Source organism: Saccostrea echinata, unplaced genomic scaffold (genome assembly GCF_033153115.1).
Source record: "Saccostrea echinata isolate AGI-Se365-2 ecotype Australia unplaced genomic scaffold, CSIRO_AGI_Sech_v1 ptg000061l, whole genome shotgun sequence".
Classification (NCBI taxonomy): domain Eukaryota; kingdom Metazoa; phylum Mollusca; class Bivalvia; order Ostreida; family Ostreidae; genus Saccostrea; species Saccostrea echinata.
Window position 1 is genome coordinate 1,015,727 of NW_026889810.1, and position 60,948 is coordinate 1,076,674.

General features: G+C 33.9%; 1 protein-coding gene and 1 long non-coding RNA gene across 3 annotated transcripts in view; both read left to right on the plus strand.

Annotated features, from left to right (window-relative positions):
- Positions 1-8,389, plus strand: part of LOC133175156 (uncharacterized) — a 13,405-nt gene extending 5,016 nt beyond the window's left edge. Inside the window, exons 3-6 of the mRNA XM_061310276.1 lie at positions 1,058-1,134; positions 5,583-5,689; positions 6,134-6,243; positions 8,018-8,389. Coding sequence (XP_061166260.1) covers positions 1,058-1,134; positions 5,583-5,689; positions 6,134-6,243; positions 8,018-8,389 — 666 coding nt within the window. The remainder of the gene's footprint in view (positions 1-1,057; positions 1,135-5,582; positions 5,690-6,133; positions 6,244-8,017) is intronic.
- A 20,234-nt stretch (positions 8,390-28,623) lies between these two features.
- Positions 28,624-48,158, plus strand: LOC133175126 (uncharacterized). Of its 2 annotated transcripts, none has more exons than XR_009719234.1 (5): positions 28,624-28,768; positions 33,212-33,435; positions 38,124-38,223; positions 43,236-43,320; positions 47,640-48,158. It is a non-coding gene; the product is annotated as an uncharacterized LOC133175126 (long non-coding RNA). The 2 variants fall into 2 exon arrangements; XR_009719235.1 differs by lacking the exon at positions 38,124-38,223 and adding an exon at positions 43,012-43,049.
- Positions 48,159-60,948: the final 12,790 nt, after the last annotated feature.

Consider the following 60,948-nt stretch of genomic DNA (forward strand, 5'->3'; position numbering starts at 1 on the left):
TCAGTGTGATTTAAATTAGGAGTTCGTTGAAGCGTAAATTTTTTTGTTTGATGTCAGTGTGATTTAAATAAAGAGTTTGTTGAAGCGTAAATTTTTTTTCCAGAAATGTTCGATTTTCTTATAGAATGGGTTCAGACTCCATTTTTTGGAAACATGAAATATATTTTACATTTACTTTTCTGTCATATAAAGGTTAATGAAGAATAGATACTTGACCCATTCATATTCAGAAATCATTTTTATGCCTCTAATAAACCCATTTTCCACTAAATATGCTTTACTGTCATCTATAAAAACAAATTATCAATCAAAAAGTCATTCAATAAAATAACTGAATCAAATGTGTTGAAGAAGACATTACGGAAAACATTATTTTAGAGAAATATCACTTTTCCGTGAACTTTGAAAATTGAGAAATATTTTGTCCCAGAGCAGGGGATTGTCCTCGCCTTGTACACCCCCTTTCTTTGCAAGTTTGGTCAGGGCTAGTGATTTTATGGTCAGGGCTAGTAAAAATTATGGAAAGGAGAATTTTGATAACAGAAAATTTAGTGAGTTTAGTGTGAGGAGATAACTCACCACAGGAGATGTGTGTACATTAAACATTATAAGGAATGGAAAAATCATTTAAATCTTTGTATCAAAGTTGACATGATTTTCCTGCACTGTTTATGGTAATTGAACAATATTTGATGGGTGTATCATGCTGTGGCGGGACACTTTACTATCTTTGTTATGGCCCTTGAAATTAGAAAAAAAAATCCTTTGTGTAAAAAAAAAAATTAAAACTTAATATCATAATGGCATTTGAAATTTTGGCTGCCTGTGGGGGCATTCATGACATTATGGCACATCTAGTTTAATTAGTATACATTTTCCACTTCAATCAAATTAAGCAAGAAATTAAAAGTTCTAAATGATAGACTGATTATCATTGCATTAACTTTTAACTGTAAAATCTGTGCTGAGATTTTTTTTTTATTTAGTGGGAAAATAAATATTTTGAAAAGCATGTAGTGCAATTTCATTTTTTAACTTATATTTTTTTTAATTACAGAATGCCACAAGAGATGTGTATAAAACATTGCTGAAAGGAGATGTAACCTTTGGCTACAACTTGGGGAAGGAAGTGAGGTAAAGAAAATATACTTTATAAATATATAGAGCACATTTCTTCTATTAAGTAGGTCAGTCTATTATTATGCCTAAATATAGTGTGTTTTGAAACAGACTTGAGTTATTATGTGTGTCCACTAATCAGAAGGGGGTCATTAAACATGTTTGATTTTTTTCCTGAATATTTCCTTTAAAAAAATAGTTTGGGTACTCTTTTCACATTAAGGCCTAAATTAAAATATTGTTTGTTTGCCCTCAGCCGACTGACCCATGAAAATTAGCCCGACTAAAATAATTTATACCACTTTTAATTTATATATTGTTTTATTTGATTCGTTTCTTATCCGTTTTCATCTGTTTTTGTTTTTTCATAAAAACGTGTGTGAGGTCATTCACACGCTTTGATTTTCCTTTTCCTTGATGGTATTAAGCGTGTTGATGATTTAGATTAGGAAGTGCATTGGACAGAATTTATTTTAACAGTTGCAAGGTCACACTAAATATAAGCAAAATATACCCTGGATTTATGTAGAGTAGATTTTTTATGAGGCCTTGGGCTACGTGTGAGTTACAACCAGAGAGAAATTTTACACAATTGCATATATACCGTATATACTCGCCTATAAGTCGATTTTTTGGGAGTTAAACTTTGGTCCAGAATTCTTTATCCGACTTCTACACGAGTTATAAAAAGATTGCTATTTTAGCGGGTCAATCCCTCCAATTTAGGCTTAAAAAATACAACCGACTTAATATTTGCAGTTGAACTTTGACATCTCAACTATGATATCTCGAAAACCATGGAAATATCAAAGTGATTTGAAAGTCCAAACCACATATTTTTAAGTACTTAACCCTAGGTGTCTCAATATCTCTGATATCTCGAAGTTTTTTCTGGGTCTTATTGAATTTTAGAGAATTAGGTTCAACTGTACTTTTGCTATCTCTGAAAATAGGATGATACTAAATTATATTAAAATATTTTGTTCATTTTCAAGAAGAAATATTGACATTTGGTGGATATTTCAGTAGTTATTTTCACATTATCCACCCATTTTGCAAACACTGTCAATGATTTTCCTAAATTCCTTGAAAATCAGTGTAAAGTTTCTATGTTTTAAAGCTTTAGATGTTTGTGCAAGAGTTCTAAAGTAGGGTAGGGTGACTGAAGGATGAAATACCCAAAATTACTTAAAATTACAATTTTTTTAGTTTCAAAGCTGTAGATGCTTGTGCAAGAGTTCTAGAGTTCTAAAGTGGGGTAGGGTGACTGAAGGATGAAATACCTGAAATAAATTAAAATAACATTTTATTTAAAGTTTTAAAGCTGAAGACATTTGTGCGAGAGTTATGAAGTGGGGTAGGGTGACTGAAGGATGAAATACCTGAAATAAATTAAAAATTACAATTTTTTTAAAGTTTTTTTTTTTAATTACTTTTTTTAGGTCACCTGAGTCACTCAGGTGACCTATTGCTATCCGTTCTCGTCCGTCGGCGTGCGTCGTGCGGTGTGCGTCGTGTGTTAACATTTGAACATTTTTAGCGTCTTCTCTGAAACCGCTGAACCAATGTCAACCAAATTTGGCATATAGCATTTATGGGTGAAGGGGAACAAAAATTGTGAATTCCATGGTCCCTGCCCCCCTGGGGCCTGAGGGGTGGGGCTAAAACCACCAAAAATAATGCAATCTTTAAAAATCTTCTTCTTTACTCCTGGACATCAAGCAGTCAAACTGTTGGCATCATTGAAATAAGCATTGAGTCCTCTACCAATATTGTGAAATTCATGGCCCCAGGGTCAGGGGTTCTGGTGCTAGGGTGGGGCTATATAGATAATATAGTGAAAGTGCATTATTTCTTTGAAAATCTTCTTCTCTGCTCCTGGGTATTAAATAAAGTAACTAAGTACATAGTTATGAAGAACAAGAGTGCCTCTTTCAAAATTGTGAAATTCATGGCCCCAGGGTCAGGGGTTCTAGTGTTAGGGCGGGGCTCTATTGATTATATAGAGAAAATGCATTAATTCTTTGAAAATCTTCTTCTCTGCTCCTGGGTATTAAATAAATTAACTAAGTATATAGTTATGATGAGCAAGAGTGCCTCTTTCTAAATTGTGAATTTCATGGCCCCTGGGTCAGGGGTTCTGGTGTTAGGGCGGGGCTCTATTGATTATATAGTGAAAATGTATTAATTCTTTGAAAATCTTCTTCTCTGCTCCTGGTTATTAAATAAAATAACTTAGTACATAGTTATGATGAGCAAGAGTGCCTCTTCCAAAATTGTGAATTTCATGGCCCCAGGGTCAGGGGTTCTGGTGTTACGACAGGGCTTTATTGATTATATAGTGAAAATGTTATTAATTCTTTGAAAATCTTCTTCTCTGCTCCTGGATATAAAATGAACTAAGTTAGTACATAGTTATGATGAGCAAGAGTGCCTCTTCTGAAATTATGAATTTCATGGCCCCAGGGTCAAGGGTTCTGGTGTTAGGGCGGGGCTCTATTGATTATATAGTGAAAAGGCATTAATTCTTTGAAAATCTTCTTCTCTGCCCCTGGGTATTAGATAAACTAACTTAGTATATAGTTATGATGAGCAAGAGTACCTCTTTAAAAATTTTGAAATTCATGGCCCCAGGGTCAGGGGTTCTGGTGTTAGGGCGGGGCTCTATTGATTATGTAGTAGAATTGCAATAATTTTCTCTGCTCCTGGGTATTAAGTACATAGTTATGAAGAACAAGAGTGCCTCTTTCAAAATTGTGAATTTCATGGCCCCAGGGTCAGGGGTTCTGGTGTTAGGGTGGGGCTCTATTGATTACATAGTTAAAATGCATTAATTCTTTGAAAATCTTCTCTGCTCCTGGGCATTAAATAAAGTAACTTAGTACAAGTTATGATGAGCAAGAGTGCCTCTTCCAAAATTGTGAATTTCATGGCCCCTGGGTCAGGGGTTCTGGTGTTAGGGCAGGGCTCTATTGATTATATAGTAGAATTGCATTAATTCTTTGAAAATCTTCTTCTCTGCTCCTGGGTATTAAATAAACTAACTAAGAACATAGTTATGGTGAGCATGACTGCCTTTTCAGAAATTGTTTCATGGCCCTTGGGTCAGGGGTTCTGGTGTTAGGGATGGGCTCCATTGATTATATAGTAAAATTGCATTAATTCTTTGAAAATCTTCTCTGCTCCTGGATATTAAATAAACTAAGTACATAGTTATGATGAGCATGGCTGCCTCAGAAATTATGAATTTAATGGCCTCTGGGTCAGGGGTTCTGGTGTTAGGGCGGGGCTCTATTGATTATATAGGGAATAGGCATGAATTCTTTCAAAATCTTCTGTGCGCCTGGGTATTTTTCAAACAAAGGAAGTGCATGATAAGGAAGAATGCCTCATGGCCCTTGGGTCAGGGGTTCTGGTGAGGGGGAAAGAGCTCTATTGATTATATAAAGTGAAAATGCATAATTTCTTTCAAAATATTTTTTCTACTACTGGTGATAAAGTAAAGAAACAAGTGTATAGTTATAATGAGAAAGGGTGCTTCTTCCAGAATTGTGAGTTCGTGGCCAATGGGTCAGATGTTCTGGGTAAGGATAGGGCTTTATTTATTTAATAATATGGTGAAAATGCATTTCTTTGAAAATCTTCTATGGTTCTGGGGATGTTCAAGGCAAACAAAGTAAAAGTTTTAATATGCAAGGTTATTTTTACCAGAATTTTGAACACCTGGACCATTTAGTCAAGTGTTCTAGTCCTGGCCAGGGCTCTATTAACTTGTATTCTGCTGAGCAAAGTTATTCCCCTTTGCCATTCACCTTTGATAATTAATCAATGTAAATAATGTATTTGAAAGCTTAATAGAATAAGAGAATTATGCAAGATAATTTATTGTATAATGAAAAAATATTTTCATAAATTTAATGACTTGGAAAGTCAGATAGGCAGGTAGATACTAGACCAATTATTTTGTTGATGCTAATCATACTATTTTTCTTGCTTTTGGGCAACAAAGCTTCATTTTTCAGTTTATAGATCCTCTAAATTGGTGTATTGTACTCAGGTGACCGTTAAGGCCCTTAGGCCTCTTGTTATACTCATGCCCCTAACTGATTGATAGAAATTTTTCAATTCAGTATCTGCTATGCATTACATGTGCATATTCTAGCATGTAATTTTTTTTATTTTTAAGATGGACATGATACTAATATAAATAAATTTAACCTAAAATTTACGAAAAAATATTTTATTACTCAAATTGTTGAATTTTTGTTATGTTAAAAAAATTTCAATTAAAAACATACACTGACACGTTGGGAGTTCTAGATTTACCGACTGCTTTCGACGTAATTAATGAAACATTGAACTATTTTTCACATTGGTAGATAATTTTTTTTCAATTCTCTCTTTTTGAAATGCCTTTGAACTTTTCTTTCATTGAATTAACTGATCATTTCCTTTGTTATAAGTTTCCATGGCACAGAAAATGAACTAACTACAAAAAGAATCACCAGGGGTGTAAGAGATGCATATGGTGGAAAGGAAAAGTGTCCTTTTTCCACAGCTGAAATAGAAGGTGAGCTTCTCTAAACCTTTTAATGCTATTAGCATTCTAAAGTCAAAAACTCATTCCAGTCATCCACTTAAGGATTTTTCACTAAACAGTTCAGGGCAAAATGTAGGCCAAATTACAAATTACAGAAGCTTATAGCACAAATACCATTGTATTAGACAAATAATAAACAAAGAATCAATATAAAATGAAAGATAAAAATGAAACGAGTCTCCTCTTTCATTATTGATGTTATGTTGAAATTTATTAGAAAAATTCTTGTTAGTTGGCTTAGTTAGTTTAAACTAACACAAAAGAAACGAAAACCAGGAAATCACACAAAAGTCCCAATTTACATACTAGTGTCAGTGTCCTTGTACAAGAACTTACTGCAGTGTGCTATTGATAGAGTATTTGTCAGCTTTCTTTTATGAAAAAATGTTTACTGATAATTTTCATCCTTTGCAGGAGCATGTCAACGCTACTTTAAATCCTTAAGGGATTCTGAGAGAAGGAAAGAGAAAGGAACTAACCAGAGACATGCTGTAACAAGCAGGAGGCAAAGCAGAAGACGAGAGGTATATTATTCGCCATTTGCACCCATTTTTAAGAATATGCTATTCCTTAATCAATTTCACATCTAAATGTCTTCTATCATGTACATTTAAAGACTTGATCAAGACATTTTTGAAATACTTTTACATGATATAAAATAATAATGGGACATTGACGTCTATTCTTCATTGCTGCTCTTTCAAAGTAACAAATTGCAAATAAATGTTATTGCAAATAATTGGTTTAAGAATTTCATTCATTATACCTACCATTGATCAATTGCTTGTTTTATCATTAAATTCAACATGAAATGATTAATTTTAAAATGGGTATCAGGTGATTTTAATCCCCAGCATAGCATGACAGGGTAGATAACTGTTTCACTTGCAGGATAACTCTTGTAGTGAAAAGTCCGTCTTGATTTTAACAGGAGGTGTATCATACTTCTTTAGAACAGACATGATATAATGTAGAAATGATATAATAAAGAAACTGTAGAGTTCTATCACGCATAAATTAAATGATCTATCAACTCTCAAGACACCCCCTCCCCCACCCTAATGACAACCACCACCACCAACAGAAGAATCAAAGTTATAAGGCACAGCTTAAAAATGAGATCAAATGAATACATTTCTAGATCTTATAAAACTTTGTAACTGTCATCATAACTAGATCTTTAGATGGTTTTGATACTTAAAATGTTTTTAGAAATTTCAAATTGTATGAAGATCAACAAAAATAATCATTGTACAAAAAATGAGATTTGCTCAGTAGTAGATTTATTACAGGTCAAGGAACCCAAAAGCAGCGGCTGAATTTAATTAGGGTTGAATTTATCTGAATTACTAGAAGTTAGGCCTGAGTATTGCAAGCTAACTAACGATACGATACATATCACAATACGGTCATGCACTACATGAACAGCTCTCAAAAATTGCATTTACAGTTGTCTTAACATACTATTCTTTGCTAACCTCCACAGTTATAATACAGATAATATTAAAAAAAAATATCGTGATACCCCTGCCCAAAGTTAATAAAAAGTGGATTTATAGTCTCGACATTGTATTTTTTTTCTTTAATAGCTTTTTTTCAGCATTTGTAAAACATTAAAATTTGTTTGGTTGTATGAGGAGGTTTAACCAAAATAATGAGAATTATCTTGTACTGTATCACGATGCATACATGGAGATACGATAAGCATATAGTGAGCCCTTGCAATCAATATGATCAGTGTATTGCTGTATCGTTACACCTCTATTAGAAGTATACAAATGTTAAAGCAGTCATAAATAGCATGTGTGACTTTTGGCAAATGCAGTATTTCTACTCTTTTTATACAGAGATTCAGCCGAGGTGCTAAACACATAGTTTCTGTTTGATACTTCAAGTGACGATATTCTGATAGACAAGTTCACGTAAAAAAAATATAATCAATCCCCCCCCCCTCCCCGAAAAAAAGATGATTTTTACAGGAATAAAAATAACAATGTAAATTTTATTATACCTCTGTGAATTTTTTTTCTACATAAAAATATGATGAATAAACTGGCAGAGCCTTGGGAAATAGTGACCGTTTTGGGGGATGATGAAATTGCTATTGTCCTCATAGCCAGTAAATAGGTCTATTTATATCTCTCTCTCTCTATATATATGGAAATTGGGAAAAAAAATTATATCTTATTTGTTATACACAATCCCCTTCCAGTTGAGGATTTGAAAAAAGCACAAATGCATTGATCCCTAGATTTATATTAAAATGTAATACTTAACATTTCCATATTTTATTTTCAGCGATGCATACGACTGCAAAAGGCCATCAAAACTGCCTCCTTTACATCTCTCGCCAAGGAAAAGGTACGACCTTTGCTGACTCCAGACTACATGTCATCAGAAGAGTCTGATATAGAGAATGGCGAAAGGACTTCTAAAGTTCGACACCTGTCTTGGCAGAAGAAGAAGTTTAGAAAGGCCAAGGAAGTCCTTGAAGAGGAATATGAAAGAACATTGCCCATCCATCTGAAGGGGAATAAAAGAAAAAGAGTACAACTGGAAATCCCATCCAGAAGAAAGCCCCCTGCTAGCTGTCCATCATGGGTAATACGTAGTAGCTGGAGAGACAGTGCAGAAGAGGAGGAGGAAGAGGAACAGGGTGACATCAGCTGATTTAATGACTGTTCCACTTTGCTCATGCAGGGGCATAGGACCTTGTTATCAATTGATTTTTGTCCTTTTTAACAGGAGAGTAATATCTCTGGTGTATTTATATGAGTTGGAGAAAAATAACACACAATTCAGATAGAAAGCTTATTTTTGAGAAATATATATAACATTTTTGAGCTCTTAGAGATATTTAATTAATTATTATTATATGTTGAATTCTAAGGAGAAGGAGAGCAATATGATAAGTTATAACTGTGATTTTCAAAGATAATTCCTGGATGTATTACTCACATGTTTTTATTTATTCCTTGAAGAACTAGCTTGTGAATGTCTTCAGCACTAGCAAGAATGTTTTTATTAATTTTGTATTTATTTATTCTTTAAAGAAATATCCCACAGATTTCCTTATTTATTTATCTATTTATATCCTTAAGCTCATTGTCATAGATGTTTTATTTTTGTATTTATTTTTTCATCAAATGTACAATTAAATAGATAAATTTATTCTTTGTTTGAACTCTTGTGGGTTTTTCAAGAGAAAAGAGAGCAAGAGTGAGATTTTCTTTCTTTTCATTTGTGGATACATGCACGAAAACATTAATAAAAAGGATAAACAAAGAATAGTTGTCCTTGATTTATTATTAGTTCTTCATGAATAGGTCTGCTTTACAGAAAAAAACTGTTACAGGAGAATTATGCATGTATTCAAAAATTCATTTAACCTTCAAAACTAAAGGGAATGAAAATCAATTGGCTGTATAAGTTTGAAAGCATTTACTGTAACTGTTTTACTGCTGGCACCTGACTTCAGAATAATATTATGAAGGGAAAAAGAATATAACTCTCCTTTTGAGCCTTCGATTATTTATGAAATATATGGAGATAATGAACAGTATTCAAGCTCAAAAGTCCATTAAAGAATATTTTAACAGTAAGTGGAAAAATACTATATTAATGTGAACAAAGCTCCTATTCATTCACATAATACCCTGAAAAGAATCTTTATGGCAACTTCAAGAGAGCTTTTATATGCAAAATGCCACCTTTAAATATGCAGAATATCACCTTAAATATGCAAAATGCCAGCTTAAAGGTTGTAAAAAGGCAAATTAAATTGAGATTAAAGGTGGCTTAATGGTGATTTAATGGTGGCTTAATGAAGTTTGGACATTAAGCACCTATAAGTCTACCTTAATGGTGGCTTAATGGTGACTTAAAGACTATCTAAAGTCAACCATTAAGGACCTGGAAGCTACCATTAAGTCACCATTAAGTCACCATTAAGCCACCATTAAGTAAGATATTGGGCTTAATGGTTGTTTCCAGGCAGCTTAATGGTGGCTTATAGGTGCTTAATGGTGGCTTAAAGATAGTCATTAAGCTACCATTAAGCACCTTTAAGCTACCATTAAGTCAAGCTTAATGGGAGCATTTCATCCTGTGATGTGGTATATTTGACCACATCCGCCGCGAGTCCTATGTGTTGATCAGATAGGCAGAACACTCCGTAGTCACCTTCAGTATTGGAACAAAGACCTATCAAGTGGTATGAAACACGTCGACCAAAATACGACCAAATGATAGATTATGTTTGCTAATAAGGTCATTAGAACGACAACAGAATTTACGAAATATTGACTTTAAACCAGTATGTTGAAATCCCTCTAATATGAACCTATCTGTTAGTAGCCTGCCTCGGTTTAGAAAAATAATTGTACTCGGAACATTCTCTCGAGTATTGGATAAGTCGAGAGACATAAACACCATAATCAGGTGATAGCGGAATATAACTACATAAATAAGGAAGTTGAGGATGGAAAAGCGTTTGTCATACGTTGGCCCTTATCGTCTATCGTTAGAAAAACATCCAAATAGGAAAAGATGTGGCAGTCTCTGTGGTGTCTTATTACAATTTCACTGGGATATATCGAGTCGACATATGAATGGAAGGTATTATTGTCTATAGTTAAATTAAAGGCCATAGCAAGTGTTTTCTTCTCATGTTTAAGTTCTGGAATAAATTCTGTATTAAAGAAAGAAATGAACTAATAAAGGAGCACATTTAGTCCGCATCGGAAGCCCGAAAGCTGGTCTGAAGACATACATGTGAATGACCAGGGGCCCAAGCGATGTCGAGTAAAATAATACAGGTCAATTTTGGAATTGATTTCAGCATATCAGTATACGGAATTTCGGAATGAACTTTGGTAGTAATGTAGAGTGTTTATATATAAATAGATATGAATAGAAAGAAAGAAATTAAATACTTTGATTTAAGTGTATTTTATTCTCAAAATTGGGTACCCTATGTAAGGAGTTCCATACCTTTATCCTTTTATTACACCCGAAATTTCTCGAAGTCAGATTTAAGCGACCCAAAGGCCTGTGGTAGGTAGGTAGCTGAAAAATTGTTTTTCTCTGAAAAAAATAATTTTAATATTTTTAAAAAATCTTTTTTCCAGAGTACATAGAAAAAGGAATTGCTTCCTGGAGGTTTAAAAAAGATTTCAGTCGGGCCATTTTAGCCAGTCAGTCGGGAGAGGGCAACCAAACATTTTTAGGTCACCTGAGTCACTCAGGTGACCTATTGCTATCTGTTCTCGTCCGTCGGCGTGCGTCGTGCGTTAACATTTGAACATTTTTAGCTTCTTCTCCGAAACCGCTTACCCAATTTCAACCAAATTTAGCATATAGCATCTATGGGTGAAGGGGAACATAAATTGTGAATTTCATGGTCCCTGCCCCCCTGGGGCCTGAGGGGTGGGGCTAAAACCACTGAAAATAATGCAATCTTTAAAAATCTTTTTCTTTACTCCTGGACATCAAGCAGTCAAACTGTTCGCATCATAGTAATAAGCATTGAGCCCTCTACCAAAATTGTGAAATTCATGGCCCCAGGGTCAGGGGTTCTGGTGCTAGGGTGGGGCTATATAGATCATATAGTGAAAGTGCATTATTTCTTTGAAAATCTTCTTGTCTGCTCCTGAGTATTAAATAAACTAACTTAGTATATAGTTATGAATAGGAGGAGTGCCTCTTCCAAAATTGTGAATTTCATGGTCCCAAGGTCAGGGGTTCTGGTGTTAGGGCGGGGCTCTTTTTATTATATAGTGAAAATGCATTAATTCTTTGAAAATCTTCTTCTCTGCTCCTGGGTATTAAATAAAGTAACTAAGTACATAGTAATGATGAGCAAGAGTGCCTCTTCCAAAATTGTGAATTTCATGACCCCAGGTTCAGGGGTTCTGGTGTTAGGGCGGGGCTCTATTGATTATATAGTGAAAATGCATGAAATCTTTGAAAATCTTCTTCTCTGCTCCTGGGTATTAAATTAACTAACTTAGTACATAGTTATGATGAGCAAGAGTGCCTCTTCCAAAATTGTGAATTTCATGGCCGCTGGGTCAGGGGTTATGGTATTAGGTTGGGGCTCTATTGATTATATAGTGAAGATGCATTGATTCTCTCCACGGTAGAGCGCTCGCTCCGTGATCGGGAGGTCGTGAGTTCGAATCTCGGCCGCGACAGACCTAAGTCGATAAAAAATAGGTAGCAACTGTTCCTTCGCCATGCGCTCGGCACTTTGAAGTGAAAGTTGCGAGTCCTTCGGATGAGACCTTAAAAACCGAGGCCCCGTGTCACGGCAGGCGTTGGCACGATAAAGATCCCTCACTGCTCAATGGCCCTGAGTGCCGAGTAAAGGTCAAAATTTGAAGCCCTTCACCGGTATATGGTGACGTCTCTATATGAGTGAAAAATTCTCGAATGGGACGTAAAACAATATACAATCAATCAATCAATCAATCTTTTCTCTCCTGGGTATTAAATAAAGTAAGTTACTTAGTTATGTTGAGCAAGAATGCCTCTTCCAAAATTGTGAATTTCATGGCCCCTGGGTCAGGGGTTTTGGTGTTAGGGCAGGGCTCTATTGGTTATATAGTAGAATGTAGTAATTCTTTGAAAATCCTTTTCTCTGCTCCTGGGTATTAAATAAACTAACTTAGTACATAGTTATGAAGAGCAAGAGTGCCTCTTCCAAAATTGTGAATTTCATGGCCCCAGGGTCAGGGGTTCTGGTGTTAGGGCGGGGCTCTTTTTATTATATAGTGAAAATGCATTAATTCTTTGAAAATCTTCTTCTCTGCTCCTGGGTATTAAATAAAGTAACTAAGTACATAGTTATGATGAGCAAGAGTGCTTCTTCCAAAATTGTGAATTTCATGGCCCCAGGTTCAGGGGTTCTGGTGTTAGGGCGGGGCTCTATTGATTAATAGTAGGAAATATACCCAAGCAGAATATATTGAGTGGTAAAGATTGGCTCATACAACAGATGAACGGAAATTTAAAAAAAATGAATGATGTCAAACAGAAATTACATGTATTAAAATAAGTTGAAATCAAATGTCAATCACAGTTAAACTAGAAATAAAATTTTCAAATATCAATGTCACACAATTTACAAAAAATAACCATTTACCACCCCAAGGTGCATGAATAGGTAGATTTAATGTGCATTCAGATATTGTTAATATAGAGACCTAAACCAAAGAAATGGTGACTTAGTATATGATTCTACTATAGCTAGTGTATACATGCAAGATTTATAGATTTATACTTGTGTAAATACCTGCATGACCTGGTAAAAATGAGAAAAGCAACTTAATGACTTAGAAACCAATAATACTTTCATTAAATTTATCCAGATAAAACAATGCACTGAAAGTGACCTTGAAAACTTGAAAAGGAAAATTCATAAACATGTTCAATTATAAAAAAAATATCTGTGAAACAAACCACAAGTATCAAACATATTAAACCTCTAAAATTTAATTGATGGGGTGTACAAAGTATCCTTAGATTCAAATATATTTTATATACTATTAAACTGGATTGACTAAAAAAAACTTTGATTCTTACTTGAATTATATATGATCCTTCAGTATCTAATATGGATCTGGGAAAGTCCAGTTTCTTTGGTCTGAAGAATTTGTCTGTAAGTTCGTTATATATTTCGTCTTTTCTGGACAAACCAGTCTTGACACCAGAACTGTAAAAGTGAAAAAAAATCCTATAAATAGATCATTTGAAATAAAAACACACAACTGCATGGATCACTCATCTTGCACCTATGCTAATAATGGTATAATTCGTTTAAACAATATTTTTTCAAAATAATGAATCGATTGGGTAACATTCAATGCCTATAAATACATTGTACCCTCTCTATACAAGAATCAAAGTTACAAAATACAATGGACTGAATGAATATATATATATATATATATATATATATATATGTATATCTGTGTGTAACAATGTGGGTAAACTCATACAGAAACACACACAGATACACACACGCAAGCACACACAGATCCAGATGAATCAAGCATAACACATAGTATTAATAAAATATAGTAAAAAATATATGTATCATATTAGGAAATGTATTTAAAAACGTTTTGTTGACCTAATATATTCTTGCACATAATTTGTAATGTTGATATTCGTTTGATACGATAACTTCGAACACCCATATAAAAGAGTCTTTAGTTCATACGGTATACCTAGCTCTTGTAAATTTTTTCTTAGTTCATTTCTTTGTATGCTATAAACTGGACAATTCATAAAATAGTGCTCATTATGGTAATCACACCTACGACAAGATTAATCAGCAATTATATAATGATTTTTTAAGTGTGCATTAAGGTTACTAGCTTTATTGCGTAATTGACGGTGAAGTATATTCTCTTTTCTGTTACCATAGTTATATTATTTACAACTGCTAAATGGTCGTTTAGTTTTTATTTTTGACTTAAACATTGATAAAGAAGGTGACATTTTTACATCAGAGCTAAGATTATTCCACAGTTTTATAGTTGAAGGAATAAAACTATCATAGTAAGATACAGTTCTACATAATGGTAGAGAAAGATTACTTCTGTCTGATCTCAAACTATAAGAATGTTGCACTGGTTGGAAGGGCTGTAATAATTCACATAGATAATATGGGGCAATACCATGGACAATTTTATAAAATAATATAAGTTTATGATTTATTCTTCTCTGATGTAATGGCTCCCAACCTAGTTCGTCGTATAGAATAGATCTTGAAGAATTTACTCTTAGACCAGTAATAATTCTTGCAGCTTCTACTTGAACCTTTTCTAACAATTCTGTATTTTCCTGAGAACAGTTATCCCATACCACATCTGCGTATTCTAAGACAGGTCTAATGAAAGCAAAATATATCTTTATTAGGGAATTTCTATCAAGTGTGTGCTTTAGTAATCTCAAAATATTTAATCTGTTACAAGCTTTTTCGTAAATAGCAGATATATGTTAATATGGTATAATTGGTATAACTGAATGGACAATCCAACATGTACTGTTGCCATTCCATTTTGACTGAAAACATTCATCATTTGTCTAGTTAAATGTTCTCGAGATTGACAAGTTTTTGTCAAGAAAAACCACTGGCAACCTATTCTGCTTTCAATGTGCCCATTTACTCAACAAAAAAAATTCGAAAGCAACATCAGAATTTGACATATGATACCCTGTTCGTTATTGTCAGCTCAGTTCTATTAAACAGGTTGTCAAGATACCCATCTTCCAGTAGCTTTTTCTGTTTAATGTAAGATATGCTATAAATAGTCTATGTCGGAACACTCATAATCTCTCACATCCACTGGTCAGGTCATGAAATATATTATAAGCATTTACTAATCTTTTTACAGTCCGGGTTGGGGTAGAAGAAGGAAGGGAGAATATTTGGAGAGACTGCATTTATAGAGATACAGTCATTTATTCTCCCCTGAAAGATTTTAGACCTTTTTGTTTTTTAAAGATACCTTGTAGTCTTTTTAGAGGGGAATGCTCGCACCCTGCCATCAAGACTTGAAAAGCATTTATGGTTTGCTTGGTTGCTTTCCTTGCCGCCTTTGTCACCATGTCCTCTAAAGTATGTTGTTCCTGTGATGTACATGTGAACGAAAAGCATCGAACATTGAATAGTTGTACGACCTCCCCAACCGTAAGTGACGGCATTATCTCATGGCCGGTCGAACTTCTATCGTAACTGTTTTTAACAGTACAGAACATTCGTTAACTTTGTTTTTGGTATCGTGATAACTAGTGAATATTTCATTGAAAGTGGTTGCGCTAGAAAAAGATGTAGTAATGCTTGTCCTTATGTCCTTGTGGCGGCACCTTTCTAACACGACCGACAACACATGAGGCTGACCTCTGCCAATGGCCGCTGCCATTTTGTTTTGTATTAATAACACGGGAACCGATTACGGTGACAGAACGACAAATTCCGGAAATTTTCCGATTTTTTTTCCAAAACTAAAAAAAAACTTTAGGGTCGTGCCCAAAAAATAGGGTCGGTCGGGTAGCAGGAAACAAGACTTTTTTTTTGGCCTAACAGTGTTTAATATTTTTTGAAATCAAAACCGTTTTAAAAATTTTATAATTTAAATTTTTCTAAGATTACTGAACTTGATAAGACTACTTTATCAAACGGATTCAATTGACATTCGAAGATAAATTGCCTAATTTTACATGTATGTATCACACTATACATTGTCCTTTGTGCTTGTTCACATAGATGTTTTCTTGCTTTACTTAATGTGCATGTCCGCGAAAATACTATCCCCAGATAATTAAAATACTTTACGACTTTTATGGCACTGCCATTATATATATATATATATATATATATATATATATATATATATATTTATGGTTGTGCCATTTAGGAGACCGCTCATATTTATATATTGGCATTAAGTAGCCTCGTAGAATAAGTAGACCAAAACCGGTCGCCTTAACATTTTGACCCTCTCTGAACAGAAAATTAATGACTTTTTAATATTAAATTGACAATAGTTAATTTTAGTTTAGTATATTTTTGTCCCTTAAATACCAAAAATATGCCAAAAATTTATGATTATAGAAATTTTTAAATTTAAATTTCAAGCAACGTATATATTGGTATTATTATATATCGTCATTATGTAGACCAGCTAAAACTTGCAAAATTAAGTAAGATCTGCTATATATGTCTTATTTCTCCTAGTATTTAGTTTTAGATATTGTTCTCCCACTAATATTGGGTATGTACAATTTGCTAAATAGAATAAAACTTTTTACGAGGAAATGAGCTTTAGAGTTTCGTGTTCATCAACTTCAAGGTTTTCGTGCGCAACGCCTTCCGAAAATTTTCGGAAATCCTCGGTATCCTTTACGACCTTCGGAGAAATAGGAGTCAGACAAAATTTTGGTAAGTAATAACAAATTATGATTTTTTAAAGATACTTATTCATGATACATTGACTATATATTATGCACCCAATAGCTTGCGGTTAACGTCTGGTATTTATTCATTGATAAAGACTTGCGTATACTTATTAGCATGGAGGAAATTCGAATTGTAGTTTACCAACAGCGTGGTTTCAACAGATCGTTTGTTTGTTTTGAACATATTTTATTGACATAAGTAAATGGATCGGAAACAAGTTCTTACAACTTACTGGATCCTAACAATTGATTACTTGAACAAAATAATTGTAATCTGTGCTTATTCATAAATATATATACTTAATATTAGGCTGGTGGTATCGTTCTTGCGGAGATAAATTAAATATTCGATAATTTACCTGAAATACTAACTCTAATTTCCTATTATACGTGGGGTAGGTTGGGTTGGAAATGGGAGAAAGGTGTTTCTAGGTTCAAACTTTTTTCACAGCCTAATCCAACCAGCCTTTCCTGAACAATTTTAATAGTAAAAGATTAATTGGGGGAGGGGAGGAGCCCCCCACCCCACCCCCTCCAACCACGATACCACATCTCTGATGTCTATGGCAGCGGATACATGCATGCATATATGTACATACAAATTTATGTATCTGACAGCATCCCTCTTAGATTTCTTGTACATAAAACATAAAGTTGATTTGGACAAGCCCAATATAGCAACAATTTTGAAATATCTTTAAAAATAAAGAGGAATTAAGGGGTACAAACTGCTAAAAAGTTCAAAGGGACCAGATTAATATTTTTAATCGGGTTAGAAGTGGGGTTTGGGTGCAGGATGTGTGGAAATATTTTGTGGTGTATATTCCATATATGTAAAAAGGCTGTAGTCTACACATCATTTTTTTTAAGGATAGAAATTTGGTTGAAAAGGGGGGGGGGGAGTTGATGATAAATGTTATCTATAAATTTCATTTTGTTGCAAATGCCAAAAAAAAAAGCATTTTTGACAATGCGCATTTTTGTACCCATACTTGCAGTCTAACTTTCTGTTTAATGACAAAAATAATCCTATAACTGGAAATAAAAATTAAGCCAAAAGCCTCCTTGCTTACCCATTATTTGCGCCTCAAGTTAAATCTGTGACATCACACTAGCCGACACATTACATGTAGTAGAAAGTAATAATATTATTATACGCCAATGATATTTTAATCAATCTATTACACTGTACCTTTTGGCATGAATGGAGGATTAATTAACAGGTTATATCAGAGATGAGCATATCAGTTAATAGTTATATGTATTACACTTTCCATGATTGAGTAACAAAAGATATACTGTATAATTCTTGCAATATTTTTTCTATAATAGTAGACTCAGTTAACATCACCACCGTTAAAGAGTTTCGATCTACACCACTGCTGATTTAATTTCCCAGATTTTATTAGAGATCTACAAGTACCTTTACAGGTCAATTAATTAGTACATGTACAAATTGTATCTCAAATTTAATTGGGCAAATGAGAATTTTGTCTTTAACAACTTAAATGACTCAAAAATGTATTGCATGTTCAACATGATCAAGGCAAATTATTTCCTTTATCATGAATTTATTCTAATTTTATGGGAGAATATATTTAAAATTATGAAAGTACTACATCTGTAGTAAATCAGTCTACACATAAGTAAAAATTACCTCAACTATTTGAATTACTTTGCAGAATTTATTGCATTGTCTTTATTACTTAACAATCATGTAAAACTTTATTTCATGGCCGTAGGAATGGGGGGGGGGGTGCCCCCAATAATTTTGCCGAAATATAGAATACTAAAGAGAACATAGCTACTATATGCTTGTGCCCCCTCAATAAAAACGCTTGATGAACTTTTTTTTTCCCTTTTTTTTCTTTTTTTTTTAAAGCTTGTCAAGGAATTTTTGGTTGCTAGTGCCCCCCAAAGAAAATGCATGGCTGTCCCCCCTCCCCCAAACTGAAATTGCTTCTTACGGGCCTGTATTTATTGATTTTTTTTTAATGTTTCATTTATTTATAAACCTATTAAGTGTTTCATTTTGAAAAGAAATATTAGAAGATAATCATAATTTCAAAAAGAAGTTGAAATTAAATAATAAAAGAGACCCGAAGAAAAATTGCTAGTTGTCAAGCTTGAACAAGTCCTGATTCATATGAAACAGATCCTGATCAATTTAAGCATTTTTTTTTTTTTTTATACATATAATGAAAAAGATACTGTTTATGTTATGCAGTTGCCATGGAGAAATTAACTTGCTTATACTCTCAATTTAGTTATAAAACCATATAACAAGCAATATTTTTTTTTTATTTTAATAAAATTGTTGTGCAGAGTCTACATGTATTACTTGTATATCTACATATGTACATGTAGATTAGAAACTTTCGGTCGGGTTCAGTTTAATTTTGATCGGGTTAGTTAATACATTGTTGAGTCTTTTGATCAGCATGGACATGGTTTGATGGTATGATAATATTTTTGAAATGGGGTTCGTTTATATGAGAATAATGACAAACGCCATGCTGTCGTTGTTGATAAATATATTCACTCTCAGTATAATCAGTATTATCACAGCTCTGAAATATATATAAACAATCATAAATATTTTATAACAAAGCATACATGTAGATCACTTGCCAGATAGCACGGTCAAATGAAGAGTTATTTCCCTTTAATTGTGCTCATAGATAAAACATTGAGTTATCTTTCTTAATCAATAATATGTACAAAGTATAAACACTGGAATTTATAGATGAAATAATGAGATCAAATGATACTGAACTCTTCCAGAATAATATAATTATATAGACAATATTCAAAATATATATACATCATACCTATATGTGATATAGAGCCAACTCCAAATATATACAAAGCTGAACACAGCTACATGTACTCTATTCAGTGATCTGTGTATGAATAATATAACTTTACTGTATTGCACACTTATTCTCACAGATATAAAATATACTTATTACTCTGAATATTTACAAAGTCATAAAATAATCACACAAACTGAACTTTCATACTTTATATTAGAATATTATTATTTGGTAATTTAGCAGATAAACAATTATATAGAAATAATGAAATCAGTAAAAGTAAACTTACATTCTGTCCTGTCTTGGTCATTGTCATAAATAAGTCATCATATCAAAAGCCAATATGTCTACTCAGACCAAGATATCCAACAAAAGTAATTAACTAAGTAAAAACAAAAAGAGAGGGAAACTAACCAACCAATGAAATCCAAGTTGGCCTGGACACTACACAAGATATATATAGAAAGGGACAGGGGTTTAAATGACCACTGTGATGTCATACATCTATAAATAACTAAATAAACACAGCTTGATGTAAATAATTCCATGTGGATTTATTCAATAAATGAAATGCTGTAAAGAAATAAATATGACAATTTAACTGAATTAATGTAATCCTGAAATATAATAATTAATATATGAAATAAATCACTCTATCACATACTTCCCCTCTTCGTGAAATGACGTCCTCGTCATTTACTATTTCATAAAGAAATAACGACTGTAAAATAAAATAAAATCATATAAAACATAGAATATCACTGAAAATTTATTTACACTTACCAAACTGACTGACTGACTTAATGTACTTATCTTAACTAATTCTTACCTGTAATAATATCTATCAGAGCCTTTTCTACGAGTTCTTTACTGTTGTTGGAATGAAATACATTGCTGGAAGCTAATGTCTGCAAATAATCAGCCCTTGTTTTCCAGTCTGGTTGTTGTTTTGCTATCTGTTGGTTTACTATATAGTCTCCACTAGTGATCCATGATGTTGTTTTCTTTACTCTTTTAGATCTTCTTGGTACAGTCTTTGGTATCTGTTGTTCATCAGCTGAGTCTTCATCAGAATTGGTATTATCCAAATCATCATTATCAGCTTCTGCTTGTTGTTTTGTGTCTATAGACTGTTCTGTTTCCTTTACGTCAGTGTCTTCTGTAATGGTAGCTACTGAAGTACCTGTGTCATCAACATGTTCAGCAGGTGAAGGTATTCCGGAACTACCCTCATCTTCAGCGCTCTCTTCTTCATTGGCCAATGTATTCTCCTGTGGGTTACTTTCTATCCCAGAAGCAGGTGTACTAATCTTGCTGTGAGCAATAGGTGCTGCTTCATGTATTAACATTTCCTCATTACTGCTCTCTGAGTCACTATCCTCATGTTGTGAGGTACTCTTCTGTTTGGATCTTCTTGTGACTCGAGGTTTTGTTAATTTCCTAGGTGCTGGCTTAGGCTTTTCTGTCGGTAATTCAAAATCTAAGTGTCCAATTGGTAGTAAAAGGTTCCGATGTAAAGTTCTTATACAGGTGTTGTTGCTTTCTTTCCTTACAATATACACTGGAACTTCTTTGTTTGGTTGACTCTGCACTATATATGGCTCTTCCTCCCATTTATCAGATAATTTATGAGTGCCTTCGAATGCAACAATCTTGACCAATACTCTGTCACCTGGCTGAATGACAGCATCTCTTGCCTTGATGTCATAATTCTTCTTCTGTCTTACCTGGGCATTTTGGATAGATTTCTGTGCCAAATGGTAAGAATGTTCCAATTTAGATTTCAAAGATTTTATGTAGGAATTCAGGTTTTCGTGTTGATTTGGTCCATCTGTTTTGAAAATGAGATCTATTGGAAGTCTGGGTTCTCGTCCGAACATAAGAAAGAAAGGTGATTGGCCTGTTGTTTCCTGTTTCATCGAATTATAGGCATGAACTAAAGTTGAAATGTGTGACTTCCAATCCTGTTTTTGGTAATTTTCAAGTGTTCCTAACATCTTTAGAAGAGTCCTGTTGAAACGTTCTGTTAAGCCGTTGCCCATTGGGTGGTATGGTGTTGTTCTCGACTTGCTTACTCCAAGAATGTTGCAGAGCTCTTGTATGATTTTGGATTCAAAATTGGCACCTTGATCACTATGTAGCCGCAAAGGTATCCCATAATGGACTATGAAATGATGGAATAATGCCTCAGCTGTGGTTTTGGCCGTTTGGTTCCTTGTAGCTACAGCTTGCGCAAATCTAGTAAAGTGATCGGTGATGACCAGGATGTTCTCATATCCTCCTTTTGATTTTTCTAATTTTAGATAGTCTACACACACCAGTTCTAGAGGTTGCGATGTTCTGATATTAATGAGTGGGGCTCTGGTTGGTGTCGTTTTTCTTAGAAGGCATCTCCTGCAGTTTGAAATGAAATGTTCCGTGTCTGCTGTCATTCCTTGCCAATAAAATCTATCTCTAATTAAACTGATGGTTTTCTCGCGGCCAGGATGTCCCATGTCAGTATGAAGATGGTACAATACTGTTCCAATACATGATCTAGGTAAAATTATCTGTGATTTCTTTTTCTCATTCACTGTTGTTTCTCTAATGAGGATCCCATCTCTTAATCTAAGTTTGTCAAAATTCTTGTGAAGTAAAGCATGGTACTGGATGTTGTTGTATGGTAAATGGTGTTTTGCTGGCTTGTACCGTTCTCGCACGTATGGTATCCAGAATCTTAGCACTGGGTCATTGTACTGATGACGACGAATATCAACCTCTGTCTGATCACTCAAGTCTGGTAGGTTGTCAACTGAAGATGGAGATATGGACAAGCATTGTACATAGGGATCATTGGATACAGTTGAGTTGCATATGGTCTTAATGGAATCAGATGTTATGATTTCTTGGTTTGGTATCCTGCTTAATCCATCTGCATCTGCGTTGTGTGATCCAGGTCGATATAATATTTCAAAGTTGAAGTTGGCTAGATCAGCAATCCATCTTTGGCTTGTCGCGTTAAGTTTTGCAGATGTTAAGACATAGGTGAGTGGGTTGTTGTCTGTATAAACCTTGAATGTTCCTCCATACAAGTAATCTCTGAATTTTTCGCATACGGCCCACTTCAAAGCCAGAAATTCCAATTTGTGGACAGGATAGTTCTTTTCTGATTTGGACAAACTCCTGCTGGCATAGGCTATTACCCGTTTGAATCTATCTTGCGGCTGATATAATACAGCGCCGATGCTTGATGATGAGGCATCTGTATGTAGCTCAAAGGGTAAGGAGTAATTTGGAAATCCTAAAATCGGATAGGTTGTAAGTTTCTCCTTTAGTGTCTTGAAGGCTTGTTCCTGTTCACTTCCCCATCTCCACTTGTCTGATTCTTTTGATGTTCTTATTCCCTTTCTAGATTTCTTCTTGGTATTTGGTAGAAGGTCATTCAATGGGCGTGCTATTGTTGAAAATCCCTCAATGAATCTCCGGTAATAACCAACGAAACCCAGGAATTGGCGAACTTCATCTGAATTTCTTGGTTGCGGCCAGTTCTGTACCTTGCTGATCTTTTCCGGGTCTGGTTCTATCCCCTCTTCACTAACAATGTTTCCTACATATTTTACTTTCCTTTTGAAAAATTCGCATTTCTTTGGTGACAGTTTCAGATTTACTTCCCTTAGTCGTTGAAAGATCTTTTCCAACCGCTCTAAATGCTGTTCATATGTTTTGGAAAATATTATCAAGTCATCCAAATAGATGAAGCATATATCAAGGTGAAGTCCTTCAAAACATTCTTCCATAAGCCTTTGGTATGTAGCAGGTGCGTTGACTAGACCAAATGGCATACGATGATATTCGTAAAAACCTAAGGGTCCAACAGTAAACGCAGTTCTTTCCTTGTGACTTTCATGTAACTCAACTTGATGGTACCCACTTTTCATATCTAGTATGGTAAAAAATCTATTTCCTGCTAACGCATCCAAAATTTCTTCGATTCGTGGTAATGCATATGAATCTTTCTTTGTCCTAAGGTTTAACTGTCGGTAATCTACACACATGCGCAGTTCGTTGTTTTTCTTCCGACAAAGGACAACATTACTCGACCAGGGTGACTTAGACTTCCTTATAATTCCTCCCTCTAAAAGCTTCCTCAAATGATCTTTGACTTCCTCAAACATGGCAGGTGGTATATGCCTTGGTCTTTGCTTAAATGGGGTATCGTCATGTAGCTCAATTCTGTGTTTTACAATGTTGGTGTGTCCTATGTCTGTGTCTGATTTGGAGAAGACATCTTCATACTTTCTTAATAAATGTTCTGCTCCTTGTTTTTCTGAAGGTGTAAGCCCATCTTCTTCAATCTTTACTAAATTCAGGACATCTTTGGTTTGCTGGAGGTTAGAACAAGGAATATCTGTTTGATTTGGTTCTACTTTCACAGGTTGTAGCTCGCAAAGTATAGATTTAGGTGGAACTTGTACTGTCCTTGTAGTGATGTTATCAATGTCCACTCTTATCACATGATTGGCTGGATAGGTATAGTCTGTAAGTGATGGTACAATATCCAGGTCTGATGGAATTACAGAGCAGGATGTGGCTTGTAGAACAGCTGTTGTAGACTGATATGGTATAGCTTTGTCGACATATCCCGATATAGAAACCGTTGAATTAGGTGGTATAATAATGCAGTGATTTTCAGCTGATTTTACAATTCCAAGTCTGTTGTTGTTGCGAGCAAGTTCTTTTTCTCGTATTGTCATTCCTCGAAAAGCTAGATACCATGGTGTAAATAATGCAGCATCCTGTAGATATCTGTCTCCATATTTGTCTTTGACATCATCTAGCATATGTTGTAGTATATTTGTTCCTATAAGTAGTGGTACTGTACTGTTGTAATTGCTTGTTGATACAACGAGTAATGGAAACTGTTGTTCTTCTGATGATTGTGGTAATCCATTACTGATGATGGAAGCCTCGATGTATCCATGATATGGTAATTGTTGACCATTAGCACATTCCACTTTTAAAAGTTCTTCTATTGGATGAAGTTCCAAGTGACTAAGATGTTTCATATAAAAATCATAGCTAACTGTTGACACAGTAGATCCAGTATCTATCAATGCTCTGACTAAGTTTCCTTCTAAACTTGCTTCAACTTCTGAAGTACTCCCTACTAATTCACTGGTTCTACTCCTATTAGGGCTTCTCCTGTATTGACCTATCGTCTGCCCCGCAACGAAGGTCTCCTGGTGTTTAAATGTCTTCTGCTGTGGTCCAGACGCACATGACATCTACGTGCTATATGTCCAGGTTGTCTGCACCTATAACATATAGGTTCTCCATCCTCTGTCTCTTGTAAAGCAGAGTCCTGATTGTCGCTATATCCATAATCATAGCCGTATCCCTGATTATATCTTGGACCATTGTAATTCCTGTATTGAGGACGTCCACTGTATGAATTTCCAGATCCATAGTTTCCTCTTCTGGACTGTGGCTGAACTCTGTCATATGGTTCACCAAAATCTTTGTAATTCCTGTTTGTGCGCTGTTGTCCTGATCTCTTATTTCCTTCTTCCATAGCACTGACTTTGGTAGTAAGCTGTTGAATCATTCCTTTAAGTTCCTTAATCTCATCTCCTTTCTCAGCTTCACTTGATGCTACAGTCATATTAGATTGTGCCTTCTTCGTTTCATGTTCCTTTTCTACAAGTCTGATTTCCTTCCTAAGTTCATCAAAATTGGTCAGTGCATCAAATTTGTATCCAGTAATATCCTTAATCCATTGATGTAATCCATTCCAGAATTTTGATCTTAATTTCTCATTTGCATCCTCCTTGGTTGCAACTCCTTTGATAACAGCTTTCCTATAAATCTCCTCTAACCGACAACTCCAACTCATGCTATCCTCTCCTTTTTCTTGTCGCGCACTGTAAAATTGCTCCATGATGGTTTCTCCTCGTTCTATAGTGCCGAATACACTCTCCATCTTGTCCAGTATCTGGGTGACAGTGGCTCCAGGACCAAGTCTCATGGCAACCTTTCCTGCATCTCCTCGCAATGATCTCCTAATTGACTGAGCAATTGTTTCCTCCTTGTACTTCTCCTTGATCAAGCAGTCAACTTCATATCGCCAAAGATCATATGTGGTGTCATTCTTGCTGCCATCTCCAGAAAAGCAAGAGATCTTTGGGATGTGGGAACTGATGGTGCTTCCTGATGCTGATGAATTTCCAGTATCCGTGTGTGGTTCTGTCTTTACATTGACAAATTCCTCCTCATTCATTTGTGCAACATACTGAGTCATCCATTGTTTGAAATCCTGTGCTGTATCAGCTTTAGGTTTTACATTTAATTCTTTGAAAACTGATGCTATTTGATTGAGTTCCTCCTGTGAAATTTCTACTGACATGATGATTTGTTGTTGATCGATTTCTGAATAAACTTCTCTAATTTACTAAATACTAAGTACCTAGTAACTAAATCTACCTTAATTATCTTAATAAATCTAAATTATGTAAACTACATCCTCTGAAGTTGAAGAATCCAATGTGTAATCCAATCCGAAGAGTCCGAAATGAAGTTGAATAATTAAATCTTACTAATTAATAAAACTAATTAAACTTAAATTCTAAATATCTACTTAATTAAATTTTAATTCTATGTAACATTAAAATTCACTGAAATGCAAAAGTATAATACACCTGAAAAGCAAAATTTAATATTAAATTTCTAAATAAGCTGAAATGAAAATAAGTAAATTAAATATCTTAATAAGTTCGATAAATATATATCAAAGTTCAAAGAATGTACCAACTAAATCCTAAATAAATATAACCTTAATCTAATACTATATTCTAAATAACTACAGTGGTTCTAAATAATGAAGGATAACTCTAACTACAAACCTACACAAGGAAGATAACTCTGTTCTTCAGTACATCGTGTGCGCTCAAGCGTGACGAACTCTCGACCAGGGGTCAAATACCCGATGTAAACAAAATAACGCGAAATCAAAGTAAACGGAACAACAATGCAAAAAAAAAATGAAAAGGAATTCAATGGGTAAACAATAAATGACGGACAATGGTGAAAACCACCAACACTGATTACTCAAAGTAATGTGACCTTAGGAATATGTACTTAAAAGTACAGCAATCTGAGTATTAAATGAAAGATTTCACATATTTACTACAGGGGTGATATAGGGGTGATAAAGCAACTAAATACTGACTAGATCGACAAATCTGATCAAAACAATTAACTCACTAGACACTACCTCAAATCACCTGTAAACAACCTGTACCTGAAAGTCTAAATGTAGGTCACTAATGTCAAGGTCAGCTGATCAAGAGAAAAGAGATTAATGTAGGGTGGAAACAGGTATCTTAGATTAATAGAATTAATTTCTTGCACACTACAATTGTCTTTTGCTCAAAAATAAATAATATTTACATTTATCTTATATACAGGAAGGATATAGCAGGCTATTTACTGTATAACACTAGTATGCCTGTCTGACTGGTCAGTCCAAAATACACGTGTTCTGAGCACAACAATAAAAAAAAAACACCTTACCGTGCTGGCAAGCTTCTAAACACCACAATGAATAAATAGTCACACAAAGTTCAATTTTGTCACTTTCACTGAAAGTCCAGCGTTGAATGGATTACGCAATAATCACAGTCTCTATCTGTCCACACAATACACCACGTCGGTGGATCCTAGATCCTCCTCGGCGTGAGATCCTCACGGTCAGTCGCGCAATGGGCAGTCAGCCAATCCCGCCGTGGATGCCATTGAAATGGGGTTCGTTTATATGAGAATAATGACAAACGCCATGCTGTCGTTGTTGATAAATATATTCACTCTCAGTATAATCAGTATTATCACAGCTCTGAAATATATATAAACAATCATAAATATTTTATAACAAAGCATACATGTAGATCACTTGCCAGATAGCACGGTCAAATGAAGAGTTATTTCCCTTTAATTGTGCTCATAGATAAAACATTGAGTTATCTTTCTTAATCAATAATATGTACAAAGTATAAACACTGGAATTTATAGATGAAATAATGAGATCAAATGATACTGAACTCTTCCAGAATAATATAATTATATAGACAATATTCAAAATATATATACATCATACCTATATGTGATATAGAGCCAACTCCAAATATATACAAAGCTGAACACAGCTACATGTACTCTATTCAGTGATCTGTGTATGAATAATATAACTTTACTGTATTGCACACTTATTCTCACAGATATAAAATATACTTATTACTCTGAATATTTACAAAGTCATAAAATAATCACACAAACTGAACTTTCATACTTTATATTAGAATATTATTATTTGGTAATTTAGCAGATAAACAATTATATAGAAATAATGAAATCAGTAAAAGTAAACTTACATTCTGTCCTGTCTTGGTCATTGTCATAAATAAGTCATCATATCAAAAGCCAATATGTCTACTCAGACCAAGATATCCAACAAAAGTAATTAACTAAGTAAAAACAAAAAGAGAGGGAAACTAACCAACCAATGAAATCCAAGTTGGCCTGGACACTACACAAGATATATATAGAAAGGGACAGGGGTTTAAATGACCACTGTGATGTCATACATCTATAAATAACTAAATAAACACAGCTTGATGTAAATAATTCCATGTGGATTTATTCAATAAATGAAATGCTGTAAAGAAATAAATATGACAATTTAACTGAATTAATGTAATCCTGAAATATAATAATTAATATATGAAATAAATCACTCTATCACATTTTTACAGTTTCAATTTCTAAACTTTCCAGGAAAGTTTCCTGCATTTTGTACAATGGCTATTTATATATTTTCCCATGAGTTTTTTTTTGAAATTATGTTTTAAAATTCTGACCAGATTTCTGAGGAAAATTTTAACTGCCTAGGGTGCATCTTCGCTAGCCAAGGGTTTCTGATACGCTACCCTCCTCATAAGTTTATAAGGAGAGTGGCGTATCAGAAACCCTTGGCTAGCGAAGATGCCTAGGGTGAGATTTATGACAGTCTGAGACATATAAAACCAAGTCTCTGAATAAATTAGATTTTGTTGACTTGTTTGCATTTATGCATTTATTTTTATTATAGTGTGTTCGGTACCACATAACATGCGAGAATACCTTCTCCAGTATGTTGGAGAGAAGATTAGCAAGAAAAAGGCGGGTGAGAAAATGAGAAGTTGACAGAAAAAGATTTTTTTCATTATCGAAAGGGACATGTACAACATCCATAATGGTAAGAAAAGAGAATTATTTATAGTCATATTTATTTGTTTCTATGACGTTTCTTTCGATAACTTTTCACTCGTATTGAAAAGCCAGCATTTGAGAACCTCTGTACTCAGGACCCTTGAGCAATGAGTAATTTTGTTCATACCAGCACCTACTACAACATGGGACCTCAGTTTCATTTGAACACCGGTCTCCGCATCCTGCAGTGGGATTCGAACCCGTGATGTTAGGATCAACTCCTTTATCTGTGACTCTAAAGCAAACACTCTCACCACTGCTAGTCATATATGTATTCCTTATGATGTGAGCTAGCATTATGAAAATTACATGTGCTGTAGATCATAGGTTGCTACATAGTTCTTTGTATGTTGGGCTAAAAAATATGGTGTTCATCAATGATTCATTTTGGTGTGCGTCCTGCGTAAATTATGCACAAATTTTGCTCAGGACGCATTATTTTAATAAATGTGCATCCCAATGGACGCAATAAATTTATAGAAGAACGTGTATTATTTGGTATAATCCGATTCTAAACTTGACTGATTGCATCATATCCATGTGCTAAGCGATATGCATGAACAATTTTAACAGGTATATATAAGGTTGCCAACAAAGGTCAGATTTCACAACTGCAGCCAATTAACCAGCAATTATCAGAAAATATTTGAAAGTTAGATAGCATAGTTCGATTATCACTGATTATGTCTATACTGTGCAACATTTCTGAAGTGAATACTATACCTATGTAAAAGCTATACATGTAACCTGTATCATTTTTTTTTCCTTACAAGCTAAGAAGTTTAAAATTTAATCATTTTTATTTCTGACTGTTTTTTCATTTCTTCTTAAAATTTCTTCAGGGCTCGACATTAACGCTTACGGTACCAGTGAAAAAAAATTACGGACTAGTGAATATTGCTGGGCACTTGTCCGATTGGACAAGTGCATTTTAATATAAAGGAGTCTCTAAATAATTCTAAAAAACGACTGTTGAAAGTTAATCGGTAGTTTCAAGACGGAAGCTGTACATAAAAACCGGACTTCGATCCCGATAGCGATTGCTATTAATTGAGTTCACATTCGATCGAGATCGAAGTTCACTAATTGCATACTACTGAAAAGGCATGGAACTTACGAACTTAACGAAGTTTGGTTCACTTGTGAACATTTATGTTGTTGTCAGACCAGAAAGACTACCCCGGTAGATAAAATTTCGTTTTATGTGTTTGTTGTATTTATCAATAACATCACGAATCAATCAAGCACATGTCATGTGTAATAAATGGACTTTATTTTAGTTTTCCAGTTGATAGTATTAGATATTTATTGAATTTTTTCCTGACAAGTGAAGCTGAAGTTCGGACAAGTAAATGTCTTGGTCACTTGTCCGAATGGACAAGTAGGAAAAAAAGGTAATGTCGAGCCCTGTTCTTTGCTTCATTCTGCTTCTGTGCATTTTATGACTGATACATTACAATGTGTGAGATCCTATGTACGATCTAAAAATAGAACCAAAGTGCACAGTTGACAATATATTATATTTATGACACAAAATCATGTAGTCTTACTTGGACAATTGATAGTAAAATTATAAAACTACTCACAGCAACAATAAAGCATTTGCTCTTTCGTGCAATAACTTTTTATATTTCACCAGAATTTCCTCTGTTATATCTAATATATGACCCTTGGATTTGGATGCACTGATTTTGTCATGGGACTCATTGTTGTCATTAAGGGGGGTCCTTTGGACCCATGATAACCATTTTCAAAATGAATCTTTGGTTCATAGGTCTGGGACTAAAAGTTTATGAGGGCATACTATCTTAATATCACCCACCCATAATCGTCTGATCAGCATGATCAGTACTATTAAGCAGGAAAACAAATATTTGAAGAGACATACTGTAAAAATAATTTTGTAAGATCTTGGAAAACACGTAATTTTGGAAGTAGATTGACATATAAGTATATAATTTTTTTTTGTGGATAACAGTTGATTAGGGTAGGTGGTCACTGGTGTGATTTTGACCCATTATCTGATTATTTTTCATACTTAAGTTTTGTTCGAGTATATGTCAGTGTTTGTTATGCTACAACGTATTCTGGGTAATTTTCTCTATGGAATACCTTTTTACAAGATTTCTTCTTTTTTTTAGAATTATTTACTGAATTTGCGAAATACATGTGTTTGACTTACAAGATACATGTGTTGGGTTATTGCTAGTTAGAACAATCTAACTGTGTCTCGGAACAAGCCCTCGATCACCACAGTTTATATGTCCCATATACTAGCAATGTAGCATATTGGAAAGGATCTGCTCAGAAATGATTTTGAAGAATACAAAAAAAATTGCACTGAAAATAACTATCAAATTAATCATAACAAACCTTTTTGAGATTTTATATGCCTTTTAACTAGGGATGTCAAAATATTTATTTTTCTTAGTCGATTATTCGATTGCATTATTCGAACGATAGTCGAATATTCGGAACATTTTCTGAAAATAAAATTTTATTTCATACTTCACTGGTACATGACGAATTTATAACTCAAAAACCCTTAATCTGTTTAAAAAGTAACATAAAAATTAATGCAGCGCGTAACGTTGGATAGCAATAAATTTAGAAATCTAATATTCCTAAATTCATGATTTCCCCATCAATCGAATTCATAAGTTGGTCTGTACATGCAGTTAGTTTTTATTTTAGTTAGCATTCAAAATTTGCTAGCCGATATTTTTTAAAGCTTATTGTGAAATAAATTAAGGGGGGGGGGGGTAATCTCACACTATCCAAACGCCAGGTGGCTGTTAAATTGTTAAACAGTTAGTTACTGCTTATTCATTTATTGATTGTTCTGGCTATCAAAATGCCCTTATTATGAACAATTTAAAATGCAAGCGAATTGTTCTAATAATTATCGAAGCGTCAAATCATGTCAAATGTTCTTCGCATTTGAGCAATCTTAAAATAAAAGATAATTGGTACATCGTATAAAATCAAGTCCCATTAATTATTTTACAAACAAAGCCCAGATATATATTGATGGTTGATTTATTACAAAAACAACACAAGCAGTAACTGGTAGATAATTAATTCTCGTGGTAGTGAAGCATTTATAATTACTGTACTTTCTATACGCACATGGAAAATCAAGTTTTTTGTAGAGGAAAATCATCTTATCAACTGTCTCCGAGGAAAGACGGTTTCTCAATTTTGAAATGAGAATTCCATATCATTAGCACTCTTTTATTGCATTTTTTTTAAATTATAATATTCGAATGTCGTTTCATTATTCGATCGTCGGTCCATTCGACTGACAGTCGAATAGTCGACTATTCGTTGACATCCCTACTTTTAACCTAAAAAATAATCCATATAAATAAGAAAATTCAACTCATTTTCTCAACTTTTTTTCCTCACTTCAAATTTACACGCCATGTTGAATTCGGAACTCTCTGGATTGTTCATAGAAAATGCAGTCAGTTCGAGTTATCGAACTTGCTTATTTCGCTACATTGCCAATACACGGAACGAATTCTATCGTTAAACCAGGTCCATAGGACAATATCATTTTAATGATTAGAACGTTCTATCTAGGTTATTGAGATCACAGCAACAATATATAAACAAAATTAAAATTGAAATTATAATTCGCATCATCTCTCTTAAAAAAAGAAAATTCATATTATTTTGTAAAACCAAAAAATATTGGTTTAAATATACTGACAATAAAAAAAAAAACAATAATTCTCAAATTATGAATAACTTTAAAACATTGAGTGCACCTACAAGCACAGATCCCATGATTTGTAATATAATGCACACACAGGCATGTAAACTGAAGTAAATCAAACATATAGATTTTCACTGATTAGCTAATATACATGTAGAACTAGTTTGAAACTAAATACTCGTACAAATACAAAAGAAAAAAATAATTATTTTCCAAGCAAATAAAATGAAGAAATTAAAAGTTTTTGATTTTATTTTGATTTAAAAATTATCAAAGAATATTTAAGTCAAACTTCATGAAAAAGAAAAGCTGAAATCAAAATATTTGTATCAATTTAAATGTCATGCTTGATAAATTTTGGAAATACTGACAGATACACCCTTGCATAACACATATACATGACTAAAATTGTTAATTTTTAGAGACTTTGGATATACATGGTGTCAAACTTTGTCTCATTTTAATATAAAATGAAAAAATTATAACCATGATAACCGATTAAAAATATTGTGATCTGTATTGTAGCATAAATATTGTGATACCTAATATAGTATATTTATTTAGATATAGAATAGTAGACGAAAGTGTATTATCCCAGCCCTTTATATTTGCAGTGCAGTATAAACAGTTCAATTATATAATAATGAAGTCAAGAGAATATGGACATGATTATATGTAAATTAATAGATTTTGTTTTCATTTTTGCAGGTGTGTCTGATGGAATTTGTCATTTCATTAATAAATAATGCTGATAAAGATGCAAACTTAGCAATTGTGCCTAAAAAGTGACAGCTTTGACAAGGAAATATATCCATATATAACAGTTACTGGTACTGTCTGAATGCAGTGAAAGGATCCAGATGAACAGATGAAGAGATTAAGTACAATGTACATCATTCAAATACTTGGATGAAGAGAATCTGCAACATGGGGTAAGGTATATTTGCTGCTTTATTAGTTATAAACTGTAAATAAATTGTTAGCAGAAAATAGACACAAAAGCTTTAATTAAAGGAAATCAGGGGTAAATACTAACTTTTAAAGCATGCAGATACTCAGTGATAGACTGATAGTTTGATAATATCATAAAAACCAAAAGAACTTCAGTGACTTTGAATTCCTGATAGCCCTAGCTGTTAATGAACTAGCTGCCCATTACAGCCTTTGGCTGCATATGGAGTCATGACTTGATTGTTGGGGAGGGGGGGGGGGGAGGAGGAAATGAATTCCCAGTGGAGATGGGTATGAAGGTTAAAAATAGGGCCACAAAGAACCAGGTTATGGTGAGGCAGACTTGCCTCCTTACATTATATTGTAATTATTTAACCCTTTACTCTTTATGAGTGAAATAATTCTCGAATGGGACATAAAACAACACTCAATCAATCGGTCACACTTCACTCACTGTTCACAGCACTTGTTGCTCTGTACTGGGCACTACTGGCTCACTTAAGCAGGTTAAGTTCAGTTTGGTGTTTACTAGTCATTCCAATGATAAATAAGTCACAGGGATCGACATTAATGGTTGTCTGATTGCCCGGGACAAGTAAATTCTCAGTTCGGGCAAGTGAATCTTGCGACGTACTTGTCTGATTGGGCAAGTGATTTTTTTTTTTCATAGAAATGTACATATTAATTTAGTTTACATTAATTTATATAAAAAAAAATAAATTGAAGACTTGATTTCCGCCAGGTACCTGACTGACAATGTTTTTGCATTCAGAATTCCTTGTCAGCATTTTTGGATTATACAGTCCCTGAAACGTTCTACTTTCCCACTTGAACGGTGAGCGAACGCTGAACGAACGGTGAACGAACGCTGAACGAACGCAGAGCGAACGGTGAGTGAACGATGTGTGAACGCTGAACGCAACTTGGTGAACGATGTGTGAACGCTGAACGGTGAGCGAACGCAGAACGCGAACGGAGCGCAAACGCGAGCGCAAAGTGAACGGTGAACGAACGGTGAACGCAAGATGAACGATTTATTCGGAATGCCTCTGATCTTTTCCTTGCATTGAAACTATTCTATTGTATTCTAATGCCTGGTGCTAAAAAATAAATAAATAATAAATAAATAAACAAATCAATGAAAATTGTCCTAAGAAAGACGATACATGCACATTAAGTAAAATTATTAATTTAAGTTTTTTGCAATTTTTTCTGCACATATGTACGATGTTTAAATTCAACTTTTTGATAATACGATTTTTATCGCTGTAAAACATTGTAATTGTTACCGAACGCTGTAGTATAACAGATGAAATTAATCTAGTTGTAAAATAAATATGTTTATTCTTATTTGATATATAAAACCATTACAAATAATGTGGATTTTAGAAGAGAAAACTACGGACTTATAGCATGAATTAGAATGGTTGTACAACCATAAAAGGCGATTCCGTGTAAAATAATGAGAAAAAAAAATATTTTACAAAGGTATGTGGACGTATTGCATACTAAATACACTTTAATGCAATAATATATTTATGTGTCATTTTTATTTTTTATGATGATATATTGAGCAGACTTCTACATGTATCTGTAGACTTTCCCGGCCGTGGTTATACTCGGACAAGATGATACAAGGAGGCAATCATATTATTTGTTATATATTAAATTTTCACAACTTGATATTTAAGTAATATGCTGTCATAGTTTTTATTAAACAGACAAATGAGAGAGAGAGAGATTTCATTTTAGCCCCCCCCCTTCCTCAAATGTTTGTACCTATATCAAACAGAAATTCTAAATTTTTTCTAAATATATCAGGCAGTGAAAGTAACCATTTTTTTTTTATCAACAAATCCATTTGTTTTACAGTCATAATCGGTTTTTATTTTCCTGCTTCAAGTTCACACGAAGTCCGCGTGCCTGACCTGTCGATCAAAATCATTCGACACTGTGCAGGTGTAAAAGTCTCGTCACACCGAAGGCAAAGTGTTAGTATTTCCAAGAAGTTTTAACATTTTTTTCTTATCATTTCTAGATCTGATTCCAACATTTCTAGAATAAATAAATAAATAAATGAATAAAATACATTGGGAATAAATACTTGGAATAATTAAGCCGCTTGAATTTGAAACATACTACCTGCCAATTTAAAATATCACGGCCGGCACATGTATATTTTGAACTACGATTGTTTAATGACTGTTTAGATGCATGTTTGTTTTGAGACTGAATTTTTTGTGCTACAAAACACATTAACTTCTTTTTAAATGTTAATTAAAATGTACTGGAAATACTAACTAAGTAACCGATTTAGGGGAAAGTGGGGGGGGGGGGGGGCTCTTAATAATATCGAATAACAAACATTTAAAGTTACGGTGAAAAATATCATTACTGGAGAATCGCTTTGGTTATATAAATGATAATCATGTTATAAAGGCATTTCTCTCTCTCTAATTAAAGACTTTATATATGTAAAGTTGAAAAAAAATTCTTTAATGTATTACATTTTAAACAAATATTTTTTTTAAACCACACTATCAATTTAATTCGCTCTAAAGATATTTAATTAACTGGATATCTGCAGTACTGTTTGTCATTCTCAGAAAAAGTTCTAGCATGTATTTCTGTATTATTTAAAAAAATGATATATAAATAAATATTTTCGTATTTTTGCTGCAGTTGGTAAATTATTTGACTTCGATTATTATCTATCCATTAACGATTTGTCGTCTTTAACATAACAACAAAATGTTGCAGTGCTTGAAGTATCAGTATTTTGCCCGTATTTAAATTTAATTTTTCAGCATTAAGCATTGTTCTACATAGGTACATACATGTACTTATAACAACATTTATTTTCCAGATAAATTTTATAAATAACCTAACAGCTAAGTTAGAATAATAAAAATAAATATTGTTGATAATTTTTTTCCCCATGAAATAATGATTCTTCAAACACGGTATGTTATTTATTAAATTCAAAACCTGTAAATCCTTACTTAAAAGAAGATAAGTCCTTTCACTTCGGAGTTCCGAATGACACTGAAGACTGAACGATAAGTGAACGCTGAACGCAAGGTGAACGCAAAATGAACGAACGAAGAGCGAACGGTGAACGCTTTGTGAACGGTGAACGCGAGCGCACGGTGAACGCTGAACGCAAAACTGTGAACGGAGAGCGAACGGTGAACGCACGGTGAACGAACGGTGAACGCACGCTGAACGAACGGTGAACGAACGGTGAGCGAACGGAAAAATGGGAAAGTAGAACGTTTCAGGGACTGTACCTTTCATTTGAAAATCGGGTTCGTTATTCCATTTTTCCCTGATAAATATGCTATTCGTCTATTCACTGTCTAACATCTTTCTTAACTTCTTATTTGGACATTAGATTATTTATTTACTCAAAGAATATAAGTACAGTGTAACACGATGTATCCTGATCAAGGTGTGTTACGTAGCAACTATCTTCCTTCAGCGTTGTTTCACAGTTATCTCAGAAAATCACAATTCACAAAAGAATCCAACCAAAAAAAATTTTTAAAATATGAATTTTATTTATTAAACGGAGGATTATTGCTACATGTATATGGCAGTGTGTGTTAACAGGTTAAATTTACAAGGACAGTGGTATACATTTATGTACAAAGGCAGCATTTAAATTTTTTCAGGTACCTCACCTTGCCAAATTGACGGTAGTGTATTTGGTCGCATTTTTTCTTGTCATAACATTTACAGTAATAAAATATTTCTTCTGAAGTTCTTTCCTTATTTTGGGCAACCAAGTTTTGAGTTCGGACAAGTCAAAGTTTGAGATCACTTGCCTGAAGGGCAAGAAAATCTGAAAGTTAATGTCTATCCCTGTAAGAACATTTTTTGTGAGTCGACTGCACAGCAGTGCAACACCTAGGGATCAATTTACCTGGCATCTGTCTGTCTGTCCATCTGTCACACCTTATATCTTGAGAATTGTAAGAGGTTTAATTGTTTTTGATATTTGGTTAATTTTTTGCTTGGCACTGTGACTTTTTTTAAATACCATGGTTGCCAATCTTGTGACCCTTGAACTTACCTTTGACCTACTTATAAAAAAGTTAGTGCCAATATTCAGCATATTTTTGATAATTTTAAAGAGGTAAGTCTATGCTATTTAGCATGTGCACAATTTGTCATAAATTATAATGAAAAATACCAGCATTACAGTTCACTTGACCTTGACCTTTGTTTTACTTTTCAAAAAAATACTTTGAATGGTTAATTTAACTAAAATGTTTTGATTTTCTAGAAGTAGTGTTTTGATAATTAGCATTGATGAGCTCATGACACTCTACTTTGAAACTTTTTGATATCCAGTTATCACACAAACTAAAACTTAAATCTTATGAAAACAAATCGGGACCAGTATACCACAATGGGTGGTAATGTAGACTGATGACAATTGCAGTAAAGACAGCCTGAAATCTCTTTAGAAAAAACTGTTGAAAAGATTGTTGACCATTATATGGTGACGTCTCTATTTTAGTGAAAAATTCTTAAACAGGATGTAAAACGACATACAATTAAACAATCAATCCAACTACTGAGTGAGCTTTCTAGCTTGTGAACTACCAATTATGTCCAATTGGAAGTAATATTTGAATGTTTTAAAATGTGATTGTTATTGTAGGAAATAATGTTCCTGTAGAAAAGTCAAAGAATGTATACATGTGAGATTCTGAAGTAGCTGTACATGATGAGTAGGAATTTGAAGTGAATTATGGGAAAAGGTATGTAATCCATTAGTTTGCTTTAAAGTTAGTGATTTTAAATCTGAACACACTGTGTAAAAGGAATTTTCCGCCATATTCCTTTATTCACGCTATATTGTAGGGTCCCTATATAAGCCACTCACTTAGTCACTGTTCAGTGTAATCTGTTGTCACTTGTCTGTATAGACAGACTGACATATGCTACATAGCTCTCGGTAGCGACAAAAAATTACTGTGTACTTCTTTCACGTACAGCAGGAGAGAAAGATGCCAATGAAACTTACAACAGTTGCACAGGTCAGTGCAGTATACAAACATACACAAGTACACGCAACTGCAATAAAATAAATAAACAAAGGCAATGCAAGATAACCAGCATGAGCATGTGTCACCATTCCACTCCGATACCTGTGACAATAAGGTGTCAGTCAGGTGTAACAAATGCGAAGAGTATACCCCAGTGCTGATATAGTAGATGATATATAATCGAATATGGTGTATGCCTATTTATGAGATGTGTTCAGCTTTAGTTGATTGTTTTTCTCTGACAATATGTACCATAGGTCATAGTCATTTATGGTATATACAGTGGCGCCATGTTTATCCGAACACTTCACCTTCCAGATGCTATTTTTCGGGAATAGATTTTTTCCATGTCATTCTGTCTCATTAATCCAGAAAAATGTGTTCCGCATCCGGACGGTCGATTTCTACTACAAAACGTAATAGTTCATTGAAAAATGACTCCTTTATCCGGACGGTAATTTTTCAAGAAATGACTTTTTCACACTTATCTTCAGGGGTTGAAATTTTCCTGGAAATCCCACTAGCCCAGGGGCTACTGATCAGGAAAAAATTACTAACCCAAACTAACTAGCCCAACAATTTTTTTATGCAAAATGAAAACAAAAAGTTAAAGTTTTGAATATTTTGGTGACAGAAACAAATTAAACTAGTTCTCAGTCAAAAGAAACCAGTCTTCATATAAAAATGAAAGTAAACTGACGAGAATTTTTTTTCTGTTCTGCTAGTCCGACAGACTATCATTACATTTAAATAAGTTAGCCCCAGTCTTAAAATAACTAGCCCCGGGGCGTCGGGCTACCGTATATTTCAACCCCTGATCTTGCAATAGTGTTAATTGTAGTTAAAACATTGGCCATGCAGTCAGTTTGAAGGCGATACCTGTGACCTACAAACAATAGCATCTAAAATTAGAGTGTATTTACCCCAACTAAATTACACGTCTAATATGAAGCTCGAAGAATTTAGCTTACACCAGTACACTGTGCATTAATTAAATAAGAAACAGTTCAAAATTAATCAATATTATTTTTAACAAACTTAAGCCAAAGAGGGGTCCGGATCAACAAGGCGCCACTGTATATATTATATAATACATGCATATAAATGTACTTGCTATTAACAGTGAGTACAATAAAATTTTCTCATTAAGTATATTAATTTTTTTCTATGTGGTTTACTTTTGCCCAATTATCAGCAGTTTCCTTTATGGCCATATTTAAGTATAAGAACTAGGTTGCTATAGCAGACAAAAGGTAAATATAAAAATCTTAAGTGCAAGGTACTTTATCACTCATTGAATGTTATTCATTAGAATGGTGTATTTATGTACTGTATATACTTGATATCAACAATTTTTCTCAGTGGTCTACTTTATGCCTGATTATAAGTGGTCTCCTCAATGGCCATATTTAAGTATAACATATGTATAAGTACAGGTTGCTATAGCAGACAAAGGTAAATATAAAAATCTAAGTGCAAGGTAGTTTATCACTGATGGAATGTTAATTAGGGCCTCCATGAAATGATAAAGCTCTATAGGATTCACATATTGTCCATCTTTATGTCTTTCAGTCCAGCAACACTTCAGTTGTGACACAATAAATAAGTTTTAATTTGATATGCAGTATAATATAATACAGGGTATTGATGCATATAGTGAATAAGATCATTAGAATGGTATATTTATATACAGTATATACTTGATATCAAGGGTTAATTCAATTTACTCAATTTTTCTCACTGGTCTACTTTATGCCTGAATTATAAGTGGTCTCCTCAATGGCCATATTTAAGTACATGTATAAGTACAGGTTACCATTGAAGACAAAAGGCATATACAAAACTCTAAAGACCATGATACTTTGATACTGATTGAATGCTGATCTGGACCCTTGAAAAGCACTTACTCTTAGTCTTATTTATATGACAATGTGTGGTTTTGATATAAGTTAACTGAATTACCTAGGAAACCATGGTAACATATTTCTATCTGTTTTTGTATGTTTTTGCACGAGCAAGGGCTTGGGTCATGCATAAACTTTTCACATTTTTCAACTTCTTCTCAAGAACTACTGGACCAGTTTAAATCAAACTTGTCACAAAGTATCTTTAAAATAAGGATGGCAATGATTAACTGGTTTATTAACTATTGAGAAAGATCATAACCAGTTGAAATTTTCATAACCAGTTTTGTAACCAGTTACAATTTACATACTAACCACTTAGTAGATAGTAGGGATGGCAATCGAATACAGAATTGCAAATCGGTTAACCGCAAAACGTTCCGACCGATTAACCGGTTAATCGTATCAAACTACACAATGTCATTTTCTTGACTTTTTTCAAGTAGCTCTATTCCTATGCACAAGAAGTCTTTAAAAAAAGATGTTAGAGGTCAAAATCATTCTATTTGTCTTTAGTCTTGATCATAAAACTACGCGCATATTTTTTTTTCAATAGACAAGAAAAAATTCAGAAAACCATGAACCATGCCTGAGATATCGTGGATAATTTTCCAGAGCGGATGTCACACAAGTTTATTCTTCATTATCACCATAATCAAAACTAAGTCTAAAATGTATCACTTAATTTACAATGTTTGTATTATAATTTAATGTGATAGATAACTGCAAAAGATACACACATACCAATTCACGGTGCTCAACGGTGATTATTATCATTAAAGAATTAGAGGACAGTCGGGGTAATGACATGATGTTTTAACATTTATTAACATATCTCAGACTGACCAATTACCCCGCAATTTTAATCTGGAGAGCCATAATGACCTCCCAATCAGCCTAAATAAATAAATGAGAACGCTAAATTAAACGTTTAGGTAGGAATTTCTATTTTGAAAATGAATTTTAGTACATTGCCTTCAATTTTACATATATTATAATATTTTTTCGACTAATCGATTGCAGATTTTCTAACCGATTGCCATCGTTCCGACCGAGTAATCGGTTAACCAGTTAGAAATTGCCATCCCTAGTAGATAGTTTTTGTCAATGAGTATTTGTATTTACTTTTTCAATAATATTTTCATTTTTTGAAATAAAACTTGTAACATGTTTCAAACTGAAATGTGACAATCAAGCAGTTACCATATCTTGCCGAATGTAATATGCATTGGTTTAAATATGCACCCCCTTTTTCAGCCTATAACTTGGGGAAAATTGCAGCTTGGTTGTAAAGATTATTTGCTACAAAATCTTATTTCCTACAGGGCACAAGTTATTTAAACATTAAGATTTTAACAGACTTGAAATTTCTATGACAATAACTTAAAGATAAGTCACCTGACATATGATAAGCGTTTGATATGTTGTAATCAACACACACCCAAAGCTTAAAAAAATGAAGAATGAAGGTTATAAATCGACCTCTCAAATATGAAACAGGGCTCTTAATTGTCTATAATTAGGGCCGTTCAAGGGCCCCACTCCCAATTCAAAAAAGGTACCTTTTTTCCCAATTAATGTGTTAATTTTCCCAATAGTCATTTCTCCCAAAAATTAAAGAAAATATAGCTGGATATGTACCAATAATAACATAACTTGCTATGCATATTCCTCTGTTTTATAAAACAAATTTAGTTGATAGCAAAGACCGGAAACCCAATATATATGATTTTAAAGTACGTATAATGGTTATTCCAAAATTTCCTAAAAGGTCTTTATTTTCCCAATCTTTACAGCCCGGCCCCATTCCCAAAAAGCAGTGTTAGAGCCCTGTGAAAATGAAAACAATTATATGTACAGCAAATAAGAAGTGCCCTATCTTGTAAAAAATGTGATTGGAATAGATAGACCATTTCTTTATCCAGGTGAATATCATTACCGCTACATTTTCAAAATGGTAATTATTTACCGTCACATACTCATTACCGCTGCAAAAAATGTACACATTACCAGTACATTTAAGAGTGTACGTATTACGAATACATTGCCTCTTTCATTAGCCAATGGATTATGCATGTACAGATTGATACAAAGTACATGTACAACATATCCAAGCATAAGACCTTTTTCCACTGCTCACCATGGGAGACAAAAGTACAGCTTAACAGGGTGGCTTTTTCCCACTTTTTTATTAGTTCCCTACCGGTGAAACCAGAGGGAATTATAGGTTTCCTCTGAGTCTGTCCATCTGTCTGTCTGTCCCTCTTTCAGTCTGTCCCATTTGTTTTCCGCACTTTTTTCTAAACGCTTGCAGATATTGAGCTGAGTTTTGGTATGTAAGTGTATCTTGATGAGTTACAGTTCAAGTCTGCATTTTGTAATGCTTCTGAATCAATGACTTTTAATGGAATTGTGGCAATTCAATTTTTAGTGGGAACCAGATTACACTTGCCGGTAGGGGACTAGTATTGCTAATGCAATACTCTCAGAATGATTGTTTAATCTTAATTATGGTAGGTATTTAAGTACATGTATGCAAGTACAATACTGTACATATAAATGCTTGTTCAAAATAAAGTTTTTCTCATAATTTCAGCCCAATGCAACAGAAACTAAAAATTCAAGAACCTATTGGTAATTAATCTGATGTTTTTTAAATAGATTGATCGAAAGTACATGTACATGCAATATAATTCGTACTATATAAAGGTACAGTGTTTAATTGATTTGTTACAAAAAAGAGCAATGACCATATCACTAATGCTTATGTAATGGTAAATATTTTTAATATATAATAAGTTCCACATTTTTTTTTCACAGTGAAATGGTAAAAAAGAAACTGCTAGCGCTACTGTGCAGACTACCATCAATCAACATGATCAACAAAATCAAGTAATCCTTCTGAGTAAGTGACCTGTAGTATTATCTGTTTTCACCTAGGCCAATATGAGAAGGATGAAAGTTATTATACTCAATACACAAGTTTGGAGATTATAGCTCTCCAACAAGAGAAACACAAAAAGTAGCCATATCAGTGTGAAAGTGGCAGAGATTGTTGATAAAGTATACACAATCATGCATAAATAAATGTCAGAATGATGGCTTGATTAGGGCCTTTTAAAATGTTTTTAATATTAAAGAAAGATTATACATGCATATTATGTCAAGCAACGATGATTTTGGTGATCATATTGAGCTATACTTTAGTAATACAGGTTTTTGGATGCTTGAGTCTCTGATTGACAATATATATGTAGTTTTTGGAGACCAGGTCTTCCAATAATCTGTCAGAATTCCCATGGGTACCAATTGCAACCTGTTATTAGGCTAGCAGACCTTTTTATATTCATATGAAGCAGAATTTATTCAAAATCTTACACATGAGAAGAAGAAAACACTTGCTGTGGTCTTGAACTCGACATTGAGATATATCGATGATGTATTATCAATTAACAATAGTTATTTCCATTCATATATCAACTCTATATATACCCCAGTGAGTTTGAAATAAATGATACCATAGAGTCTGACACATCTGTTTCATGTTTGGATATTATTTATTTCCATCCCTAATTAAAATTTTATAAATTGATTATGTACATGTAATATTAAATGCATGTTTGTTGGAAAGTAATGTTTTAAGTGTTTCCTTACTGCTCTTAAGGATTTTCATGGTATATCAGATTCTTGTTTATTATCCTTTTTTAAGTGTTACTTTTCTCTAAGCAGTAAACAGTTTTGCCCTGACGTAATAATCTCTCTCGGGTGTTTTCATAATAGGTAATATATTATCTATGCACTTCCGTTGCGTTTACCTAAGGATTTTTTCAACGCACTGACTGCAATGCTGTTTAAGGATTAATTGTGGGATTCTTACGAGATGCAGAGCCAATCCGATAGCATGAACTAAGACAGAAATATATGTAGAGACAGTGTGAACCGACATTTTAGGTTAAAATAAAATAAAAACATGTTTTTAAACCCAGAAAGACCAGTGGGGGTACAACGTAAACAAACCAGAGTGGCATACCTTTCTCTCTTATAATGTATAGTGGGGTGTTTTTTGTGTGGAACGATTATTTTGGGGCTTTCATGATTTTTTCCTATTATACACATGATGAATAAGTGCAATAAATATAATTTGTGAAAAAAATGTCCAACAAGTCCCAGGGTTGAATATTGGGGGGGGGGGGGGGGGGGTCCTGTCCACAAGTACCTGTGGATTTGTTTACGTAAACACAGACACCTGCTTGGAATGCATTTTCAGCACAATATCGTAAAATGCTTAGGGTTATAGGAAAAAAAAAATAAGGGACTTAATTTTAAATTTATACCAATCAAATAACAATTAAAATACAGACTTTACTTAAATACTAATAAATAAAGCTTATATGTAAACTGAATTTTCCAAGAAAATTAGAAGTTGTATCCTACTTTTGTTTTTGAAATAATACGAATATTTTAACTTTTTAAACTTTTTCTTTGGAATAGTTGTGCTGTGAAAATAAGAGATACATCCGCATTTTTGGGGTAGCCTTGTATCCATAGGAGCTGCATTTTTCTCGGGATTTTCCCCCCAAAGGATCACTTCTAGGTAAATATATGCGTTGACCTATAGGGCCGATATTGGTTTCATTCTTTAGAAAAAGCTTATCGATATCTGTTCCGGTCGCTGACTTTAGGCCACATGCGTGTAGTTTCTTGTTTCTCATGTATCGTTTTAGTTCTAGTCAACTGTGTGTTCATATGACCCTACATCGGTATTTACATATACATCCTTTGTATGAGGGTCCTTACTTGATGCCTGGGTAATGGCAACGGGAGATAAAACCTTAACTGACCTTACCACGTTCTTTTCTAATCTGTAAACCTTCCTCCTGCATTTTTGACATAACATGTCGCCAATGCACTCAATTTTCCCGAGGAATGAACTGCATCTACTCTGCATAGCGCAGTATCTCTCCCACTGGCACAACACTTCTACTAACCAGAGATGTTCTTGAAAGACAAACACAGCAATTTTTGCTCGTCATGATTTTTTTTTCGTGACACCTGCAGTATCGAGTAACACAAAGTGAATGATTCGCGTCCTCGAACAAAGTGTGCTTACACTGAGGTATACAGTTCCGGTTGATTGCGTTTACTGTAGATTCCTTATTTTACGCGAGTACTTAATATCGCGAAATGGCTAAAGGCGTCAAATCATGAGAAAAATAATTTGCGAATGGGTGATTTATTTAGAGATTTTACATACATTAAAGCACCATAAAATAAAAGCGAGTAATTTTATTTCGCGAGTGGTGCTTCTCACGTAATTACGCGATAATTTATTCCTCGCGTATATTTAGGAATCTACAGTAGTTAAAGAGAATTTATAATCTGCATTTCCATAAATGTCTTTTATATCAACAGCAAACACACATTTAAAGAAGAAAGTGGAAGTAAAATGCAAAAGCCTGTATAAAAAATTAAAGTTCGTGTTTATACAGGTGTAAAATTTGAAAAAAAAACAAATAAAATAAAAGTGTGCCAACAGGTGGATTCGAACCAGGACATAAAAAAAGGTCCATTCAAAGAATCTGCGGTCTATTTCTCTGCGCTATAATGACTATGAAAATGCACTCCATAAATGTAATTCAGTATGATAGAACTAGGTTTTTCGCATTTTTTGTAGGTTTTTCACGAATTTCAATCCTAAGGCAGAGGTGCCCCAAAAAAAATCTTGTTTTAAATCATTCTTTAGATCAAAATCTATCAAAATTTCATAATTTAATTTAGGGGCAGGCCTGCCCTGAAGGACTTCTATGCCAAAATTCATGTAAAAATTATTGCTTTAACGGACAAAATACTGTTTTGACCAACTTTGGAGGTTAATTTCAAAGTTGCAAATAAAAAAAATTACGTTTAAAATGCAAATTTGAAAAATTTAGACAAATATACAATAGAAAACAACTAAAGAACATTGATTTTTAAATGTGACTTTTTCCGGAAAATAGTTCTTTCCTATAGGTCAAATCTTTTGTTATAACGAATACATCCTTTGGGGGTGTGTCTATTACAAGACTACGGCCTTTACATGTGACAATATGGTACTTTGTCAATATATCTAAATGTTAAAGGCGACAGCATGTATTTTCTTCTTCTCATGTATAAGATTTTAAATAAATTCTGCTTTGTATGAATACAAAAATAGGTTTGATAATAACGGAGCACAATTGGTACCTATGGAAATTCCAAGAGATTTTTGGAAGACCTTGTCTCTAAAAACCACATAGATATTGTCAATCAGAAACTCAAGAATCTTTTTAATATCAACTTCAGAGTACTTGTGTGTACAATCGGTGTTTTTTACAAATAATTTTGCAAATGACCAATGACGAGATAAGTTAATTTTTGAGTTCCACTTTTAATGAAAAAGCAGCTGTCAATAAACAAATCTCTCATCCATACAAAAAACAAAAAAGCATACCAAGGGTGATAATCTCAAAATTTAAGCATTGATCTGTTCGAAAAAAGTTTTTTTATTGACATACGTTTAAGAATAAACAACAATACTTTATATCGCGATTACTGAAATTAGCGGAACTCTTTCACAGAGGTAGGAAACATCTGTTGGATGGGGGCAGTGTACTATAATAAGAAAGAAATCCTAGAGAAATATCTTGCTAAACATGCGCTGAACCAACCTAATAAATTTTTGAGAGGAGCTAGTCCTATATGTTACATTTTTTACGATACTTTTTACTAAGCGGACTTTTCTTATTAAATTCTAAATGAAAATCATTACTTTTGAAAGTTGATAAAATACTCTAAACTTTCCTTATTTGACAATCTACTATTTGGAGTTCAACTCTTGGCAATACATTGTAGTTTGGGAATAATGATTGTTCGAATCATTCCATTGTCACCGCTGTAATGTTATGCCCCAGAAATCTTGTGAGATTTAGAGCTTCCTCGACTCCCATGCTAAAGAGCGGTTGTAAGTTAGATAACTGCGAGATACTCGCAATACTGGTACTTTTAATTCAATTCACATGTGCTCACCTTTGAAATGCATTCACAATTCTTTATAAAGTTGGTGACATTATGTATGAAAATATCATAAAGTCTAGTTACATGTTTAAACTATGCTTGTGGTATGCATTTTTTTTTCTTGAACAGTAAAGGAAGGGATGAGAGAGTTCATTGAGTGCCATAAACTTTCATTTATATGTTATTTTTTAGAGATGGAGTACTACACAAGCACAATTTTTTAAAGAAAGAAAAGTCAATGGAATGAAAGCCAAAGAAAAGGTGAAGTGAATTGTCACTCATTATATTTTAAATTTAATGTGGACATGGTCATTATTTTAGTTATGTCATAACCTTCTAATCAATTTTAAGCAGTGCAGACAGATGCATTTCTTATTGCTTTGAATAGAATAAATTATCAAAAAAGTTTGTATATGTTTTTTGATATTGAATTAAAATTAAAAAAAAAAAAAACAAATTATCAATTACTGCAGTTTTGAATTTCAGTACACTAGAAATTTTTCTGCCCTGCCATGAATATGGCTGGGGCATATAGAGTTTGTCATGTCCGTCTTCCGTCCTTCCAACCTTCTGTCTGTCCTTCCATTCCGCTTTGCTTTTAGCTCAGTTCAAAACTAAGTTTCAAAGAAACTATTCAAGATATTTTTATCAATCTTCATATGCTGATACATATTGATGAGAGGTATTCAATTTCATCAATATTTTTTTTACCTTGACCTTTCCTTTAACTTTGACCTCACTTTTCTTAAATTAGTGTTTAGCTCAGTTTTAAAGAAACCATTCAAGATAGTGTAATCAAACTTCATATGCTGATACATACTGAATCAACATTTTTTACCTTGACCTTTCCTTTGACCTTGACCGTACTTATCTTAAATAAGTGTTTAGCTCAGTTTTAAAGAAACCATTCAGGATAGCGTAATCAAACTTCATTTGCTGATACATACTGATGAGAGCTATTCAACTGCATCAACATTTTTAGCTCACCTAGACGAAGTCGAGATGAGCTTATGCTATACCCCCGGCGTCGGCGTTAGCGTCGGCGTCCCAGGTTAAAGTTTTAGGAGCAAGTCCCATTCCCAAGTAACTATAAGCCCTACCTGGACCAAACTTGCATGGATGATGCATCTAGGGATGGACACTACCACACTTGCTTCGGATGCTGGATCTGACCTAGATTTTCCAGATGAGTGACCAGGTTAAAGTTTTAGGAGCAGGTCCATTCCCAAGTAACTATAAGCCCTACCTGGACCAAACTTGCATGGATGATGCATCTAGGGATGGACACTACCACACTTGCTTCGGATGCTGGATCTGACCTAGATTTTCCGGATGAGTGACCAGGTTAAAGTTTTAGGAGCAGGTCCATTCCCAAGTAACTATAAGCCCTACCTGGACCAAACTTGCATGGATGATGCATCTAGGGATGGACATTACCACACTTGCTTCGGATGCTGGATCTGATCTAGATTTTCCAGATGAGTGACCAGGTTAAAGTTTTAGGAGCAGGTCCATTCCCAAGTAACTATAAGCCCTACCTGGACCAAACTTGCATGGATGATGCATCTAGGGATGGACATGGCCACACTTACTTTGGATGCTGGATCTGACCTAGATTTTCCGGATGAGTGACCAGGTTAAAGTTTAAGGAGCAGGTCCATTCCCAAGTAACTATAAGCTCTACCCGGACCAAACTTGCATGGATGATGCATCTAGGGATGGACACTACCACACTTGCTTCGGATGCTGGATCTGATCTAGATTTTCCAGATGAGTGACCAGGTTAAAGTTTTAGGAGCAGGTCCATTCCCAAGTAACTATAAGCCCTACCTGGACCAAACTTGCATGGATGATGCATCCAGGGATGGACACTATCACACTTGCTTCGGATGCTGGATCTGACCTAGATTTTCCACATGTGAGACCAGGTTTAGATTTAGGAGTAGTCTCGTTTCCAAGTAACTATAAGCCCTACCTGGACCAAACTTTCATGGATGATGCATCTAGGGATGTACACTAACCAACCTGCTTCGAATGCTGGATCTGACCTAGATTTTCCACATGAGTGAATTTTAGCCATATTTTAACCAAATTAGCATGGATGATGTATCTAGGGATGGACACTTCCAGACTTGCCTTGGATTCTGAATCTGATGTACATTTTCCAGATGAGTGACCAGGGTAATTTTTTGGAGTAGCTATATATTATGGCCTGTTATGATTAAACTTGCATAGATGGTGCATCTAAGAATGAAAACTTCCAGACTTGCTTTGGATGTTGGAAGTGACCAAAATTTTTCTTGATTACTAAACAGGTCAAAAGTTTTTTGAGCAGGTCTATAATTAAATCAAACTTGCATGGACATTGATCTTGGGATGTACCCTAACTAGAAAAAAATATGATGTGAAATTTGCCTTACACGTAGATAACATTCGTCGAGGTGAGCTTTGTAATCTTTGATTACCTATGTTTTGATCTTGATCTTTCCTTTGACCTTCACCTCACTTTTCCTAAATTAGTGTCAAACGTCATATGCTGATACAGACTGATGTAAGGTATTCGACTGTATCAACATTTCTGACCTTGACTTCATTTTTCTTGAAATAGTGATTAGCTCAGTGTTAAATAAACGGTTTCCATTCAAAATATTTTTATCAAACTTATTTTGCTTATGCGTATTAGTGAGAACTATTCAACTGCATCAAAAATGTATGACCTTGAACTTTCCTGTGACCTGGACCTCACTTTTCTTAAATTTGCATTTTACTTAGTTTTAAAGAAACCATTAAAGATAATTTTATGTGAGCTTATGCACTTAACAGAATTTGGTGAGAATTTATCATCTATATCCAACTTTCTCGATTTCAATGTTAAAGAAACTATTTTAAGATATTCTCATCAAATTTCATACACTAAAATATTTTTATGTTGCATTACTAATATGCCCACATGGTGCAGTGGTTAAAGCTCTAGAGTTGCGGAGTAAGGAGTTGATCCTTATGTCACTGGTTCGAATCCCACTGTGGGACGTGGAGACCATATAAACCGAGGTCCCATGTCACAGTAGGTGCTGGCACGAAAAAGATCCCTCACTGCTTAATGGCCCTTAGTGCCGAGTATAGGTCAAAATTTGCAGCTCTCCACTGGCAAGTGGTGGCGTCTCCATACGAGTGAAAAATTCTCGAGAGGGATGTTAAACAATAAACAAGCAAATAAAAATTAATATACCCTCAGCGGGGCATTCATGTCCTATGGACATATTTCTAGTTTTGCCCTCTTGTACATTTGTACATGGATATACTTTTTATTTTTGCTCTGTAAACAACAACAAAAACATTATACCATATAATATGCACAAAATTATATGCTAGGAATGTATTGTGAAAGATGCTTTTCAGCTGACAAATGTAGCATCTTTAAGCCAGCTTTTTAATTTTTTTTCTGAATGACTTTCAGGTACTTCTTTTATATTTACAACTCATTTACAGGGATGTATTAGTATGGTAGCCTGTCTGCCAACACCTTGTAGATGAGATTCTAGCACAAATTGTGTGAAATGGTTCTCTTAATTGACATGAGAAGGTCACCATTTTTTATCAAGATAAAAATTACTTGTGTGTCTTGTAATAACATTATTTAATATATCCCTTTCATAGCACAGATGTTCCTTTCAAAGAGAAGAAAACATAATTTTTCAAGGTCAATAATCTCATGGATGAAATGCAAACTGTACTATTTGAAATAGGTGGTATAGGTATTTCAGAGTCTGTATTACATCTTGCCAGTTTATTGTTCGAGGGAATATTCTCATCAAATAAACTATGTAAAGATTGCTTTTTAATGCAAAGTGTTTTTATAAGTAATAACTTCATTTCAACTTACAATGAACAGTTAATCAGTGCATCTCACTTTGTATATAATGCATTTTAGAACACACATTTGTGGTTTAAAACATGTTGTAATAGTTTAATAATGCTATTCATTTTTTTTAATTGACAAGAAATGAAAATGTAATGATGATTTCAAAATAGTGTTTTATTCCTCTTATGTATATTTATAGATATGTAAAAGATTGTTATTTTTATTGATGTTATGTTTGTGTACAAAATACTAGTTATTTATTACTTTATACAAAACTAATGTTGTGAAGATTGATAATAATAGAAGTCCTTATGCATATATTGAACAGTATACAAATGTCACCAATGTAATACACATTTACAAATAAAATGAAATTTTACATGACTTGCACATATTTGCATTATTTGTTACAGTTATAACAAATCTAATTCATTGTATTTATGGTTTCCAATTTTTATTGTCTATTCAAACATGGAAAAATTATATGTGTAATGATGTTAAAGACACAAGAATATGAATTAAAATAAGACTGTATGAACGACCTTTAGATTTATGAATTCAGTAGACAGTGACTGTGACAAATGTGTATTTAGGATAGAGATCTTAGACATGAGAAGAAAAGGGGTTGTTTTACAAATATTTTTGCATGGGGAAATATTGACATTTTTATACAACAACAAATGAAGTTACTGGAATTGTGAAGTCTACGTGTCTTCTGTGAGTAGACATCTTTTGAAACAAAGGTAGCTTGTGGCCAGAAATATTCTAGACCCAGTAGTAATGGTCTTTTGCACAAGGTCATAGTCACTGTATATCAAAGTATTAAATACTTACCAATAATTGTTTGTAACCTCAGAGTATGGTCCTAACACAGGTTAATACAGGTCAAGGCCATAGGGTTTAGAAATGTAATAAATATTCAGATAAACACATAATTCTGTTTGTTTGTTTGTTATACATCCTTTAAGAATTTTTCACTAGTATTGAGACACCACAACTTGCTGGTTGAGGGCTGCAAATTTAGACCTGTACTTTTGAGCAGTGAGAGGTCTTTTCTTGTCCCAGCATATACTGCAACAAGGGAATTTGGTTTCATTGGAAGAACCGGTCTCCACGTCCTACAGTGGGATTTGTACCTATGACTTAAGGAACAAGTCCTTACTCCACTGCTCTAGAGCAAATGCTCTGACCACTGCGCCAAGCGGGCAATCACATTATTGTTATACTAGATGTAAATCAAGGCAAAGGGATAATTGTGACTTGGGGATGTATAACAACCCTGCATCAAGTTCAATTTTTGTCCACTATAAAATAAATTCCAAAGATTATATTATCTTAGGGTTCATTATGCTCAGAGTATATGACATAAACTGGATATATAAAATTCTAAAATACAATATTTTTTTTTTAGAAAAGTACAAGGGTATAGTTTCAAGAGGTCATATCTAGCATGTACAGGTGATTGTGGCTTAGATGATGATTTTATACCATAAGTCATCATGTGAGTACGAAGTTTTAAATCAATGTGTTTCTTTGGTGGTGGATGAAATATTTTCTTAACGTTACAATTACTATCGGTCATTTACTATATTTCCATAAGATTCAGGACATGAAAGGATGATTCTCTATAAGGCCATTTTCCGGCCTACGATAAAATCACTTAAAAATGTGATTTTATGTAACTTTAATCATTGTATTTCATGATTTTGATGTTTGTTTTTCAACATCGATCACCTAAGTTGCGTGATTTAAAGATCACAAACGGCCGTCAAGTAAAGAAAAATTGAGGGTAGGTCTATTTACATCAAGTTTCTATGCATGTTTCTGGATGTAAATGATCAAAAATTGTTTATTTATGTCGGAAACATATCAGACTTAAGTAATAGGTGCAAAGATTGTTTAATTTAAGGCTAAACATATTTTTTTATGGCAAGAATTTTGATGCATTCACATTTTGCATATTTTGAATGTAAATCTTTACAAAATGCACCTCGTATGATGTTGAAAAATGTTTAATTAGCATTTAATTAAAAGTATTATGTCATATATGTTTATATTGTAATTGTGTATTGTTTCTATAGATGTGGTACCTATTTTACGCATAAAATGCCCATGCAAGAAATGAGATTTCTATGTTTCTATTGAACTATAAAAGTTGTGTATCAAATGTTTAAAGCATTGAATGAATTTTGTTTGTGATTAAATCAAAATTAAGTTGTAATTTATAAAATATAGTCTACATTTGCAAAAAAAAAAAAAGAAAAAAAAAAAAAAAAAAAGAATTCATTAATTTACAGGATGAAAATATTAATGCAAGTTCATGTTAATAGTCAGCACATAAAACTCAGAACGGTTGTATTAAAAATATATATATCGACGTAAAATGAAATAACATCGTAAGAGTTGCTTTGATTCAATTTAATTACGCATGTAAAACAATATATTTAATTTAAAATGCTATCTAAAACTATTATACACAAATGTATGTATAAAGTCGAGCCCCCCCCCCCCCCCCCCCACGGCACTCCATAAAATGGAGTAGATTTTCAACAGTTCCTTCCACTACGCATATCAGAAGTTTTAGTATATCCATGGACTAACAGAGTTCTACAACATCCCAGGTACAAAATGGACCGTAAGAGATGACACTCCTTTTGCACTCTTGAAACCTGAGGATTAAATTCTCTTTCCATGCTGCGTCAAGAACTAAGGTGTTTAACACGGGTAGTGACAGTGCCTTTACTAAGTCCTTAGCATTGAAAGTAAAAGTCATGGGTCTTTTGGATATTATCTTAAAGAAGGAGGTCCTGTCCCACGGTAGGTGTTGGTCAGTACTGAAACCATGCATAAATCAAAATTGTGACACTTCACCTTAAGTGGATGATCTCTTTATCTGGGTGAAAAATTCTAAAATGACGTAAAGCAACATTCAATTATCAATCACGTGACATCTAGGAACCCCTTTCGTCCTTGGCGTTTTATTTTCTAAGACAGAACTACTGTTCTCATAACTTATATTGATGCTACCAAAGAAGTGTGATGAATAGACTGAGTCCTCTCAACACCCAGTTAACAAAATACATGGATCCTATGTCACTCATACGGAAAAGTGTCCTTCTAAAAGGTCGAGGCGAGAATTTCCATTATGAAACCATCCCATCAGTAATTCTCTATCTATAAAAGTTACATGTGTACCAATAGAAAAATTAAGTTTATAACACACATAGCAAATGCATCTTCCCGCTACAACAAAAATAGCTTTTATCATTTCTAGAACTAATAACAAATATGCAGTACTCCTAAGGAAATACAAATACAAAGAAGTAGCATAGATATACTAAATTATCCTTATAAATAATAATAATTATAATAAGTAACTTATATTCATGCCTTATAGTCTATAAAAAATTTCTTTATTTCTAGCAGATAGTTCAATGAGACTTGTCTTCACGTAATTTCATAACAACCAGTCATTTCAGTCCTTTGATTTTAGATTTTTTAAGTAAAAAGATTACCTTTTTTGAGTAAACATGCATGGCTTATATTAATTCTTAGTAAATCAATAGAAACATGTACTCTAAGTGAAAATTTATAATAAGAAATAATCTACATAAGCTGATATCCTTCATTGTGAGTAGTTAGCTTTTCCTGCAAATATCGTAAAAATGAAGCGAAAAGTTTTTATTTACATGTCATAACCACCTTTAACCAAGTTGATAATTTGGTAGTCACTTTTTATGTTTATAAGAAGTTTACATGCAAATTTTGGTGTTGGTTAAAGGTGGTTATGACATGTGTAGGAGATACCTAACACACCAACCCTCTTGAGTTTTCCCATTACCCTAATGCTAATACGGACCGATAGTGCCTTACTTTGTGACCCTATATCATAACAAATACTTTTGTATCATTAACCAATCAACATTTATCATTAAATTGGAACATTAGCCTACTGACTCATGCAGTTTTTAAGGGAAAAAATACTATTTGAAAATTTGAAGTCATTGTAGGCCGCAAAACGGCCTTATAGAGAATGATCCTTTGTCTACGAATAGACATCACCCAATTAGTTCCTTCTAGTTAAAATAAGGAATCATCATACTGGGTTTTAAAGTGCCTAATATTTTACTTAAGATAAATGCAAATTGACCAATAAATACTGGTATGAGAAGTACATTTATGCATGTGTAGTTTTTTATTTAAATAATTAGAAAAAAGAAAATGGTCTACATAATCACGTATATATATATATTCTGGTCTCCTTTATGCATTATATATACTTGGTCTACTTTAACCCTTCGGGATCCTCATAAAATATATACATGTCTACCTAAAACCTCCAATGTATTTACAAAATATTAAGGAGACCAGAAATGTTGTATATTTTTCAGGAAGCAACATTTAGGGCTGAGGGGGTAAAATTTTCATTTTTGAAGCCTATTAGAATAAATTTGGGTGAAAGTGTGAATCAGAATGTCTCAAATGAAAGAAATGAAAAATGTCTACTTAATGCCTCAAAATAAGTGCGGTCTACTTTATGCCAAAGTCCACCTTATATATATATATATATATATATATATATATATATATATATATATATATATATATATATATATATATATATATATATATATATATATATTTTAGCTGTCTACCTTTTAAATGATAAGTATGGCCAAAGATATTTTACTTTAGGTTTACGTATTTTTTCAACCAAAATGTCCATTGAGTGGTGACAAAATAAAAATAAATTGAGACTTCTTTCAAACAGAACATGTTTTTAATACTTTCACAATCCAGAATGTAAAGAAAGGAAAAAAATAACACCAACAATACTTCACACTTTACATAAAGTACTGTAATATTGGAACTCTTTTAGCTCGAATTAAACAGAAAATCAATGACAGTTATTTTTTGTTAACTTTCAAAGCATTGCAGACATTTGGTAGCTTTCCATAACTTGAGCAGTATTTGAAGATTGGACAAACAATACTTTATGTTTCTGAAGGTCTCGAATGGCTTGTTCTGTGCATGGAACAACCTCAGTGTCAAAACAGAAGAAACTAGATATTGAGATAGTGGCCATCTCAAAGGGCCCCGCTTTCAGCAACGAACATGAAAATGTAAGGTACTTGAAAAGGGTTTATTTTGAAGAGGAACATTTGTGTACTAATTAAGGAATGTGTTGTTTGAGTCTAAAGGGCTTCTATTTCATCCTTGTTATAATAAAAATGGCACGAAAATCACGAGTGCCCCATACCCTCTATCAAAAAAAGGCACAAAATCAAGAATGTTGCATATCCTCTATCAAAATATGGAAGGAACATCACATATGTTCCGTACCCTAAGTCAACTGGTAAAGTTTGAGGCTGACTGGACTTAAGGGAAATAGATTATGCACCGAACAAAGATTTTAAACAGAGAGGCTATTTTTGACCTTGACCCTGAAACTTCGTTTAAGATCACTGCACATCCATTGACCAGTGGCACTCTGTGAGTGAAGTATGAGCCACACTGGACCAAGGTGAGAGAAGATATTCTCCGGACAAGGATTTTTCATATAATTCTGCTTTGACCTTAAGCTTACACCTAGAAACAAGGTTCAAGGTTACTGCACACCCTTTACTCAAAGACACTCTGTGGATGAAGTATGAGCCAGATTGGGCCAAGGAGAGAGAAGATATGCTCTGGACAAGAGATCTCGGACGGACGGACTTATCACTATAGGGCGCCCGCAGAGCGGGGCCCCAACAAACTGGTTGAAATTTTACTGTTAAATAGATTAAATTTTTATCTCTTACAACTCAGAATGGTTTGTTTGTTGTTTGACGTCCCTTTCGGGAATTTTTCACTCATGTGAAGACGCCACCACTTGCCAATGGAGGTTTGCAAATTTATACCTATACTCGGCACTTAGGGCCATTGAGCATTATGGGATCTTTTTTGTGCCAGCACCTTCTGCGACACGGGACCCTCGGTTAATACGGTCTCATTTGAAGGACCGGTCTCTACGTCCCACAGTTAATTCGTACCCGCGACGTAAGGATCAAGTCCTTACTTCGCGACACTAGAGCAGACACTCTAGCCACTGCGCCATGCGGGTGACACTCGGAATGGTTATTATAAGCAAAATATATTCCATGTGTACCAGTATGATATTTTTTTTATTAATTAAAAAAATGAGCACAATAATCAGTTTTTATCTGGAAATTTCTTCTTCCATTAAAGTTCATACCACCATCGGGTGAATCATTGATATAATTTCAATTTAACGTTTTTTAAAAAAAGAATTCAAAAAATTTTATTACACCAACTTGTTGGAGTTCATCAAATTTCCATTGCACGTTCATAAGGACATCAAACATCTCTTTTCTATGCCATGATTCGATGATGTATTCAAACAATTTACCAAAAAAAAAAAATACAATTTGAAATTGTTTATAATTAGCACAACATTCTTCTTCTGCCCCAAAAAACCTATAACTTACAAAATTAAACCCCCAAAGCAGGAATAAAAAAATCGTTTAATATTGCATGCCATGTGGCAGTGTTGTGTACAGCTGCAGATTAAATCATAGACGCAAGTTCAGTAAGTATGAATACGATTTTTTTTTACTGTACTCACTTTTTGTTCTTACAGCTATAAAAAGGAATTTTGTCCTAAATGAATCTAACACCGAGATCTTTGAATATCCACAGCCGTATGCGAATTTGAGAATGTCTTCATCCAGGAGATAAGGAAATATGGCACCGAACTACAGGATACAGCTTTTTTCGTCGCTCCAAAACTTGGGGGATGGGGTACTGTTTATTTATTTGGTTCCCTTTAGCTTCCTAGGGGGTTGGGATCCAACATATTCTCTGCCTTGAAAAGAAAAATAATGCTAGTTTAATTTGAAGTTTTGTGTGAATTCGTCATATTTTCCCATTCTGTGTACTTTCTCGGATATAATTTAGTCGTCGATTTTTAGCTTATGTTTTAAGAAATTGTGCACCACTGCCTCACGGTTTTCTTTTTCTTCAAGGATACCCCCAAAAACTACATTTTCTCTCGTCCATCAAATCTGTGGATCAGTTATCGATTCCTGCAGCTCATCATTTTTCTTTTTTAAAAAGAGTCAACACTTCTTTTAAGGTCCTCGTCCATTTTCCTTGAATAATCTTTGAACAGTTTTAATTCTTTCTGAGCAGTGTCTTTGACTTTAAAAATACAATTACGTGTAAATAATTGCGTCAAAAGCAAATATACTTAAAATGCGATATCAAAGTTTAGTATACTCTGTAACTTGTTACTATACAAATTACTGTGCATTTCCTCTGAAGAAATGAATTTTACTGGTTTAGGTATTGATCATCTGTGACAGGCAGCTAAAATTAATTATTTGTTTATCTCGTACTAAACAAGGCTTGACAAATATAAGCCTTTGATGTTGTGTGCTGGAAGCATGTTTTGCTTTTCTGAAAAATGTCTACCAACTGCTTTTGTTTGGAGACGCCCATTAGAAGTGATAAGTGCAAATGTTTATGCCCAATACGAGCCACCAAACACCTGTGCATATTTATTCATCAATATTTCGGTTCTAAATCATTACATGCTCCAATGATTAATAAGAAACAAGCGATTGGTTAGTTCTTTCACGTTTTGTAGTTGGATGTGCTTTATAAGTTACAATACCCCGTCATCAAAACAATATAATACAATTTGCTGAGATTTTTTTTCGATCCATGTACACTATCAAGCATATTGTAAATGTCTTTAGAGCGAACAGGGGTAGCATTTTCTTTGAAAATACCCTTTCCTTTCATTTTAGAGGTGGAAACGTTGTATGTTGTGTCCAGGATTTTGCTGATAAGAGAGCAAACATTTCATTCTGAAAAGGGGGAGAGCTGGCATTTTTTTTCCAAGTCAGATTATTTCATATGAGTGAAAGACATTATTTATGTCCAATGTAATCAGGGGCCTAATATATATTTTTATCTTAAATGGAAGGGATGATTTGAAACTAGGCAGTACAGGTTAATCATGGAGGAGCATTGAAAAAGCCCTATCATATACTGCCTAACGACCATATCTATGTCTCCATTCTTTTTTTTAGGTCACCTGAGTCACTCAGGCGACCTATTGCTATCCGTTCTCGTCCGTCGGCGTGCGTCAACATTTGAACATTTTTAGCCTCTTCTCTAAAACCGCTTAACCAATTTCAACTAAATTTGGCACATTGCATCTATGGGTGAAGGGGAACATAAATTGTGAATTTCATGGTCCCTGCCCCCCTGGGGCCTGAGGTGTGGGGCTAAAACCACCAAAAATAATGCAATCTTTAAAAATATTCTTCTTTACTCCTGGACATCAAGCAGTCAAACTGTTGGCATCATTGTAATAAGCATTGAGCCCTCTACCAAAATTGTGAAATTCATGGCCCCAGGGTCAGGGGTTCTGGCCCCAGGGTGGGGCTATATAGATCATATAGTGAAAGTGCATTATTTCTTTGGAAATCTTCTCTGCTACTGGAGATTATTTAAACAAACTAAGTGCTTGGTTATGATGCATAAGGATGCCTTTTCAAAAATTGTGAATTTCATGGCCCCAGGGTCAGGGGTTCTGGTGTTAGGGTGGGGCTCTATTGATTTTATAGTGAAAATGTATTAATTCTTTGAAAATCTTTTTCACTGCTCCTGGATATTTAATAGAGTAACTAAGTACATAGTAATGATGAGCAAGAGTGCCTCTTCCAAAATTGTGAATTTCATGGCCCCAGGGTCAGGGGTTCTGGTCTTAGGGAGGGGCTCTATCAACTATGTAGTGAAAATGCATTAATTCTTTGAAAATCTTCTCCTCTGCTCCTGGGCATTAAGGTGATAAACTAAGTACATAGTTATGATGAGGAGGTGGGCCTCTTCCAGAATTGTGAAAGCCATGGCCCCAGCGTCAGGGGTTCTGGTGTTAGGGCGGGGTTCTATTGATTATATAGTGAAAATGCATTGATTATTTGAAAATCTTCTTCTCTGCTACTAGAGATTATTTAAACAAACTAAGTGCTTGGTTATGATGCATAAGGATGCCTTTTCAAAAATTGTGAATTTCATGGCCCCAGGGTCAGGGGTTCTGGTGTTAGGGCGGGGCTCCATTGATTATATAGTGAAAATGCATTGATTCTTTGAAAATCTTCTTCTCTGCTACATGAGATTATTTAACAAACTAAGTGCATGATTATGATAGGCAAGGATGCCTCTTCCAAAATTTTTAAATATATGGCCTCAGTTTTTGGGGTTCTTGAGGGGGGGGGGGGGGCTCTATTGATTATATAGTGAAAAAGCATTAATTCTATTTATCATTAATTAATCCTGTCTGCTCCTTAGTGTTGAGCTGATAAATAAATTGCTTTGCTATGATGAAAATGGGAGCTTCGAACAGAATTTTTAAATCTTGTGGTCCTAGGGTCAGGGGTTCTGGCATAACGATGGGGGGGGGGGTGATAATATAGTGGAAAAGTGTTAATTCTTTGAAGTCCGTAGTTATAATGATGCGGGTAACTCTTCCAAATTTGTAAATTTCTTGACCCTTGGTCTTGGGTTCTGGTGTTAGGGTAAGGCTTTGTTAAATCTGTAGTGAAAATGCATTGTACCTGTGAAATTCTT